This window comes from Acomys minous (genome assembly GCF_964271855.1).
Source record: "Acomys minous genome assembly, chromosome: 2".
NCBI lineage: Eukaryota > Metazoa > Chordata > Mammalia > Rodentia > Muridae > Acomys > Acomys minous.
The window spans coordinates 131,057,280-131,126,822 of NC_140484.1; the positions used below are offsets into that span (position 1 = coordinate 131,057,280).

At 54.0% G+C, this 69,543-nt stretch overlaps 1 protein-coding gene and 2 long non-coding RNA genes across 13 annotated transcripts; 2 read left to right on the top strand and 1 right to left on the bottom strand.

Moving 5' to 3' along the window:
• Window positions 1-5,480: 5,480 nt before the first annotated feature.
• Window positions 5,481-14,009, bottom strand: LOC311580491. The gene is made up of 6 exons (XR_014773473.1): window positions 13,378-14,009; window positions 12,104-12,229; window positions 11,256-11,374; window positions 10,556-10,647; window positions 9,317-9,486; window positions 5,481-7,186 (listed from the first exon to the last, which is right to left on the bottom strand). It is a non-coding gene; the product is annotated as an uncharacterized lncRNA (long non-coding RNA).
• LOC311580494 lies at window positions 14,003-20,615 on the top strand. 6 transcript variants are annotated; one of them, XR_014773476.1, is made up of 5 exons: window positions 14,003-14,044; window positions 15,945-16,017; window positions 16,258-17,712; window positions 18,387-18,463; window positions 19,127-20,615. It is a non-coding gene; the product is annotated as an uncharacterized lncRNA (long non-coding RNA). The 6 variants fall into 6 exon arrangements; XR_014773477.1 differs by having other exon boundaries at window positions 16,258-17,355; window positions 17,489-18,463; XR_014773478.1 differs by having other exon boundaries at window positions 16,258-16,997; window positions 17,489-18,463.
• A 9,982-nt stretch (window positions 20,616-30,597) lies between these two features.
• Window positions 30,598-49,871, top strand: WNT11 (Wnt family member 11). 6 transcript variants are annotated; one of them, XM_084752096.1, is made up of 7 exons: window positions 30,598-30,962; window positions 31,104-31,170; window positions 34,494-34,676; window positions 41,708-41,943; window positions 43,581-43,858; window positions 46,380-46,672; window positions 49,233-49,871. In XM_084752096.1, exons 3-7 carry the CDS (start codon window positions 34,594-34,596, stop codon window positions 49,405-49,407), a joined length of 1,065 nt encoding a protein of 354 aa, XP_084608222.1. In that variant the 5' UTR covers window positions 30,598-30,962; window positions 31,104-31,170; window positions 34,494-34,593; the 3' UTR covers window positions 49,408-49,871. The 6 variants fall into 6 exon arrangements, with proteins under 6 accessions (XP_084608222.1, XP_084608221.1, XP_084608220.1 ...); XM_084752095.1 differs by lacking the exon at window positions 31,104-31,170 and having other exon boundaries at window positions 30,600-30,962; XM_084752094.1 differs by lacking the exons at window positions 30,598-30,962; window positions 31,104-31,170 and adding an exon at window positions 31,200-31,414.
• Window positions 49,872-69,543: the final 19,672 nt, after the last annotated feature.

A 69,543-nucleotide genomic window follows, 5' to 3' on the forward strand; every position in this document is an offset into this window, starting at 1 on the left:
TGTCTGTTTCAGTTGCTTTTTGTGTCACTGTGACCAAGTACCTGATAGAACAACTTAAATCCAGGGAAGATTTAGTTTGATTCGGTTTTTGAGGGCTGGGGCCACTGCAGTCAGGGGAGGCATGGCAGATCAGTTTAGTCCACAGTATGGTGGCCAAGGACCAGAGAGAGATAATGCCAGCCAGCCAGCCAATTTCTAGTTGTTGTCCTTGTTATTATTTTTGGCTTTTTGAGACAGGGTTTCTCTGTGTAGCCTTGTCTGTCCTGGAATTCACTCTGTAGACCAGGCTGGCCTGGAACTCAGAGATCTGTCTGCCTCTGCCTCCTGAATGCTGGGATTAAAGCTGTGCGCCACCACCACCTGGCCCAATTTCTAGTTTAAAACCATTTTTAAGTTATCCTTTGTATGTGTGCACCGGTGCTGTGATGCATGTGTGGAGGCCGGAGGACACCTTGCAGGAGTTGGTTTTCTCCTCTCACCATGTGGATCTCGGGGATCCAACTTAGGGTGACAGGCTTGGTAGCAAGTGGCTTTTCTCCTCCCAAGTTCTTTTCTGGTTACTACCCTTTATTCTGCATGGGACCCCTGACTGTGGGGGTGTGGCCATCCACGTTCAGGGAAGGTCTCCTGATCAGGTCATATTCTCTGAGAATATTTCCCGAGCACACCCTGAGTCACACCTCACTAATCCCAGGTGATATTTTCTTTTTAATTCTTCTTATTAAGAATGTTTCATTTGGTGAATATTTTTCCTGCATATATGTCTGTGCACCACTTGCATGCCAGAGGAGGGCGTCAGCTCCTCTGGAGCTGGGGTTACAGATGGTTGTGAGCCACTCTCTATGTGGCTGCTAGGAATCAAATCCAAGTCCTCTGGAAAAGCAGCCAGTGCTTTTAACTGTGAAGCCATCTCCCCAGCTCTTCCCGATGACTCTTGATCCAACTGTTAATTCCACTCGCCCACTGCCTCCTTTCAGTCTGGACAATGGGAAAGCATAGTCCAGCACTCTGGTCCACATCTCTCCTGACGCTGCGCTAGAAGACATCGCTACCCAGGCCACTTCCGTTCATGCCTAAGACTGTCTGGGGCAATACTTTCTTCTAGAAATATAGCAACCCCTCCTTTTTTTTTTTTTTTTTTTTGTCTTTTCACCTCTAGGAAACAGGCAGCTTTTATGGTTTGGATGTGAATTGTCCCCTCAGACAATTGAACTCTCAGATTGAACTTTATGAAGCTTAAAGGCTTAGCCCCAGATGCTCACGCTGTTTATAGGTTCCATAAATATTAGGAGGTGAGTCCTAGCTGAAAGAGATGGCTGTAGGGTGGGGGTGGGGGGGAAGGATCATCTTTTGGGACTTGCTGCCCCAGCTTGTCTCTTCTCTAGGAAGTGAGAGGCCTCAGCCACATGCTCTAGCTGCCATGGTGCTCCGTCTCACCACAGGCTCAGAAGCAAAGAGCTAAAACCTCAGAAACCAGGAGCTGAACTACATTTCCTCCCCTCCCCCTTTAGTTGCTTCTACCAAAGAGATGAAAAACTTGAGCCACGGCAGCCTCGCCCTCACTTTATGGGAAGGGACACCAAGGCTGACATGGTTCCCAGAGCTTTCCCCAGCTGTAGGGACACCTGGTAGGGGACCAGGGGACCAGGGGGCCATGCTCCACCCCTGGCCCATGATATCGCCCACTTTTTCTGCATGGCCCCTACCTCTCTCCTAGAACATCTGTTTCTCCAGGCCCCTCAGCTGCCACGTGTTTCAGGAGAACAAATTATGTTGTAGCGGGAGGTGAAATCAAATGCAGGCCAAAAAGTTTTCCACGGCAATTTCATGCAAAATAATTCCAAGGCATCCATCTCCTCGCTGTGTGGGGTTGGAACACATGCAGACAGAAGAATGGGGTAGCCAGGACCTAATTGGCCCTCACAAGTACATAAACAAAGCACAGATGACACCATGGTCCACGGGCAGCTAGAGCATAAATCACTGCTTTTATGGGACCAGTAGCTTGTCAGAGACCAGACCCCCCACCCTGGTTTCTGAAAGAGAATGCCAGTGGAGATCCTCGTCATCTGATCTGGGACCACTCACAGATGGGTTAAGCCTGGGGTCCCCTGCCAGGCTCTCACCTCACCTGGCAACCCCCCCCCTGGGCTTTACCAAGAGCACAAACCCCGTTTACACCCACCCACCCCTCTCCTTCACTCCTTCATGCCCTCTGCAAGTCACATGGCGGCGTAAGCCATTCGATAAACCTTGAATGGCTACGTTTGCTCGTCTCTCCCCTCCTGAGTCCCATAAGAACATCTCTCTGCATCTGCTGTTGCCCCGGATGCTCCTTCAAGACGCAAAGCCAGGCAGCCAATGGGATGAGCTGGGTCCTGTGACAACCGGAAGTCAGCACAGTAGGGTGAGGTTGAGGAGAGAGGGACTGGACAGCCATTTCTCCCTCTGTGGCAGACCTGGCCCCTGTGGACTCTTTCAGTGGAGGCCAGTTCACAATGAACAAACAGCCAGTGTCCCTGCAACCCCTGAAAGGCTGAATGTTGCCTGTTCTCTGAGCAGGGTCCCTTTTTTGTTCCTTCGCTCTGTGTACCTGTTCTAGGAAGTCCCTTGGGCCTGCCATCTAGGCTGGAGGTTCATTTTTCCGAGGCTCCTGTCACCTCTCTTCCAGGTCCTGCATTTGGAAGCAAATTTAGCAGGTGGTGGCTCTTACTGACCTCATCTTCTACTGGGGTGATCACTGAATTGTGGGGGGATTCACCAGAGAAGACTACCCAGACATGGGTTTAAGACAAAAGAAGTCTTTATTGGCCGGCCGGCAACTACAATGGGTGTTTGAGGCCCCAGTGTAACCCTGAGCTTTTCTCAGGGTGAGCACAAAAACCATTTTCTGGGTTGACACACTTCAGTTAACAAGAACAGTCGGCCAGAAGCCGACCTACAGAAGCCAAAAAGGCAAGGTTAGGACATTTAGAGACTTTCCTAGGGCTATGTGGGCTTTGATGGATTAGGCCTTTGTTTTAATTTTGGCAGGTGGTGCTGGCTACGTGCTGAATTTTACAGCCTGAATGGTACTTTCCATCATGGAGTCAGTTGTGTTAACGTCTGGGGCCCTATGACAATTGTGTTGCTTTTAAATCCACCCATTCATTTAAAACTTGTGTTGAAATACACAAAGTTGAGCATGAGTGACATGGGTAATGCTGCTCACCACGGTCTGGTTCTAGAGCACCTGCCTCAGCCCTGAAAGGAAGGTCTCCTCATCTCCGTCTCCGCCTTGCTGGCCTTCAGCTCCCAGTGCTGCCTCTACTCCCAACTGCTGGGATCACACACACGTGCTACTGCGCCTGGCGCAGCTTATTAGTAAAAGTTTCACTTTAGATATACTTTCAAGTTCAGAAGTTTCCCTTCGATTCAACTTTCTTTTCTTTTATCTATTCACATTCATTCATTCATTCATCCTCTGGTTAGGTAGGAGGCAGGTGTCACTGTATCACCCAGGCTGGCCTCAAACGCATGCCCTTCGCCTCTCACCCACTTCTTAAGCGCTGCTGCTATGATAAATAAGCCTGTACCACCATGCTGGGATTTCCCCTCCCCCCAACCCCCCAGCATTTTCGTTTTGGGTTTTTAGACATAAGGTCTCACACTATGTAGTCCTGACTGTCCTGGAACTCACTCTGTAGACCAGGCTGTCCTTAAACTCAAGAGATCTGCCTGCCTCTGCCTCCTGGAGGCTGGGATTAAATGTGTGTACCACCGCACCCATCTAGTGTTTTTTTTTTTTTTTTTTTTTTTTTTTAACATAGACTCTTCATATCCTGGATTGGCCTCAAACTCTCCAAGTAGCCAATGATGACCTTGAACTTTTGATTGTCCTGCCTCTGCCTCTCAAGGGCTGCGATGACAGGCCAATGCCACCACATTTAGTTTACGTGGTCTTGGCTGGGGATCAAACCCAGGCCTTCAACCATGCCAGAAAAGCACCCTCCCTGTGAGCCACACCCCCAGCTTCTTAATGATCTAAATACGTAAGGAAGCATAGAACATACCACAACTGAGGATACCGAGGGCTGTGTACGTGTGTCATACACACACACACACACACACACACACACACACACACAATCACGCACGCATGCGCACACGCACCCATGCACGCACAGCCGGGCTCCACCCCGTGCCCATAGAGCCACATGTCTCTGGTCTCCCTGCTGAGCCAGTTCCAGCATCTCTGAGGTAAAAACCTGGCTGCCTTCTTCTGCCGGCGAGGCTCGCCTCTTTCCTTGGTATGTGTGAAGGAGCGGTCGGCGCTGCTAGTTCAGAACTTACTTTTGCTCACCCAGTAAATCCAGGCTGTTGACTGACAGGCTGAGAAGACTCCAGGGTCAGCGGGGGGAAGGTGACAGGGAGGATGCCGCAGCGTGTGTTGGTTTTGGCCTCTGGGTAGATGTTGACTTTTATTCTCAAGACTGGCACAGGGCTCGGTGGCGCACCCTCAGCCCCCAGCTCACACCTCTAGACTTCTGCACGCACCATTTCCTCTAGCTGGACTCTTCCCTTAAAGTGTCTCCAGGCTGTAGCTCCTATTTATCCTTCAAAACCCAGACAATGTTACCTCTGCCGCGGGGCTGGCAGTGAGCCCCAGTGTTGGCAGCAGTGGGCTCTCCATTCGGGAGTACAAAGTGAGTCTGGCCCGTGGCAGCCCCCCGGGCTAAGGCTCCCTTTCCCTGGACGCCTGCAGCCCCTGCTTTCTCCATCGTGTGGGGCATGTCTGACCCCCCTACTGTCCTATTAACGCTTGAGAGGAGAGTCTACAGAGCCCAGGTCAGGAAGTCAAGACAGTTCTAAAACCAGCTTTTTAAAAAGAGGTAATTTGCATTCTGTGCCATTTTCCCATTTAGAGTCAGAGCCAGTAGCTCTTGGCATATTGTGTTTTTATTGGTTTTTCTTTTATTGTGGTAAATTATCTACCACATAAAACTCAGCATTTTAATCATGTGTTACATTTATTTATTAGTACATGTAAATGATATAGAATGAAAGATTTTATCATTCTATTTTTAACCATGTTGTAGAGTTAGCCCTGTGTGTGTGTGTATGTGTGTGTGTGTGTGGGGGGGGTGTTCTCCCTTCTACCACATGGGTTCCAGGGTTGGAACTCAGGTTGTCAAGCTTGGTGACAAATGCCTCTATTCACTGAGCCCCCATCTTAAGTGCAGAATGCCACACAAAGAACTGCGCTTACGATATTGTGCAATAATAGCCTGTCTCAGTCACTGTCCTATTGCTGTGCAGAGACACCATGACCAGGGCAAATCTTATAAAGAAAAGCATTTAATTAGGGGCTGGCTTACAGTTTCAGAGGCTAGTCCATTGTCGTCATGGTGGGGAGCACAGTAGCATGCAGGCAGACATTGCCCAGGCGGACATGGCGCAGGCGGACATGGTACTGGAGCAGTAGCTGGGACCGTGGAAGGCTCCCAGCTCAAGAGGTCTCAGAGGGGAATAATATTGGCGAGTGGCCTAGGGACCATTCTTGTCATTTTCTGGCAAAGAATGGGGCTGGGTTTTGCCCTTGTCCTAAAAAAAAAAAAAAAAAAAAAATGCCTGAGGTGAAATTGAAGAGTGCTGGCTTTCCAGTGTCCCTTCACAACAATGGACCGACTGAGATGTAGTCTAAGACTCCAGGTTCGGGCAGCCCTGCTTCCGCTGTGCCCTTCCACTCAATCCCTCAGAGGTCCCACTTGTCCTTAGGGAAATCAGGGCCACTTCGGACAGCCACTGTGAAGATTCAATGAGGCAGTGGGGATAGGCAAGTCCTGAGGACTGTGGAACCCCGTATGTGACACTACTGTGTGCTTTGATCACCCCTGTCTTGTGCTGCCCTTGGCAGTCCGTGCCCACCCCACCCCCCATAGCCTCAGTCTGTAGCTCTGACAAGACAGTTTGGATGACATGATCCCAAGGGCCCAGGAGCTTTGCCATCTGTCACTCATTGGCCTGTCCCAACCTAAGTGTTCCACTCCAGCATCAGAACTTACCTCTTATCGCAGTCGCCATAGCAACCACAGGTAACCATGTGTCCTGGCTAGAGCTGAGTGTCCGTGGGCTTTGAGCTTTGTGGGTCGTCACGAGGGACTGAGTTAGCAGGTGCTAGCAGACTAAACCAAGGACCTGGAACTTCACAGGGCAAAAACAGGAGCGCACCTCATTCCCAGGGACTAAAACCAGACTGGGCACCTCTGTGGAGGGCCAGAGGGTTAACTGTGGGAAAGATTAAGCTTTGTCACAGGTGGAAGCAGTCTTGGCGGGCTTTACCCTTGGGGCACCCCATGAATACCTTGTGACAGACTGAGTGGAGCCTGAGGGAGAATGACTTTGGAGAGGGGCTTGGGACTGGGAGAGATGGCTGGAGGGAGACCCTCCATGCCACCAGCCTGGAAAGTCCCTCATGAGTTCCAGCGTGGGCTGTAGTGTGAGACCCTGTCTTGAGAGTGGGGGTAGGGGGCAGGGAAATAACTCATCAGATAAAGGTACTTGTTGACAAGCCTCAAGACCATGAGAAACTCGCATGGCAGGAGGAGGGTGGGGGGGAATGGCCTCCCAGAGGCCGTTTTCCAACCGCCACAAGCCCAACAGATGCACATAAGAAAGTAAAAATACAGAAATTGATTATTACAGACAATTTGAAATATATATCCTGTATGGTTTCAGTGATCTCATCACCTTGAATGATCAAGCCCCTGAGATGGGAAATTGGATTGATTAGATGGAGTAGTGGGGGGGCAGGGGGCTAGCCTCTCAGTCGGAGGCGGGGTGCCCGTATACCCTATCCCTGCCACAAGCTCCCTCTCTGTGCCTGGTGTAGTATCCTGCCATCTCTGGGTGTGACGTGGTTTGAGTGAATATGTTCCCTGTGGAGTCTGGCATTTGACTACTTGGTCCCCAGTTATTGACACTGGGAGGCGTAGGTGTAGCCTTGTTGGAAGAAGTGCATCACTTGGAGCAGGTGTTGAGCATTTAAGGACTCTTGTCATTTCAAGTTCACTCTCTCTGGCTTCCTGTTGGTGACTGAGATGTGAGCCCCCCAGCTTTCAGCTTCCAGCTTCGGCTGCCATGCCTGCCTGCTGCCATGCTTCCCTGCGATGATGGTGATGGTCTTTTATCCCTCCTCTGGAACCATCTGCCAAAACAAACCCTTCTATGAGTTGTTATGATCAGTGTTTTAACCCAGCAGCAGAGAAGTGATGCAGTGACCTTGACTATTAGGGATGTTTATGCATGTCACTGGGGTTGCTCTGTGGCCTCCACAAGTGAATACCTGTAGGTCGGTACTGGCTTGCTGCTTGGGAAGGTCTCTAGGAGTATCTGTCAGAAGCAGCATAAAGGAGCAGAGGTGATGGCCAAGGGCTGAGACCCTAGTCTGGCTCTTGACTGATTCCTGCCTCCTCCATTAAAGCACCAGGATGATTAACACTCCAGAGCTACTCAGAGACCCTGATCCTTCCCTGCAGCGCTCTCAGGCCTTCATTCATCATCACCATCATCACCATCATCGAACAGGATCCTGAAACTAGCCTGCATCCGTTCCTATTGCCCTTCAGCTCTTCCCATATCTGTCCCAGGGGGACTTCCTGCTGAGCACCCCTGGTCCAGTGGCTCCTCCCTCTCCTTCTGTCCCTCCCCACCTACCCAAGTCCCAGGCCCTTTTGGCTGACCTCCTTTTCCCCAGGAGACAAATCCAAATGGCTTCTTCTCCCGACTGTGTATGCTGCCTCCTCTACTTATACTCAGATCCAAAAGACACAACCCCCTTCTCCAGTGCCCCAAATGTAGAAACCCTGTAAGGCTCCCCTCCCCTCCCTGCAACCCAAAACTGTATCTTGGAGATTTGACCTCTCACAATTTTATAATTTGGCATTTTTATCTTTGAGAATTTTGACAGTTAGGGTTGCATATTTAGAGAGCATCGTAGCAGCTGACCCAGCTGCCTTCCTGTCTGGGTCTTAGGGCCAGCTCTCCTCTCTCTCTCTCTCTCTCTCTCTCTCTCTCTCTCTCTCTCTCTCTCTCTCTCTCTCTCCCTCTGGAGCCCTGGTGCCTGACCTGCAACCCTCCTCTTGTGCATCCCTCCATACTCTTGGGTCATCAGTTGCTTCTTCTGTCCGGAACGGCTTAGCATCCCTGCTCACATCACCCAAAGCTGTTCTTGCATCTCCTCCTCCCAGTAGCCCCTGCAGCCAGGCCAGCTCTCTGGTGCTCTACCGGTGCAGCTTGGCTGGTGGGTGTGGCTGGGAACCTGGGACACTCAGACTCACACTCAAGTCTTCCTTGGCCTTTATGGGATGTGCCACCTCATCCTGCATCCCTCAGAGGATGGGGCACACCTTTCAGTCCCGGCCTTTCCTCTGCCACACACAGGCTCTCAGCCTTGGCTTCTTCAGTCTCCTACTCTGAACAGGCAAGAGGCTGGCCTTCTAGGGTTACCTAAGGGTTTCCATTGGTTTTGCTCTTTGTTTAGAATGTCACCTGCATTGGGAATACCAGCCTCTCCCACTGAGGCCAGATACAGAATGCCATCCAAGAGCTGGGACAAGCTGGGAAGCAACAGGGCAGAGACTGCTGTCCACCCCTGCACATACTATAGTGTGTCCCCCAGCCCAACAGCACCCACAACCTGTGCGCATTCCACTGGCTGACTGGCTTGCGGGCCTCTGTTTTACCAACAGGAAGACCAGGCCTCAAGGCAGGAAGGCACCTGCCAGATCCACACACCCAAGTGAAACTAAGGTGGAACTCAAGGCATTTCATAGCTTCCTGTCTCTGCCATAGCCTTGTCTTGATAGGCTACGCATGGGGTTCAAACCCTCTTGGGTGTTCTGTTCTTGCCCACTAGGTGAGCAGCCCATGACACCTAGATGTCTCCCCAGCAGCCATGCCTGAGGCCTGAATCCCACCAATGGAACCCTCACAGTAGGGTACAGTGTGTGTCCCAGGTCCTGGCAAAGGCCTGTCTCCAACACTCTGTTTGTGCCCTTCCAAGTCCCTTCCCCTAAGCCCCTTGGGTTCTGGAAGGAGGAAGCCAGGGGTAACAAGCCCAGCCACTTGGTGGGAACCTCTCCCCCCTTCTGGGCCCACCATACTAGCGGATGTCCGAGGATGCAGCGGATCACTGGTGCGAAGGCTGCCCATTTCCTCTGGCCCGGAGACAGGCTGAGCCACACAGTTCCATTGTTGGCTACCTTTATCTCGGGAAGTTCCGCCTGCCCTGCCGCATCCGGAAGAGGCAGCTAGGCCCCCACAGCCTTGGCCTCACCTTTCCTCGGCTCTTGGAAGCTGAAGGGATCACAGATCACACAGGCTCCTCTCTCGTGGAAGTCTGGGTTTAACCTGAAGGCTACGGGGAGACATGAACTGTGGAGTAGAACAGCCTGTGGGGCTCCTGTGGGCTTCAGAGGACTCAAGGAGAAACTGGAAGAGATAAAGCTGGAGGAAGGAGGGGGGAGGCAGAGGATGGAGGAAGTTCAGCCACATCTAAGAGTGAGGCTAGGACATGGCAAAGCAAGGCAAAGTATCATTTTCCTTTGCTTAGAATCTGTGCTCCAAGAGCGCACATGGCTCCTGGCACTTCTTTAGGACTTAGCGTCAGTCCACGTCAACACCCCCTCCCCTCCCCTGCTCCCCGCCCCCGGCCCCACTGTGCTTTGTCCCACACTTCAGCAGAGCCTTGAACACCCTGTGTGACAGTAGCTCTGTCTTCCCCACTAGCTTGGCTGCCCTGATGGCGGACATCCCATGACTACAGGTCTCCCCCGCCCCCACCCCTGCACTCGCCACATGCTAAGAGACGCCTACTAAAGCTGGCTGTACCTTGTCCACTTCCTAGCCCAACCAAACCCCTGCCCTGCCAGTATCCCAGCCAGAAGAATGGGGCTCACCCATTGGGGGGTGTGGCTAGTATAGAGAGGACACAACCCCCTCAAACCCTGGGTGCTAGGTAGGTCCTGAGTATAGTTCTGGGGCTGGTGGGTGGAACAGCTTCTTTCTTGATGGTGTGACCCAGTTTGCTCCCTACTCTGGCCACCTCAAGTCAGGCTACACTCATGTCTTCCTTAGCCACGCTGACCCAAAGCATCTTGGCAAGTCAGGGGTCCAGTGAGAGGTGGGTGTGGCCTGAGCTGGGCAACGTCAGGGTATGAGCGCTCATCCTCACCTCCCAGTGGCAAGGAGCCTACAGAGAAAAGGTGGCCCAGCAGCCTTAGGAAGAATAGCAGGGCTTGCCCACAGCCCCTTGGAGTGGGAGGGGGGTGGGGTGGGGGAGGGGAGCTATCCCTAAGACCCTTTAATCTGGCCTGCCTTGTTTTCAGGGATACCTATCGTTCCCACTCTTGCATGGATTGGTGGGACAACAGCTTGGACCTCTGTTGGGGCTCCAGGCTGAACCCAGCCCCAGCCGCTCCCTTCCTGGCTCCGGGGAGTCTAGAGCCCTGACTCCCAGGTCCCAGCGTGGGCCTGCCAAGGCCTCTGTCAGAGTAGACAGGGTCCCTCCACATACCTGGCTTTCCTGCGTGGAGCCAAGTGACTCTAGAAGTGAGGCAGGGCCAAGAAGAACCCCAGGCCCATCATGTTATTCAGGAAAAGAAAAGTCTGTGGGGGTGGGGTGAGAGGGAGAGAGGCGGGCATGGAAACTAGGGCACAGAGAGGATCTGAAGGGACTTGCTGACACCACCGCTAAGGTGTCACGTCTACTGCCCACAGGCCCAGGCATGGAGGCCGGGAACAAGATTCAGGCAGGAGCAGCGAATTACCCAGTCACCCAGGGACAGAGCTGGGCACAAATTCAGCTTTTTCTCATTTCCCCCAAAGCTTTTCGTACCACTTAGCTTGGCAGAGAAGACAAAGAGAGGAATTGGCTACAGTCTGCCTTGAGGGAGGGACCCCGGGCTGTGTGAAGTGTGCCTCCTGTCTGGGTCCCTTATGGTTATTGGAGACCAGCACATAAGAGGCCAGAGGGCCAGGGCTTGGGGCAAGCAGACAAGGGAGACTTCCTGCAGGAGGCAGCACTCCCAGAATTCCTTAATAATTGGAACTGAGAGAGAAAAGCATGCTGGGTGGAGGTGTAGAGACTCTGAGGGTGAACAGCATGGGTGGCTTGTGAACCCCAAGGAAGGAGGGTAGTGTGAGATAAAATGAGCTCCAGGTGTAGGTACTGGTGCTAGGACTGTTCCAGAGGGTAGAGACTGGGGGCCCCTCACCCTGACTCTTCAGCCCCAAGCCTGGAGTTGGCTGAGAAAACGGTCCCAAGGATGGCTGATGTGTGTCCTTGGAGCAGGGTGTCACTCCACTCAAGCCGCTGTATCTGTGAGGGGTGTGGCTGTGAAGAGAACTCAGTGAGATGGCTCAGCAGGTCAAGGGACATTCCCGTGTCCTGAGTTCAATTTCCAGGACACACAAGACAGAGGGAGAGAACCCACTACTGAAAGCTGTCCCCTGACCACTACCACCCCCGCCACTTCCCGTGTAATTAAAGAAAAAAAAAAAAAAGTCTGCAAAATGCCTCAGACGGAGCCTGCTGCATGGTAAGGCTCTTAGTACCTTACCATATTGTTACCTTCGCTTTCTCCTCACGTGCAACTTAAAAGTGCTTCAAAACCCACAAAGCTCTGGCCCACTCTGCCATCCCTTCTCAAGTGTTCAGTCAAGAATGTGCATAAAACGGAGGCCTTGCTGGGACGGGCAGAGTAATGTCATTTTCAGAGGCAGCACCTCGCCACAGAGCCAGGAGTTTATTGGGGAGTGGGGGAGTGACTCAGTGACAAATCGATGTGGAGAGCTGCTCTCTCTCTCTGATTTGCACACTGTTCCCACACAACTTCAGCTATTTCCTGGAGAACGTATGTGAGCACTAGCATGATGTGACTGTTTGCATGGAAACGCAGCTGTGGGGGAAACAAGGCAAGCAGTGACAGATGAGTGACACCCCAGTTTCAAGCCCAGCTTTGCCGCTTGCAGCTGTTCGACCTTGAGTAAGTCACCAAACCTCTCTGGTTCCTTTACTTACCAGTAAAATGGGGGGTGGGGGTGGCTATTATTTCTTTTTAACCTGAAGAGGCTGAGAGAATAGAACCCAGCTCGCTGTGAGTTCTGTTCCGTTCTGTTCTGTTCTGAGAACAGAGGGGACTTCTGTTTGGCGATTACCCACAAAGAACTTCCACTCCGGAGACTGGAGCTGTGTAAAGAGAACAGGGAAGGTGGGTGGGCCTGGACGAAAGCGAGTCTGGGGGAGACTTTAAGCCTAAAGTAATGAACAAGAAGGGGAGCGGGTCTGTGGTCCCGCGTTTGGCCGCGCGGCCACCAGCTCTCTACTGCCCATCCTCTAGGCTGCAGGGCTGAGGCCGCCCTCCCAGAGCTCTCTCTGTGTTTCGGGTCGCCCTCACCCCGGCCCAGATGCACTGCACTAGATGGAGCTGCAAGGGTGAACGTTCTCACTACGCATGGCCAGGGGGCGGAGCCCGGGCAGGGAGCGCCCGGTAAGGAAGGATCTGCCGCTAGGGGAGAGCTTCACGAGGCGGAGCGGAAGGCGCTCTTCTGGGACGAGCAGGGCGCAGTTTGTCAGGGCAAACTTGCGGACACCCGTGGACTCAAATACGCCAGGGGGACGCACTGACTTCCTCACCGGGTTCTCTGCCTGCCAATCTGCGCAGGCGTGCGCGCATGCTCAAATGCGTAACTCCCTCTAGTAAGAGCTGGGACAGCGTTTTTAGTAGCTGGCTCGTTGGTCTAGGGGTATGATTCTCGGTTTGGGTCCGAGAGGTCCCGGGTTCAAATCCCGGACGAGCCCCTCTTTTTTAAACGTTTTTCTGCTTCCATTCGTAGTTTGTTTACATCTCAGTACCAGATAAAATGTCATAGAGGTCTGAAATTCTAGTCTCAGTCTAAAATGAAAAGTTACACTGGATAAATTCCTTAAAAGTAGGGCTCGTCCGGGATTTGAACCCGGGACCTCTCGCACCCTAAGCGAGAATCATACCCCTAGACCAACGAGCCACGGCTGATGTAAGAGCTCGTTTCACTTCCTAAGTGACATAGACAGAGTCAGCACAAGGGGTCGCCTAAACCTGTAATCCACGTCCTGTGTGTGCTTGCTTCCATTTTCAGCCCATGTGAACCAGTTCAATCTGGCTATCGAAGACCAGTATTGAAAACCAGGGCGCACTCGATCGCTGTGAGCTCAGCGTCTTTTGGCTGGGACAGGGCGGCGGCTGCACCGCATTTTAGGGAGACAAGACAGTCTGCGGGTGCGAAGGCTGCGATACCAGGTTTCTTTGCGCCCCGCCCTATCCTCCCTCAATCCCCTCACGCCCTGCCTAACCTCACCTTTCTCGATTCCTTTTCTGCTCTGCTGCGTCCACTTACGCCTCGCCCCTTCCACTCCGTTCCTGTTCGTTCTTGCCCATTTCTGCCGGGTCTTGCCCGGTCCTGCCTGGTTCTGCCGGGTCCTGCCCGGTATGGTCCTATGCTGCCTCTCCCCACCCAGTCTGGTTCCTGTCCCGCCCCGCTGCGCCCTTCCTACGCCTTGTCATGCCTAGCCCTGTCCGCCCAAGTCTGGCTCCGTCCTTTCCTACTCTTCCCTGTCCCTCGATGTCTTGTCCTGTCCCATCCTGCCTTGCCCTGCCCTGCTCTGTCCTGTCCGTCCCAGTCCTGCCCTGTTCTGCCTTGCCCTTCCTTGAGCCGGGCTCCACGTCCCTGGTACCATGGTTGCTTTAAGTATTGAGCAGCCTGGCTCCTGGACATCAACGGTGGGAAGAAAGACTGGACTGGCGTCGCTGGACCCCGGTCTGAACCAGGCCAGATGTGCAGACTCCAGGGGCATCTGAAGGCAGTTTGGTCCAGACTCACGGAGAAAAGCGTCGATGAGCCTTTCCATTTGGGCGACTCCCCAAGGGCCCGGGAAGTGCAGCCGGTGTGGGGATTGCCCGAGTGAAGTGAGGGGTGACCAGAGCTGCGTCTCTCCGCAAGGCCAGCAGAGGAACAGGCTACTCCAGTCAGTATCAGTTACTGTGTGTGCGTGCACATCCTGATGTTGAGAAGGGGAAACTGAGACAGCAAAACTTGGCTGCGGCGGGGAGGGGGGGTAGAAGATTTTTTTTTTCCTCAGTGACTCCCAAACTCCATACAGATGTGTGGGGGTGTCTTTGGAGACTGTCTACAGCCTCCCACTTCCTCGGGTTTAAGGATGTAAGACAGAAAGAAATACCTCAAGTCGCCTGGAAGCATTTGTAAAAGCATCTTTTAGTTCACAGTGTGTTGTCACTGGCGCCTGCTTGGTCCAGCCCTGGGCTGGGCCCCTGAGGGTGGTGGACATCGATGAGTCAGGCCTACATCCCAAACCCCATGTCCAGTGGTAGCCACTCTGGCTGTGGCTGCTCCCTTGCCCAGGGTCGTGGGCTGTTCAGTGAGAGGGTTCAGTCAGGGCTCTGGTGAGCTGTGGTTCCTGCTCAAAGAGGCTGTGGCCTGGACACACACCCAGAACCTTTCATCCTCTGCTTAGGACCTCCTGTGGCCAGACAGGCCTTCCTTAGGGACAGTCCATGTACCCCACTGGCTCCCTGCAGGGACTCCCTCTGCCCTCCCCCCCCCCCATCCATCACAGCTGGCTACTTGAGACTTGACTTCCATAACCCCCAGCCCCCCCACTGTTCAACAGGCATTCATGTTCCTACCTTGAACACTTAGGCCAAAGCTTTAGACCTGGCCCTGTCCTCCAGGATACCAGAGCTTTCTCAAAATTCCCGGTCTTGCCGTTTGTGCTCTCTGTCCTCCAGGTGCCCCCAGCCTTCCTGAATTGTCTCCTTGTTGTCTGTGTCTCCACCTGAGGTGGGGTGTGGGGGTGTGGGGGGGTTCTCCCTAAGGAAATGGTCCCGTGTCTGCACAGAGCCGATGTGGATGACCTGGAAGGTGTTTGCTGGATGACGGTTTATTTCTGCCCTTCTCTAAAAGCTGGAGCCAAAAGAATACATCACAATAGCTCAGAGCCGGGGTGAGGCAGGCGTTCAAGGCTTGTTTGCTGTCTCTCCCATTGGCACAAAATGCCCGTCAGCCAAGAGATTTTTCAGGAAGGTGGGGTGATGTTCTGGCCTCTCTGGCAGGACTGAGACCCTTCGAGATGACCTCACTGGGCAGAAGGGTGTCATGACAGGAGCAGCCAGGAGGTGGGAAGGTGGCTTTTCACCCAGAACTGCCTTTGGCTCACAGGGTATCTGCATGGAGAAACAGGCTCTGGGATGTCTTAAATGGCCAGTTCAGGAGCCAGGACAAGGGTAGCAGAGCTGAGTGGCTTCTGAAAGTCTCCCTGATGCATGGAGAGAAGAGAGGATGTGTGTTTGGGGGGGGGGGTAAAAGTAGAGTGGGGGGACCACTTGCCCAAAGGACAGCCCTCCTGGCAAATATGGGCTCTCTGAGTGATGTAAACATTTAGGCCCCTCAAGCCTTCCTGCTCTACTCTGGGGAGGCCTCCAGACTGCACAGACGTAGCTCTGTGATAGATACCATGCGCTTGACTCCGGCTGGAGAAGTGCATGAACCAGATCAAGTGGGGATCACGGGGGGATCATGGAGATTCTTGGCCCAGGAGCAGAAGTGAGGGGGCAGAGAGAGGGGGAGCAAGGGAGAGCAGAGCTTCCCCCACAGGCCCCTCATAATACTGTTCCTTCAGTACCCAACCCCATCACGGCATGCGGGGGAGACGGATTTGGAGGTAGGGCTAGCAGATTCCTAAGGGGTTGAGGCTTTGGCTAAAATAAAATAAAATAAAATAAAATCCTGGGGAGAGAATTGATGGAGAGTGTATGGAGCAGTGTGCTGAGAGGCAGGGTGGGGGACAGGGGAGAAGGGAAACTCAACCCATTGGTTTCTTCTTCCTTTTTTTTTTTTTTTTTTTAAAGAGCCACAAGCTGAGATCAAAGGTGATATTTTTACAGCAACTGAAATAGAAAACCACTGGACACACGGTGGGAGGTGAGTGCCCAGGACACAGGGCCCTTTATGCAGCCTGTGGCTGGAGTAAGCATCCTGCCCTCTTGCCACAGGGAGTGGGGGGACAGTGTGGCAGTGACCATCCCAGCTCGGGTTCAGGGACATAGCCCTGGGTGCTGACTGTATTTAGTGATGGTAGAAGTTATCACAACCCAGCACCTTCTACCCCTGCCTGCAGCTTTTTTTTTTTCCGTCATTGAGTGGCATAGTATGTCATTGCAGGTACCTATGTACAAGTCCCTGAGTCTTCCAAACAGGGCCCTGGAGTAAGGATTACTAGTAGCCCCTGTTTTATGGGAGAAGAAGAAGAAGAAGAAGAAGAAGAAGAAGAAGAAGAAGAAGAAGAAGAAACACATGACACAGAGGGAAAGTGACCCTTTGTATGCACTGCAATCTCACACTCACCTACTCACACACCCAATTGTCCCTCTGCTGGCTGCAGCCAGCTCCCCTGAGCAGGTCCTCAGACACCAGCACTGCCCAGAAATATGCTGCGATTGCATTTCCCCAGGTCCCAACCTAGATTGGAGCCGGGGATCCAGCTAGACACTGAAGCTGAGAATCTTGGATTGTGCTGCCTCAGTTTCCACAAGGTGAAGCTAACAGCACATGGGCTAGGTGTGCGGCTGGGCCAGGCATCCTTTTAGCCCTACACAAATATCAACTCAGTGAACTTCACAAATGAACTTGTATGTAATGTAATGTAATGTAATGTAATGTAATGTATCACACAGAGGCAGAGGAACCCAGGCAGGTTTGCACAGCTAAAAAGTGACAGGTTCCAGCTAGAGTCAAGCTCTTCCAAGCTAATAGAAATGAAGCCCCCCAGCAGTGAGTGAGTCTGGCCCCTAGAGTAAGTTCCGGGCATGACTTAGACTGTGGTAATGCAGGCGGCATTACCTCACCTGAGAGGGAGACGATGACCCTCGTTCTCTGAGATCTACTGCTTTGTCAAGACTGAGGTATGAGTCAGCGGCAACCCCAGCTTCAGCGTCTGGAACCCTGGGGAATGTCAGCCTCACCCCTCACAGCGCCCCCACCACCAACCCCTCCTCCCCCCCCCCCAAGCTCAAAGCACCATCCTGGGCTTTTAAAACACCTCACTTTACACGGGACCCACAGTGGGCTCTCACAGAGAGCCAGAAGCCCGGTTTGACCCCTCCAAACCTCCAGCCCTTCTTCTCTAGACTGAAGAATAATAGTTGTAAATCCACAGGGCTCCTGCGAGGATGGATGGGGATGGTGACATTTGTCACACCCCAAAGTGTGCACAGAGCAAGCAGGCAGTGGGCAAGGCAACTAGGTCCAGAAAGGTCCAAAGTAAGAACCAAGTTGCTTAAATGAAGCAAGTGCACTGGGCTCCAGTCGCCCTGGCCCTCTCCCCATCTCCTAGGTACAGTGGCTCTGGGGAGGTTTTGGAGGTTAAACACAGGCTCCTGCTGTGTCCCAACAGGAACTTAAGTTACCTGTGCTGGAGAGCACCAGCGCTACCACACCACACCGGCCAGGCCAGGCTGGGATTCCACAGCAATCAGGGCTGTGTTTGAAGACTGCTTGCCTTCAGGCTTCGAGACCAACTGAAGCTCATTAGGGGCCTGTTCCCTGGGAGCTGACCCCGCTTGGCTTGGCAAGCATTACTCCCGAGATGAGCTTGCAAAGGATGCAAACGAAGACCAGGTGAGGGGTGGCCATGAAGGTGGAGTGGCGGGGGAGGCAGCATCTCCGGAGTGGCCTCTGGGGACCTGGGGAGAGCAGAGGAGTTCTGGGAGGAGAGCCCCAGGCCTGGCCCAGCTCCAGCCCAGTGTGGCTCACCAGCTATGTAGCCTGGGGCAGGAGCTGGCTTTCTCTCTCTGGGCCTCAGTGCCTCTCTGTGTGTACATCCCTGGAAGAGGGCAGGCAAGGTGTACACACAGAAGGCCTTGACATTCTAGAATGTTGGGCCTCTGCGATCTAGCTTAGTGCTCTTGGGAGGTAAGCAAGAGGTAATTCAAAAGGAGGTAAGTGAGGGGGGGGAGGGGGGAGCAGTGACTCCATTCAGTCCTGTCATAGGGGAGCCAGCGGGGGAAGGCAGGAAATTGACCCCATGGCTCGATAGGTCAACTTAGGGTTCTCAGTGCCTGAAAGGGGCACAAATGATTATATTGGGAAGGTATAAGCCAACCCGTCCAGAAGCAGGATTTCTAGCGAGGTACATGGTCCAGAAGCCCAGTGGCTTCTCAGGACTCATCACCCTATCCTTCTGTCCCACAGACGTCAGCCAACACTCACTCAGAACTTTGTTATAGCCACGCCATGCTGGTTTCTAGGTGATGTACACACATTAAAACCAATTAACTTTCTCCATGTGGCAGCTCCTGGTGACTGACAAAGCTGGAGCGTGGCCTGCGCTGGCAGCCCTGACACTGATCTTTCTCAAGACACCTTACAGGTTAGGCAGGTTGAGCCTAACATTACCTTGACCTCAGGGAAACCTCCTGCTCCCTCTTGGGACCCAAGTCTCTGGGAAGCTGTATTCTGGTGAGCCCATGGCACTCGTTGGTGGTACAACCTCTCCTCAGGGAGGCCTGCTCTGGGCCCTGGGGTGGACACATCTCCCAGACAGTACAGCTGGCCTTTGGGACTAAGGGCATGTACGTGGTCAAAGTGGGCTCTCCTGAGCCTTGGTTTTGCTCTGGCTGCCTCACTCCTCAGTTGCCCCTTCTGTCTTTAGCTGGGTAAGTGTCCCTCAAGCACAGGCTGCAGCCTGGCCCCTGAGCTGGGAGCCTTTGATTCACTGAGCTTCCAAGACTATAATTTAAGAAAGGCCCAGTCAAAACAGGACCACTCTAAACAGACTGCCACAATTAAACAGCTAGCTCTTTTCAAATATGAAACTCTAACCAAAGGACTCTAGAAAATACAGCTATAAAAATATGAAAACATACCTTTGGTTAGTTTTCAGAGAAATTTGCATGCGCGTGCACAGACACACACACACACACACACACACAAACACACCCCTCTATCCTTTCTTGCCCCCCCCTTCACTGATCTAAAACACCCTCCCCCAGCTCCCAGCCATAATCAATATCTCACCTGCTTTTGCCAACAGCTGTTCCTTGAGGAATAATCCTTGACAGATGATCCTGGAAGTCCGCCTTAGACCAGATTCTGCAAAGGTCTGGCGTCTTTCAGAACAGCAGAGCCTGAAACGGAACTGTTTAAGCACAAGCTGTTGTAGGAAATCCTCCTGGCCAGTGATCCAGAAACTGCCTCCATGGCCCCTGCCTACTCTGTGGCTTGGCTGTGTGACCCTGGGCCAGTGACTGCCCCTCTCTGGGTCTGTTTCACCAATTGTAAAGTAAAGGATTGGGCCTGATCAGGTGGTTTCCGCCTGGCCAGTCCCAGGTGCTCGGCATCAGCTTCTCATGTAAGACTTACAGTCCAAGGACAGGGTGGGTTATTATCCCAGAGTGTGTTGTCATAAAGTAAGTCCCCTTACCCTCTTTCCCTCTCTCACATGCTTCTTCCCGCACATGCCCACTTCCTCTTCCATCTGTTCACCACGCATAGATAAAGCAACAAAGCCCTCATCACTTCTCAGGCATTTAAGAGCATAAGCCAGATAAACCTCTTTTGTTTTGGGTTTTGTTTGAGACAGGGTTTCTCTGTGTAGCCTTGGCTGTCCTGAACTCGATTTGTAGACCAGGCTGGCCTGGAACTCACAGAGATCCACCTGCCTCTGCCTCCCGAGCACTGGGATTAAAGGTGTGTCACTATGCCCTCTTTTCTTTATTAAGTACCTTACTTCTGGCATTTTGTAGTAGAACATTGCCTGCCCTGTACCTGGCTCCTTCCTGGCCCAAGGGACTGGGCCCAGGCTTGCTGATGGAGCTACCTTCGGCTGCATGCACACAGCTCTGGAGATGTGTGGACCCTGGCCCAGCCTTCTACACAAAGTGTCAGTAATATTTCCCAGAGGGCCCAGGGCTCATGACATCATGGATAGCAGTTTCCATGTGGCGCTCACAAAGCTAAGTCTCATTTAAAACACAAGCTACGCCTTTCTGTTTTTCTTCCTTTCTCTTTCTCTTTTGGCTGAGATGTGGAATGTAAGCTAAACGACTGCAGGAATTTACACAGAGAATACACAGGCTGAATTCAAGACTGTCTCCAGCTTTTAGGATCTTAAACACAATGGCAAAAATCTTGAAGTTTGTCCCCTTCTTTCTTAAAGACACCCTAACTCTATTCCAGTTTCCTTCAGTAGGACTAAGGTCAAGGAAAATGGGAGGCCTTTTGGGCCTAGATGAGCTCTTTCACCCTCGGCTCATATCCATAAAACAATCATAAGAGTTACTCACTTGGGCTGGAGAGATGGCTCAGTGGTTAAGAGCACTGCCTGCTCTTCCAAAGGACCCTGGTTCAATTCCCTGTACCCACATGGTAGCTCACAACTGTCTGTAACTCCAAGATCTGACACCCTTACACCAACATATGCACATAAAATTAAAATTAAATAAAATATTTTTTAAAAAGAGTTATTCACTTGAGCACTGTAAGATACAGCACAGCACCGGCCACCCATTCATTCACTCAACCACTGTTTACCATGTTGCCTTCTCTCCAGCCGCATTGTCCAGAATCTTCTTGGAACTAGAATGCAAAGGGGGAGACAGGGGGTAAGCCAATAATGAGGGTGTCTCTGCCCAACGTTACTGTTACAAAATACCAGAGGTAATGTACTGAATAAAGAAGAGAGGTTTATCTGGCTTATGGTGAGAAGTGATAGCCACATCTAGTCAGCTTCTGGTGAGGACTTTGTGCTTTATCTAGTCCTAGTGAAGAAATGGGAAGAGGACATAGGCATCATGCGGAAGGAGCCGGGAGAGAGAGGAACAGAGGGTATGCTGACTAATTTATGACAACCCACCCTGAGGTAATCATCCACCCTGGAGAGACCTAACCCCTTCTTGTGAGAACTAGTCTACTTTATTAAGAAAAACATAAGTCTATTTGTGACTCATCTTCCAGTAGGGGCCTTCCAATCAAAACCATCACAGCGAGAGTCAGGCCTCTGGCATTGGCCTCTGCAGGGCTCATGGTATTTCAATGCACCAGATAGATTTTGAATACAAACTCTGAAGGAGGGGCACAGCCTCAGTGGGTCACACAGACCCCCCCAAGAAAGGGAGGGAGTATATGAGAGATTCTGAAGATGAGGTTCTGTGATCATGTGGAGAAGGGCACCCCAATCTAAGGAAGGACCCTGGTGATTGTGAAAGCAGGGGGCAATCCAGACCTTGGATTCTCAGCTCCACCCTGGCCTTTAGCAGCTCTGGACAGTCAGGGGACAGCCAGAGGGCACTGTCACATCCATCTGGTGGACTCCACTCTGCAGCCTCCACTAGACACTTCCCATGGCCAGAGCATAACCGTGGGTGCCTGTCAGAGAAGCTCGGGTGTCAGACCTAAGTGTGGTAGACAAGGCGCCAGCAGGTCTGGGGTCCACTCTTCACTGTGCTGCTGACCAGCCAGCCAGTCATGTAGCACCCTGGGCCTCAGTTTCCCCCTCTTTTAAGATGATAGAAGGGATTATTACACAACCGTGAACGTATAAAGAGAATTGGACATTTACGATTCTTTTCTTCTTTGGGGTAGGGTTCCATGTGTCTCAAGCTGTGTTCCTTGGGAGACCAGCTTGAGACACATGGAACCCTGTCCCTAGCCTTGGGGCCATGCATAGCCACTTACGCACACGGTCTTCCCTCACTCTCATGTCCCAGCCGGCAAGCAAAGATGGCCCTGTCTTGGCTCCCTCTGGCCCTGCTTTAAGCCTGCTGCCTGGATGCCGGGAGTCAAGGGCTGCTAGAAGGAGAAGCCGCACCCATTGCTAAGCTGGATGGTGGCTCTGTTTGACAGAGGCCTTAGCTGCCAGGCCCTCTGCCCTCTTCACAGACGGACCCTGCTCCCCTCAACCCTTCCCAGTGCCAGCTTCACCCCTTGTAGTGTCTTGAGATGAGAGCTTTTCCACCATGCATAAGCCAAGCCTGGTTCTTGGCTCCAGGTTTAGTGAGCTGATTTCCGCTGTCCCCACCCTGGCCTGATGCCCCAGGACCTCAGTCGGGCTAAGGCCGCATGTGCCTGGTTCTTGTTTTTTTCCACGCTCCCCCCCCCCCCAGTATGGCTCTACCCCTGTGCTGGAACTCTCTGCGCTCCCTCCTCCTCTCCCACTCTCTCCAGTAAGTGAGCATTACGAGAAGGGCTCACAGCCCAAGACAGATGGACCACGGCTCAACACCCAGTTCCTTCTGCCTGCCTCAGTTTCCTGTCCTAGGAAACCGGGTAGGCCACTTCCTGCTTCTCCGGAACATGCAAGCTTAGGTGAGTCCGGAGTCATCCTGCAAGATAGCAGGTGCTCAAGAAATAAATGTTCTCTTACCTTCTCCCCATGACCACCTGCATGTCTTATTCATACACAAAGCAACAGACGACACTCACGCACAAGTGCACACATGCATGCCCGGCATGCCCCAACCACCGTGCTATGAAGCCAATAGCATTCATTGCTCGCCCTGGCCCTGTGCTGGAAGACAGGCCTAGCTGTCAGGCTAGCCGCTGTCGCAGTCGTGGGGCTGGCTCCCAAAGGGATCCGTAAGGTGTCCTCTAAGCTGTGACTCAGGCTCCGGAAGTGTTTCTTTACATGCTGTCACCGTCACAGAATGGCTCACAGGTCCCTCAAGGACCCCACATCACACTACCTGTAATCACTGAGAATTAGCATTGTGAGTTTGCCCGGTCACACCTGGCTGATTACCCACATTTTGTAAAAGGAAAAACATTTCTGCAAAGAACATATGGAAAGGGCCAGTTATCACACACAGCATGAGGCTATTTGCGTTAGTCACTGGGGAAGTGCAAATCAGGACCACAGCGCGGCTCAGTATAGAGAGGGCTTGCCTGGCATGCACCACCAGCACCGCACATAAACACTCCTGTAATCTCAGCACTTGGAAGGTAGAGGTAGGAGGGTCAGAAGTCCAACGTCATCCTTGACTCTAGACTGAGTTGGAGGTCAGCTAGGGCTACAGGTGACCCTGTCTCAAAATAAAATGTAAGAAGCAACGAGATACCTTTTTACACTAAGATGGCTATAGTAAAAAGCGACAGAAAACGGCAAGCTTTGTCAAGGCTATCAAGAAACTGGATTCCTCATACGTTGCTGGTAGAAATGGGAAAAGGTACAGCACCGTGGAAGACTGTTTGGCAGCTCTCCCAGAGCCATGCGGAGTTAGCATACAATCTGCAATTTCATTCCTAGTCATATACATCAAAGAATTAAAAACATACATCTCATGCAAATGTTTGCACGCGAATGTCCATAGCAACATTATCTATAATGGCCCAAGAGGGGACACAGTCCAGGTGTTGGGCTCTGGGACTGGTGCTTCTCCCCAGCCCAACACTCAGAAAATGGGAGGCAGGGGTACATTCATCAATGGAAACAAGATGGAGACTAGGGAGGCCCAAACCCAGCCACCTCCTGCCCAGGGCACTGGGGGCAATGCTGATTACACTACCAACCAGAGAAGGTAGCCACGGTGTTTGGAGGGCAAGTGGCCTGGGGCTCAAGACCCAGTTTGTTTGCTTTCTGGCTGGGTATAGTGAGCAATGGCTCTTGAGCCTCGTTTTCCTGGACCTCAGAATGAAATCAGTTTCCACAGAGTTGAAAACATTGGAGGTGAAGTGAGAGAGTTCCAGCCTACAGTCTGGTACAGAGGAGGACAGACCTCAGTGTTATTGCTCTGATGCCTCGAGTGGGTTCCTGTTCAGCCACAGCAGAGAAGCTGGGGATTCTGGGAAAATGCTTCAGACACTGGGAGCTTCCCAGTGATGGTACCCAGTGGAACTGCCTGAGCCGAAGACTGTTTCTTTTCTATGGGCTCCAAGAATGGAGTCAGGCTACTGAGAACCCAGTTCCTCCCCAGCCTACTGGGAGACTTTCCTTTGGCAATCTTCCTTTTCTGAGCTCAGTGTCCCCTCAGGCAGTGAGAGCTGCTGAGTGGCAACAGGGGCTCTTGCTCATTTAAGGCTCCTGTGAATTTGACAGTGTCACCACGTCACCCCCATGTAGCCTCTGTTTTTTTTTTTTTACAAAGGGATCAAGAAGCCCTCACAGCACTAACGCAGCTGTCTTTTGTGAGGCTATGGGCTGGGCATGGGTCCTCATTGGTGACTGGCCTAGTGGTGTTCTCAGTGCTGCGGCTGTAGCTTGGCTGGACAAACAGCCTTGCTTGGACCAGGCTCGCCGCCGGGGCTCTGATTGCCTGTGTGACTTTAACCAAGTCCCTTGTACCCCCTGACTCTCCATGAATCCTGAGGAAAGGGATTATACTTGAGGGCTAAAGCCCTGAGACTAGGCCCACAGCCCCGAAGAAGTAGATGGGTGGCCCAGCCCCCACACTTCAGCTGCACCTGGTGACATCACCCCACCTCCCCCTGTTTCCCCAGCAACTGGGGTGCTGCGGGAGGCTCCCCAGAGGCTCAGGCCGTCTGGATTTCTTTGCACACCAACCATACCTCGTCCACATTTGCACAATTAAATTGTCAGTCTGGGTTAAGTGCTGTCTGTTGATGGCTGTCAGCCTCTTTCTCCGGCTCCGTTCGCTCAGACCCAGCTGGCATGAATCTCTTGCCATTCCTTCAGTTCTAGCGACAGAGTGCGGTAGGAGTGGGAGGCCTTGATTCCAGCTCTTTAGGCCTCACACATCTGCCGCAAGTATTGGTCAAGTCACTTCCCCCATCTGGGCCTGTATCCGCCATCTTAAGAATAAAGCTAACCGTGTCTACCAAGCCTCCATTCCTCTCAAGGCCCACAGGGGCCTGCATCTGTGGCAGAGCTTCCAAACTGTGAACTCAGGGCCAAGTCCTGAGGTAGCTGAAAAAATGGAAGACCCTGAGAGGAGCCTCCCGACTCCCCATCATGTAGATGAAATTAACCCACTCTCTGGTCTCCCCTCTCTCTGGCTGCACATCTGGCTTCTCTGCCTCTTCCTAGCCTAAAGATACAGATGGCCCATGCCCTTCCCCAGGAACAAGACTTCCACACCTGCCTGTCTCCGAGCAGAGACGAGCTGAACCTGCCTCTGTCCCTCTGTCTGGAGACCTCCCTGTCTCCTGTTGTTGGCACAGACGCTGAGCCTGGTATGGAAGGCCTCCTGCTCCTCTTCAGACTGGCAGCTTGAGCTATGGCTTCGCCCTTCCCTGACATCCTGCTTCCCCATCTTGTCTGCGTTTTCCCCCTGCTCCTTGCTGGGTGCCCCTCCCCCACCAGCCCGCTGATGGTTCCTCTTCCACCTACACACACACACATACACACACACACACACACACACACACACACACAAGAGCCGGCAAGCTTCCCATCTGGAATGGTTTATGTACCTGGCAGAAGAGGAACTAGACTTTATCAGGGAGCTGTTACAGCCCGGCCTCTCACATCCATCATCTCCTCTAGGCCCCAGTGCAACCCTAGGTGGTAAAATTCACTCCCGTTTTCCAGGTGAGACCCAAGACTCGGGCACAAGGGGGGGATCCATACAGAGGCAGTTGGTGTGGCTGAAGCTCCAGTCACAGCTGGAAGAGCCCTCCTGGGCTTAGGCCCTAGTGGACATGTTTGCTGTATGAAGGCTTAGGCACAAGTCCTTGTAGATCCTTGCTACTAGTGAAATTGTGCTACTTTGCAAAAGCCAGGGACCCTGTGATGCCCCAGAGTCACATAGAAAAGGGGATCCTAGGAAGAGAGCTTCAAGGGTTGTAGGGTTTTGCTCTAGACTCTGGAGAGACGAGGGTCCTCTTTCAGATAGAGCTATCCCATAATAGCAGAGACTGTCTTAGAGAGAGGAAGGTGGGGCATCCTGCCCTTGGGATTTGTGAGCAGGACTGGCTGAGAGATACTAACTCCTGTGGCAGGGCGTGCCAACTAGTCCTTGTCTGGCTCCGATGTCACACGGGGGATGCGGGAGATGTGGGAGATGTGGCAGGGCCTGAGACAAAGTCACCACTAGTCCCATGTCCCATGTACCTCTCAGATCACTGAGCACTTTGGGGATATGAGAGTGGCCCACTTCTGAGATGCCGAGACTGGGAGATAGCATCACATAACACTGCACATTTCAGCTTGTTCACCGTGTGTGTGTGTGTGTGTGTGTGTGTGTGTGTGTGTGTGTGTGTGTGTATGTGTATGTGAGAGAGGGGGGGGGGATATGCAGCATATGTGCACACAGATGACGCCACTACAAGTCACTTTCTGCCTTGTTCCCTGGGAACAGTGTCTCTCATTTGGACCTATGCTGGCAGCCAGCAAACCTCAACAATCCTCCTGTCTCAGTCCCAACAGCTGAGTTAATGAAGTACCACTACCTGGCTGTTTACATGGGTCCTGGAGGACTTCTGCTCCTTATCCATGAGCAGAAAGCTCGCCTACCCACTGGACTATCCTCGGCCCCATCTTTTCACCCTTAGCCTGTTTGTTTCATGTTGCCTAGTGCCCCCCTCCCCCACCCTCTTCTCCCCCCCCCCCCCATCCCTGTCGCCAGAGTTGAGACACCGGCCTGAGTAGCAGCTTTCCTTTGTCACACTGAAAAGACAGTAACAGGGCTGCCCAGACTGAGGGTGGAAGGGCAGCCTAGCCTGTGGCGGGCTTTCTCATGCCTCTGGTGGATAGCTGAGAAAGGCAATGTCAGGGAGGAGAGATTTATTTCAGCCCATGGTATCACAGGCCTCATTCCTTAGCGCTCTAGGCTGGTGCCTCCACTCTACCTATAGGCTAGGCCCAGGTTGAGACACTGGTTCTCACTCAAAGTAGGGAGGTAGAGCCTTGATGGCGGAAGAAATTGCACCCAGACATATGCCTGGTGGCTTCCCGGTTTCTGGTCCTTCCCAGCATCCTCTCACCAGCTGTCACTCAGAGGCCACACGACCCAAGCAGTTAACCAGCTCCTTCTCTGGGACTGACACACAGAAGGAGGAGAGGGAAGGTCTCAGGCTGGGGCTATCACAGCCAAAGGGAGGAGCAAGGGCAAAGCGGAAGCAGGGTGGGTTCTGGGAACAGAATGGTGGTGCAGCTCTTCCTCCGGGTCCCTGGTTGCTAAAGTCTCCGGCAGTAGGAGCCAAGTTTCTCGTAGGTGCACCAGCTGGAGTCCAGTTTCTCTCCTGGAATACAAACACTGTCTCCTGTGCAGCCACCACAGCCAACCCAACAATGCCAGCTGAAAGCGGCCTTTCAGAAGTTGACGCCTCAACAGACATGACGGGGCGTTGTTTTGTTATGTGCACCCAGGAAAGCAACCTCTTCCCACCCTATCCCAGGGTGCTACAGAATAATAACACCTCCCCTGCGGGCCCTGAAGAGGAGGAGGAGAGGCCCCTCCCAGGCAGGAGGCAGAACCAGGTTTGCAGGTCTCTTGCACAACCTCTCTGCATGCATGGTTGGGGCTTGGTGGGCTCACCCACAGGGCTAGACTGCCTCTGAGACCGAGGCACCGGGACAGGTCTGGGCTGTGTGTGCAGTGGGTCACACACATGCATAGGCACACACACACACACACACACACACACACACACACACACACACACACTTCCTATTCAGTTATCTTACAGAACCCTTAAGAGGGAGCTGGTTGCTGCTTTTTCTGTTGTGCAAAAGATCAGTTTCATTCAGGCTTGAGATCGGGACTCCCTGTGGGCCAGGAGAGAAACAGCAACTGTGACCTTTCCTGCCCCTCCCCACTCCTCCATTTCTTCCTTTCTTCCTTCCTTCCTTCCCTCCCATTCACGGCATACCTTTTGCTATAGACCAGACTTGGGTTCTAGAGCTAGCGAGGTCCTGGAGGTTCTGCAGCTCAACCCACACTCACAGATCGGGCTCTGAGAGAGCAAACCGTGCCTATCAGTGATGACTTAAGCACTGTAACCCGCCCCCCCTGCCCCTACCTGGGGCTCCTGGAAACTGCCAACTGGCCCCCACCAGCCCCACCAAGACTTTAGCCTCCAGAGAAAGAAACAGAAGTGAGTGGAGGGGGGGGGGCAGTGTGGGTGGGTGGGTAGGTGGGTGGGGGATTTGACAGCATGACAGACAGAAGTACAGCTTGTGTCTCCCTGGGTAAGGCACATTCAGGGTGGGGCTGCCAAGGTCTGAGCGGCAGGAAGCTCTCCATGAGACCGACCTGACTGATCAGATAACCAGAACCACCCTGGTGACTGAGAAGGGCAGCATAAGCGCTCCCAGCAGCGAGAGTGTGACACCCTGTCCTGCCCTGCCTTGCTGGAAGTCTTGTCCCTGCTGAATTAGGGCCTGAGATCTAGGTGTCCAGCACAGACTTTTCAGACAGTGACCCTTGAACAGAGCTAGGCAGGGAAGGGGGATGCAAAGGACCCTATGATGACAAACAATCCCATAAGCATCCAAGTGAACCCCTTTCTAAAATACTCCGTTCCTTAAGAATGGAACACTGGGGTGTAGGGAGGGCAGACTGCGTCCAGGTTCCCCTTGACTCTCAACCCAAGCTTTTGGAATCTCTTCCTTAGCACTTCTCCATCCCACCTAGATGGAAGCATCTGTCCGGCGGCCTGAGCTGTGTGTCCCAGTTCTCCACCCACCAGGTAGATGTGCACAGTTGGGAGGGGCCCCAGCTGAGCTCCAGGAGTCTGAGAACTGGCTCCCAGCCTCCTTCAGTCCACTCCCTCCCACCTGCTTCCCGTAGGTGCTGCAGACTGATCCGCAGCAGGGGACATCTGGGTCTGAGTATTAGCTCAGTGCCTTCCAGCGACTTCTGGACCTTACCTTTCCAGTCTGGCCTATTAATTCTGACCTTGAAGGATAGAGATGATTTTGTGGGGCTGTACCATTCCGATTTTATGGGTAAGAAAACTAAGTATGAGGGAATTTAAGCAACTTACTCAGGATCACACAGCTAAAAATAGAATGAGCAAAATTTTACTAGAATCCCCTTTCGATTTTTTGTTGTCCATTTGAAGGTTGCTTGTTTGTTTGTTTTTGTTTGTTTGTTTTGCCACAGGTACTCACGCTGGCCCAGTTTAGCCTCAAATTCTGGATGATCCCCAGGTGCTAGGGTTACAGGTGTGGGCTATAGTGCTGGAATGGCATCCCAGATCTACACTGATTCCTAACTGTTCTCCTGTTTCCATTTCAACTGGAAGCCTGAAGGTGATATCAGGCAGAAGAATTATTCATTAAGGTGCTTGAGGACTGGCCACTTGCTTCTCAGAGAAGTCAGAGGCAGGCCGCCTGGAATAGATAGCTCTGACTGTGGTGTCACTGGGGCAGGGGAGCTAAGGGCACGTCAGCCCATGGAGGCCTTTGTCTCCAGCTTTCTGAGCAGAGCACTGTTCCCCCAGCTCCTGAACAGACCATCCAGCATGCCCACTGCCATCCCACTGTTTTTCTAATGGGACAGACTTAGTGCCCTGGGCTAGCCAGTGATGATGGTCTGCCTGATTCGTAGACTAGTCTTGTTTGTGTATGTAGGATGCGTGTGTTTGGTCCTGCATGCTTGGGAGCTGTATATGTGTTCTCGCTGTGTGTGGAAGCTTGTGTGTTTGGGGGCAGTCTGTGGGTTGAGTACCAATCTAATGGCACATATATGACTACTCCACATCCATGCGTTTCTGAGTATTTGGGCATGCGATGTATACAAGTATCTCTTGCTAGTGTTTGTAACCACTGTGATGATATGTCCCAGTTCAGTGTGCAAGGGGGCTGGTGTGACTAGTGTGTGCTACCCGGGCAAGCCCGTGAACAAGACTTCATTTGCAGCTGCGGAGAATGGGAAAAAGAAGACAGTTTGGGAAACTCTAGGCAAGCCCTTTCTCCTTGCCTCCGTTTCCTCTTCTACTTGTAAGCTACATAATCCCGGAGCACATTCTGATGTTGAAACCCTATAAGGAAGGAGATGGAAATTGATGGGACCGCAGCACCTGATGGATAGTCAGAAACTGAGGGAAACAAGTACTGGCCTCGGGTCTAGTCAAGGAAGGCCAACTGAAGGGGTGGGAGTAGCCCCAAATCAATTCTAGATGGGGCCAAACCTCAGGGGAATTCTCTCTCCAGTTTCTGAAGCCTGGTCCTCTGCTGCGACCTAGCCCCTATGGGACCGTTGAGTGGAGTTGCCTGCTAGACTCCCCTGCGTCTAAGACACAGCAGACTTGGAGCCAGGGTACAACGCCTTCGCATAGCAGAGCCCTAGCGCCTCCAAAAAGCGAGCGCCCCTCTGAGATGCCTAGAAAGGTCCCAGGAACCTTCTAGGATCTGGACCACAATTGAAACGCAGGGCTGAAGACTCTCAATGCCTTCAGTAAGTTAGAGTACCTGGTGACCAAAGTCAGAACTTCTGGCTTATTCAGGCTCTCTGCTGGTTAATTAGTAGCTTTCGAGGTAGGCCTTCCCTGCGCCTGGCGCGATGCTGGCACTCAATAGGCATGCTTTCAACACTAGCCGTGGCGAGCAAGTTCCCTTCCGTACCGCAATAGAGTGCGAAGTGTCCAGGAGCGCCGGGCGGGCGCCGCGGGTCCCAGGCGTCATGGGGACCCCGCCCCCGCCCCGCGCGAGCCACCGGGTGGGGATTCGGCGCGCTGACGTGGGCGGATCAAAGCAGCTGTCCGCGCCTTATAAAGCGCTTGGGCCAGTCGGCGCCGCAGATCGTGCCGGGTAAGGGAAGAGCTCAGTGAGTCGGAGAGCGCAGGCCGGAGAGCGGAGCACAGCGGAGAGCGGTCGGCTTCTGCGCCCTGATTGCTAGGGATCCCACGACCCTTGCTGTGCCGCGTGACGCTGTCCTCGCCACTCCCGCCGGCTGGCGACCGCACTCACAGCTCCCGAGGGCGGCCGGAGCTGAGGAGCACGCAGGACGAGCTGGGAGAGCTCCCCAAAGGTGAGCAGACGTTAAGCAGGGACCCTTTGGGTGGGAAAGGAAGCTACTGAGCCCGAGAGACCTCCTTACTGAGCACCCACTTCTGGGGAAAGCAAACCAAAGTGGCCTTCCTTGCTCTCTTTTCCTCACCTCTCTCCGCAGCACTCCGAGTAACTCCCCTTGGCAGAGCGCAGCTTCCAGGACGACCGGGGGACTAGGGGACTAGAGAGTGGGTTGTACGGTTCCTTCAGTCCCCCACTTTCCCCAGCTCTTCCGTCCTGTCCCCCATCCCAGGACTCGGTCCCCTCCCTTGCAGTCTGCGGGTTGATGAGGTCACGCTGGAGCCATCCCGGGGGTGGGGGGTATTTGGATCCCGAGACTGAGGGTGTGTGTGTGAGGAGGCGGGAGAGGGGGGACAAAAGGCCGAACAGTCCGCAGCTCCTACCAGAGCGGAAGGTGGGGAGCTCCCGGAGGTGAGAAGGGCTCGTAGAGGCAGCTGGGAAAGGGGGCGCGAGTTTGTTTACAGACCTGAGCTCCAGGTTGGGGTGGGGTGGGGAGGAAAGCCTAAGTTCCACCAGCCCCGTTATCTTCCACCCGTGCCACTGAGGAGCCTCCGTGTCCCTCACAGTTTTTGGGAACGCCGGCTCCGGCTCCAGCGGGTAGCAGGCAGGAGTTCCGCGCTCTCTCTTTTCCCTTTTCCCTTTTCAAACACCGCGTCTCCGCGGTGACCTGGCACAACATAGAAGATCTGACAGACTCTTCGGCTGAACTTAAAGCCAGGTCTCACGAAGCCTCTCAGGTAACCTTGAAGCTGTCGCTCGGCGTCCCTTTCGCACCCTTTTCGTTTTGAGAGCTGCTTTGCTCGGCTCCTGGAGCGGCCCGCTTGGACATTATACTGGTGCGGAACACTGGCCCAGTGCGCAGCACCAAATCAGGGGCCGGCATAGCACATCGGGGTTGGGAGAGCCTCGGCCGATCCTTACCGGTTAGACTGAGTGGAAAGGCTATCTAAAGTGAAGTTTCTAGAGCTCTCCACAGCTCCAAGCCTCAAGCCCACCTGTTGGCGACCAGGGGCTACAGTACTGGTGGTGTCTAACGTTGGCACAGCCCTGTGAGGCTCGTTCCTCCGATTACTGCAAGCTGGGTAGCTTGGATTTATTGTCCAAGGAGAAGAAAAAAAAAAGATTGATCTCTTCCTCTGTCTATAAGCACTGATCTTTCCCGCGGGCCCACTATGAGACTGTCCCCAACGCAGGCCAGGCGCCCAGTCTGAAGCAAGAGGTTACGTAGTTAGTTCAGGGCTAACGAAAACAAGACTTGTGGGATACCCAAGGCCAAGAGGGAAGTCACTCTGCACTTCATCCAAGACTGGAACATTAGAGCCCAGGAAAAGGAGGGGACTTGCCCGAAGTCCCACTGTGTGAAGCCGGCGGCAGATTTTTCTTTGAACCTAGGCTTAGCGCCCCCTGGCGGACCGGGGACTCAAAGCGGTGAATGCGCCCTGACCCTCAGGGCACAAGCTTGAGGGTGACCCAGCGGCTCGGCTCGCAAAGCTGCCCTGGAACTTCTTAGGTAGGACAAGAATAATATCGGGGCCTAGAGGCCTAGAATCAGAGGTGCTCCCTGAGCAACACTCTGTGGTAGCGGAAGGAGAAGTCTAGGGCCGCTGGAGCTACTGAGAAGAGCAGAGGGTAGCTGGAGGCCTGGGTCCCTGACTGCCTTGCTATTTGGGAGCGCTGAGCCTGGACACTGATATCCTGCAGTAAGTCCTTAAGTTTCCTTCTGAGATTTGCCCTTCCTTTCCTACTTAGAGTTTCTGGGAGCCTTTGGGGATCCCACATTTTACGAGGGAACACAGAGAGTTTTGGAGGGGTCCCCTCCGCCGCGATCCTGCAGATATTTTTTTTTCTGGTTTGGGGGAAGTGTGTAAAGTTCCAATACTAAGGGAAAGACCTGGATACGGAAGAGGTGGGAAGAGGATTCGGAATGCACCAAAAATCCCGCTGAGCCCCCAGCTTGGACGCGTCTGTGCCAAGCACTTCCGACTCTGTAGAGGAGGGGGGAAAGTAATTCAAGGTCTTCTCCTTGGATTCCTCTGGTGCCAGAAGGCCCCAGGAAACTATGAAGTTTCAAATCCGTGTGTGTGTGTGTGTGTGTGTGTGTGTGTGTGTGTGTGTGTCTACATTTGAAATATGGAGATGTTCACAGGCCACACAGGTGTGGGTTAGAGTGGATACAGATGAATATCAGAAAGCTGGCGTCCAGTTCTTTGTTTTTTGTTTTTTGTTTTTTTTTTTAATAAAAAGAAAAGCTAAGGCTGGCTGGGGTGGTTTAAGGGCTTGCCCAAACTCACAGAGCCAGATGAGAACCGCTTTTCCCTGTTCCAGCAACGCCCTCCCTTCCCCAAGTCTGGCACCTCCTTCTTCAGACTCTGTAGACCCTTTCGGAAGGAATCCCTTTGTCTGTGCTCCTCCAGAGCGGAGAGGGGCTGCGTACGACTCGGGGCGAGCGCCAGGTGTTGGTAAATTTGGGAGAAGCCGGGAAGGGAGTTAATGAGGTGAGAATGACGTGAGGGAGGCAAGCCTCCGAAAGCAGCTCCTCAGGCTGTACGCGGGCGGAGTAGCGGCTCCTCCGCGGCCCTAGCTCGCCTCCTGGCGGTCCGAAGCAACTTCTTGAAGGCCTACTCCGCTAGAGAGCTCAGACCGTGCCTAGTCCGGACCAAGGCGCCAAAGTGGGGTGTCTGAAGTAGCACTTCAGGCTCTGCAGATCCCTCAGTGTGCAAGGAGCATCCACCACCATCCCCTTTTTTGCAGTTTCCCCCTCCCAATGAAAAGTAGGTTTCCCGAGGAGGCACCGGGGAAACGTGTCTTTTTCCGGTCCTGACCTCGCCAGGTTCAGGTAGACCAGAGCTCGCAACGGCCCAGCACCAAACCTGCACTCACCAACTCAACAGCCCGTTTCCCATCTCTGGGCGTCGATTTCCTCATCTGAGATGGATGGGGTGACAATACCTATCACAGGGCTAGGAGAAACAAAGGCGGCCACACTAGGAGACTGTTCCCTGTAAAAGGGGAACTCTGGTCGCCCCGTTTGCAGAGGGATGGACCGTAGAATAATTAAAGCTGCAATAACTAATAATCAGTATTGTGTATTGGAATAGACGCCCAAATCCCTTCTGGGGTCAGCTGCCTCCGAACAGGACCCTGCTCCTTTCCTTGCGGTTCGCTTTGTCAGTCTGTCCTTTAGCTAGTTGGGCTGGTGTCTCGATGCCGTGCCTTGCGGTTCTCTTCAGGCTCTGCTGGGTCTCCCCCCTAGCACCTCGAATCCTTCCTGGGCGGTCCAGCCCTGATCTGCCCTGGGCGACAGGCCCTGGACCGCGCTCCGGTCTCACCTAATCCGAGCCTGACGCCGGCGGGTCTCCGGCGGTACGGGAGGGAGCGGACGCTTGCTTCTCACAGCTTCTCCGGCCCGACCACTCCTTTGTAATTTGAATAAAACGCCTCCCAGCCTGCGCGCCGCCTTAACCCGCCGCCCTGCTCTCCCTGATTGCAGGCGGCGTGCGCGCAGGACCGGCAGCGGTGTCCTGCAGGCGGCGGACTTCAGCGCGGCTCCTACAGGGTGCGATCTCCCGGAGCGCCGGGCGCGCGCGAGGATGAGGGCGCGTCCGCAGGTCTGCGAGGCTCTGCTCTTCGCCCTGGCGCTCCACACCGGTGTGTGCTATGGCATCAAGTGGCTGTAAGTAGGACTCCATTTACACTCCTATGGGCCATGGGGTAAGCGGCTGAAGAGCTTGAGTGAGCGCACCAAAATCTACGGGGCCAAGTTGGCTTGGGCGTTGTGGGCCAGTCACTCGTACCTCGGCGATCTCCTCCGTGAAATGAATGCTGTTCTTATCCTCCGCGGGCTTGCGAAGTGGGTGAGGGGATTTTCTTACTAAGACCAGTGAGAGACTGCGGAAACATGCTCTCCAAGAGACACAACTCTGAGAGGGTCTGCTCCTTGCAGGACACAAGGGGCAGCTCAGCCTCCTGAAGAGATACAAAGACAATTTTGTTCCCCTCCACCTGGGCGACGTTGGGGGAAGTGTCACTCAAGCACTACCCCCTGGGGCCTCGGTGTGTTTGGTCTTCAGGGAGAATAGTTAGTAGTAGCTCACAGGGATCAGATAGGAGGCTCCCTAGAGCGCTCCTGAACCGCCAGAGGCTGTGTGCACACGTGCAGGGTTGGTTGCTGGGGGCAATTTCCCCCTGGTTTCCTCACGCGGTGCTAGTTCCTCCTGTGTAGGCAGTGTGGAAGGAGTCGGGTGAGGGGGAAAAAACAGCTTCTTCCTGAAGGAGCCTGCCCCTGGGCTGGGGAAGAGATAAGCCCCGGCTGTAAATAACTTTCCAAGCGCTGTAGGGGTGGGAGCTCCGGGGGGGGGGGATCAGAGGAGGGCAGCCTGGTTGGGTCACCCGTGTGAGTTACGGAGATTGCCCAGGGCTTGCCACTTGCAGCTGCAGAAGTAGGGAGTTTGGCAGGTAGCTGGTGTGGAAGAGCCTCTGAGGACAGTGCCAGAGCGGGACAGTCCAGGACAGGATGTGTGTCAGTCCTTGGGTAGGGAGCCTGCAGATAAAATGAGGGGTAGGTTATGGGCAGTGAAGAGAGTCCATGGATTAGGTGGAAGGGAGGATTATAGTAAAACCCTGGACCTCTGGAAAACAGTCTGGAGGCCATTGGTCCAGCCCTTTCTGCTGCTGAGTTATTAATTCAAGAGGGAAACCCCATCTTCCTGTGCTGCTGGTTTACAAGAAAGGTGGCCTGGGCTGGGCTTTTCCCACCTCCTCCCGCTGCTGCCCTCTTGCATTCTTGCATCAGTCGCTGGGAATCAGGCTTGGGTGGCTTGTTTGGGGGTGTCCCCAAAGGGTCCTGGGGACACTCGCTGCTCCTGTCCCTCTTTACCTGCCCTGCATGGGAATCCTGAGGTTCTAGGATGCATGTGACTCACTCAGCCCCAAGCTGGCAGGTGCTGGGGTGGGGGTGGCGGTGGGGTGGGGAATTAGGGAGCTGAGCTCCACCCCATAGTCTAAACCACTACACAAATGGTCACAGCTCAGTGACTGCCTTCAAGACACCCCCACCCCACCCCAGGACTTGACAGGCAGAGAGGGACTGTGAAGCAGGTGTTGCAGTCAGGAGGAAAAGCTCAAACAGAAGTATGGGGGTGGGAGCACCCCCAGTCTGCTCTTGCGGGGAGCAGGGGCCTTAGAGCCTTGCAGGCGGGTGTCCTGTTACAGCTGAGAGAGCTGCGGGCCTCTATCTGATCTGTTAACACTCCCTGTTCCATCACTGTGGCTTCACAATAAGGAAGCTAAGGCACAGAGAGGATGAGGAACTGCCACTGGGTCACGTGCTGGTTCAGGGTCACATGCTGGTTCCTGTGGCTCTAAGATCAGAACCCAAGCAAGGAGCCTCAAGGGGCCCTGATAATGGTTGAGCTATTGTTGGAGCCGGAAGGTAGAGGGGGACATGGGAAACGTGGAGCCTAAGAATAGTAGAGCCAGTGCTTGGTAGCACAGGTCGGTAATCTCAGCTACAGAAGAGGCTGAGGCAGGAGGATCGCAAAGCTCAGTGCGAACAGATGTGTTCAAAGCCAGCCTGAGCAACTTAGTGAGACGCTACCTTAAAACTAAAAAAAAAAAAAAAAAAAAATAATAATAATAATAATAATAATAATGCAACAGAGGGTTAGGAATACAGTCTAGCATGTGAGAGGCCCCGGGTTTAATCCCCTGCCCATGAGGGCAATAGTGGGGGTGGCCATAGGCCCTTGTGCACACAGATGCACCCTTGCTGTGTGCTGAGCACTGTTTTCCATATCCAAGTGACTTCTTTTCAGTCTCCCAACCTGTACTGTGTTGGCTGCTTCCCTAAGCCCCTCTGCACAAGGAAGACCTGGGAGGATCTTTATCAGCTTTGTAGCCAGTGAGGAGTTGGACTGCTGATAGAAGAAAGTCCCAGGGGCTGGAGAGATGGTTCAGTGGTTAAGAGCACTGACTACTCTTCCAGAGGTCCTGAGTTCAACTCCCAGCAACCACATAGTGGCTCACAACCATGTAGAATGTGATCTAATGAGCACTGTATTAAAAGAAGAAGAAGAAGAAGAAAAAGGTCCCAGGATGGTTGTGCTGTGGGCATGGGGACTCATCAGGGCCAGCCCTGGGGACCAACCATGTGCGTGGGCTTGGGAAGCGACCTGGAGATGAAAGGGACATTTGCCACAAGAACTGAAACCAGATGTGGCTTAGTGGCCTGAGGTGCCCACCCAGTGGGCTTCTGGGACAGGTGGGGTGGAGGGTTGGGAAGCAGGGTCAGCACCTGACTGCCTAGAGGTCCACTGAGAGCCCTGAGCATTACCTCCAAGGCCAGAAAGGCCAGAGGTGGGGGAAAATCATGGTGGTGGGGGGAGGGGCCAGCAGGGGCAGATGTGACCCTCTTGCCCCCTCTGGTGGGCAAGACCCCTGGCTAGCTAGGGAGTCCTAAGAGGCTAGCCTCTTAGAGCAGCTGGCGGCACTGAGCCTGCCACTCAGCAAGGGCGGGGCCTCTCTAGGAAGAGCCTTAAGAGGCTCTAGAAGGAACGCAGCTGCTGTGAAGTGGGGCAGAAAGAGTGCCAGCTTAGGAATCCGTGTTTAGCTCAAGTGGTCACCTTCTGCCAGGCAGACCTTGGGCAAGATGTCAGCTTCTCTGCATCTCTGACTTCGGCTGGAAGGAGCCCTGGCCTGGGGTCTGGAGTGGGGTGGAGGGTGGGGGGAGGGGCGTCCGGCTTCTAGCTGGGCTCTGCCTCTGATTGGCTGCACACAGAGTGGGCAAGTCCTGCTCTTCCTCCAATGAGGTTGTCAGTACAGGGACTCTCCTTTCTACTCTTGGCTAATAGGCGTGTGAACAAGGCATCCACTTAGGGCCCTCTTTAAGGATGACCCTTTGAATGTGGAGCCACACAAGGGCCTCTGAAGGCTGGGCAGTGCCTGCTAGGCAGGGTTGGTCTATAGCATAGGCTTCTAGCTCTCTGTCCACTGCAATGGTCACCTCTGTGCGGTACAGGGAAGGAGGTGGCCTTGTGCGTGGTGGTGCTAAGATCCTAAGACAAGTTCCTGGGAAGAAGCTGGGGGTCCCTGTTCCCTAGGGCTTCTCTTTGGGGCCACCAGTTATCCTGACCCAGGACATCACTGAGGAGTTCCAACTTGTCACCAAGGGAAAAGCTCCCCAAGGCCATCCCTAGGGGGAGATAGAAGCACAGAGAGGGACTGACCTTGCCTGGTTAGCCTAGCAGGCTCCATTTTTTCCTGTTTCATGGGTAACAAACAGTCTGAGATGTGGCCAAGGACAGTCCAAAGCCTGGTGGGTAGGTGGCATCCATAGCATCCAAAATAGGCTCTCCCACCTTCCTGGGGTCAACAGGGTCCACAGAACCATAACCAAAGGACCACCTTCCCTGGGGAGGCTTTGAGGACCCCGAAGTAGACAATATCCATGACCAGGGTCTCTTACTTTTAGGAGTAAAGTTTTTTTTTATGTCTGGCACAACCCACTGCCAGGCCAACTCTGGGTGTGCTTCTATGGTCTTTGGAGTCCAGCTCTGCCCAAGATAAACCTAAACAAATAGTCTGGTTTCACTTAGCATTGTGAGAACCAGACTGCAGGATGATTGCAAGAGACCTTGGCTCAGGGCACCCAAGGCAGTAAAGGGCAGGGCCACAAAGAAAGCCTTTCTGGAAGGTGGCCCTTACTGAAGTCATGCACTGCAGAACTGGCTGGACACAGGGCTACTGGCAACCCAGGAAGACCCCTCAGGGATTGTCTAGCCAGGGAAGAAGCCCCACAGTATGAGGAGGGAGAAGCAGTGACCCCTCGGGACCTTATGGTGGGAGAACCAACAGGCATGGTGACAGGATCAGCGGATAGGGGATGGACGGAAGTCTGTGCCTTGGTGGGGAGTTTGAGAGGGGACTTCCTAGCTGTATCACTGGAAAATGGCCTCGTGCACAGAACTATGGGCGTGGAATACTATAAACTGGGAAACTGAGGCTAGGCACTGGGCAGTATTTGCCCCGGTCACATGGTGAGTGAGTAGCCCAGCCAGCAGAGCTTGAACCAGGAGAACACCAACACCTAAATGAAAGCAGTCCCTCTCAACCCATGGCATAGACTCCCCCAATGAACTCTCTGTTCCCTCTTGTCCTCTCTTGCATCCTCTCCCCCACTTCCCCACTCCCAGATAAACTGAAATGTTTCCAATTAGAGGTATTCTGGAGCAGGCCAGCTCGTGAGCTGTCCACGGTGGCTCTCCCCCACCCCCACCTCCCCACCCCCCCCCCACTCCCCGCCTCTGCCTTGGTCCTGATTGCCTCCCCAAGGGGGTTCACTTACCCAGGTCATTACTGCTAATCAGCAGATGCCTGGGAGGCCCTTGCTGTGCTTGGGGGTGGGGCAGGCCTATTGCTGTGCCAGCTGCTCCTGAAGGTCCCATGGATGGCCATGTCTCTCTGTCCCTGACAGGAGTCTGGCTGCACTCTGCCTGCCATACTTGTAGGTGCCTGGCAAGAGCTTCAAGTGTCCTGCTGAGATAGCCCCATGGGAGGCACCTTCCTGCGTAGAACCCTTTTGGCCTAGGCAGGGGAGGCAAACGCTTGGGGACTTCAGAGAGAAGTGAGGGGACACCTAGGGAAGCAGAGTGCCCCCAGGTTCCCCCCACCAGTGAGTCTCAGGTTCTGGGGAGCACTGGGTGCTGGGCCTGAGAGTAGCTCCAGCCCTCAGGAGCTGCCTGCACTGCTGCTCAGCAGGAAGGGCTCCATCAGTACCCCCACTTCTTGGCTAGCACCTGCTTTTTGCTGAGCGCCCAGGGTAAAGCCAAGAAGCCAGACATGTTGCTTGCATGGGTTAGGTGCCTCTGGCCCATGTAAACCTTGCCCTTTAACCAGGTGGGGGAGAAACAGCAAGTGACCAGGTTCATACCCACCCAGGCACTGAAGGCTTGTAAGGAGGCAGGCAAGCCTCGCTGGCCATGTTGGGAAAGCTGGACTCCTCGGCTGCCAGAGAACAGCTGTGGCATCCTGAAGATAGCGGAATCCACACTGGGGCCATTTCTCTATATTCTGAGCCCACACAGACAGGATTCACAGGCCGAATAGACCGGAAGCCATCTGGGAGACATACCCTGCGTCTTCCCTCTCTATGGACTGGGGCTGATATTGGCCAGGGAAGCAGGAAGGGACGTGGCTTAGGACGCTCACCTTTGGCCTTAGGCTAGTTAAGGCAACCTAAGCACAAATGTTCGGCCAGGCCTTTTCTGCCCTCAGGATCTGCTTCTTGGATCTGTATTAGGTTTCTGCGTGGGTGGGGGGTTAGATGGTGAATGGAGCAGGGCAGAGAGGCAGGAAAAGGCCAACTTACCAAGTATTACTCCATTCGGCCTTTGTCAGCGTTTTGTAGTTACTCAAAAAGGAAGAGAAGTGCACGTGGAGGAAACTAGGTCTCCTCACTGGTTTGGATTTAAGATGTCCTCGGCAATGAGCGGAGGCTTTCATGTCAGGATCACAGGCCTGTGTCACCATGCCTGACATGAGTACACGTTATCTTAGTTAAGCCTTGTCATCATCTTTTCTCTTGTTTTTCTAGACAGAGTTTCTCTCTGTAGCCCTGGCTGTCCTGTACGTAACTCACTCTGTGGACCAGGCCAGCCTCGAACTCAGAGATCCGCCTGCCTCTGCCTCCCAAGTGCTGAGATTAAAAGGTGTGCGCCAGCACCCATGGTCTTTTGAAGTAGAAATGATCGTTGCAGCAGATGAGGCCCAGAGAGTTCAGGTGTTTTGCCTACGTCACAGAGCAGATTCCCAAGCTCATGTCTTTCCCTAGGCCAGCCACAGAGCTGGAACCCCTGGGGCCTTTACTGTCTAATTGCTGATGGGCTTGCGTAGCCCTTGGCCTAGGGGCTCCTGGAGGGAAGGGTCTACGCGTGCTCGTAGCCAGAGGAGGCTGGGCAGTCTTAGTGTTTATTCACCATTTCTTTGTTCCTTTATTCACTTGGGTACAAGAAAGGAGAGGCATTCCTGGCACCAGGACAACCCTGAGCAAAGGCATGGTGGTAGGAAAGTCCCAGTAAGCACCCAGTTCCATCCAGGGACATGCAGCACGCAAGTCTGAGACCCTGAAGATCAGAGGTGGCCAGGGATGGTTGATTAGACATTGATTTCTCTAAATTCTTGGTCACCCTACAACTGAATTGTCCTCGGTTGTTGGCGAGCAACCCTCTGCACAGGTGTGGACCTTACGGTGGTGATGGTGTGCAATAGTGTAAGGGCTTAATTAATAGCACGTGTAATTATTGCGAGCCTCCAGCAGTTAGCCCAGGTGCTGGCACGCAGCTCCCAGCGCTGCCTGAATGGAGGCAGTGGTAGTAATTCGTGACCAGGAGGACCGAGGCAGTGGCTGGAAGCAGGTTGCAAGTGTGTTCATCCCTAAGATGGTTGTACAATTCAAGCAGGATAGGGGATGTGATCTCATGTTTGAATTAGGCCGTAAGACCCAGAAAGGGACAATATCATGCCCCAGGTCACAGGTGGGTGGGCTAGGGCAGGCAAACCACTGCTCTGCCCTGGGGCATTTGCCCCCCTTGGTTTCCTGGCAACTCGAAAGAGTGATTCAGAGTCTACAGAAGGGGAGGGCGCTGGCCTGCAGAGCAAATGCCCCTCACACTCTGTCTTTCTCTCATTGGTGGTTTTCGGGGTATGCAGAGCACTGTCCAAGACTCCAGCAGCCCTGGCACTGAACCAGACGCAACACTGCAAACAGCTGGAGGGCCTGGTGTCTGCGCAGGTGCAGCTCTGCCGCAGCAACCTGGAGCTCATGCGCACAATCGTGCACGCAGCGCGGGAGGCCATGAAGGCCTGCCGCAGGGCCTTCGCCGACATGCGCTGGAACTGCTCCTCCATCGAGCTCGCCCCCAACTATCTGCTTGACCTGGAGAGAGGTAGGGGCTGTGGGGGCACTGCACTGCTGTGGTGGGAGGACCCAGGCGGAAGCTGTGTGTGTTTGGATAGGTGCATGGATTCATGGGTGGACGGATGAGTGAATAGATGGATGGTTACACAGATGGATAAGCTATGGCTGGGTGGACGCTTGAGCGGATGAGTCATTCATAGATACGGGTTTCAGGCACGAACTGGGGAATGAATAAATATTAGTGAGTGAATATATCAGCACATACATTGGCCCGAATAGCACTTCAGGACGCACGTGTGCTATAATGCACGGATGAAAGAAAGGTATTGCTATAGAGGGCACCAAGATGTCTGGCTGCCTGCTGTACTGAAATCTACATCAATATAATGAGACTGCTGTATAGCTCACCCCCGGACAGGCAGGTGGACCTACGCAAACCTAGTTGGCAGGACTGCTTTGACACATAAAGTAGTCAGGGGCAGTAGGGAGCTTTGAAACAGGCTTCCAGGAGGAGGATGTGGGGACCTGACACAAGCACCTTGCTGGGTCTCGGAGATGGCAGGCAACTCTGCCTCCTTGCTGAGATGTCTGAGCACCAGGCAAGCCTTCCCAGGTGGGCTCTGCAGTTAAGGAAACTGAGGCTCTATGGGGGGGGGTGACTGCTAGTTAAGAGATAGGGCCAGGATTCTGAGGTGGGGCCAGGACGGCCTGGAACAGAGCTCACTGGCTCTATGCTCATTTCCTGGGGCTTCTTTCAAGTGTTTTTGTCTTGATTGCTGGCTGGCTTCATGAGTAGCAGCAGCCAGAGTGGTGGTGTACGCCTTTAATCCCAGCACTCAGGAGGCAGAGGCAAGAGGATCTCCATGAGTTTGAGGCCAGCCTGGTATACAAAGTGAGTCCAGGACAGCCAGGACTACACAGAGAAACCCTGTTTTGAGAAAAAAAACCAAAACCGAAACCAAAACAGACTGCAATTCCAGTACTGAGAGACTGTAAGATAGCTCCAGGGCAGCCTGGGGAGCATAGCAAGACCCTGTTTAAGACAGACAAACAAACAAACAAACAAACAAACAAACAAACAAACAAACAAACCCCAAAAAATAGCTAGTAGAAAATAGAATCGTCTCATGGTTCCAGACGCTGCAAGCCTGAGAATGAATGTCAGGCGGGCCATGCTGTCTCCCGGGAAACTCTGGGTGGCTGTGGGCATCTGGCAGAACTCTGACCCATAGCTGTATCACACAGCCCATGTGTCATATGGTGCTCTCGCTCCATCTGTGTCTGTGTATCCCCAATTCCCTCTTCTACGGACATGTGACTGGTATGGCCTCTTCTTAGTAATAAGATTCTATCTGCAAAGACAAGGTTTCTAAATCAGCTCTCAATCCTGAGTTTCTACAAGGGCTGGGGGGGGGAGGGGCGCATGGGGGAGCTGAGGCCTTTATTTATGTTAAGCACGCCCTGACAGTTTGTGAGGGGTGTCAGGGAGTGATGTGGGCTGGGAGTGGCAGGCTGGCAGCCCTTGCAATCTTTTCTTCTGCACGGCTCTGGTGACAGCTGGGTCCCTGTGTGGTGTTCCACAAATGAGTAGAGTAAGATGCCACAGGCCTAGGTCTGACCTCCCCCCTGGACCCTCCAGCCTGCTGACCCTCACCTCTGCCACAGGTACCCGGGAGTCAGCCTTCGTGTATGCCTTGTCGGCCGCCACCATCAGCCATACCATCGCCCGGGCCTGCACCTCTGGCGACCTGCCCGGCTGCTCCTGCGGCCCTGTCCCAGGTGAGCCACCCGGGCCCGGGAACCGCTGGGGAGGATGTGCAGACAACCTCAGCTACGGGCTCCTCATGGGGGCCAAGTTTTCCGATGCTCCTATGAAGGTGAAAAAAACAGGATCCCAAGCCAATAAACTGATGCGGCTACACAACAGTGAAGTGGGGAGACAGGTAACCACCCCCCCACCCGCCCCAGAGGGTGTGCCTGGGCCACTGGCTGGAGAAGGGCCATGGTGGGTCCCATGAGGGGGTGGGAGAGGGGATGGACTGGGGCCCTGCGGCTCTTCCCTCTCTAGAGCTTGGGCTCCCTTGCCCCTTCTCCAGGGAGCCTCCAAGATTCAGGTGCTCCATGCAGAGGGAACTGAACGAGGGGACCAAGAGCTCCAGGTTTCCGCCCTTGGCTCTGGCCCTGCACTTCCTGAGTGGCAATATGCTTCTTCTCTGGCCTCATTCCTTCCCAAGTGTAAAATGGTGTTGGGGTGGGCATTCCTGCAAGTTCCTTAGCCTTCCTCCAGGACAGGGAGGGGGCTGGGCCACAGGCTTTACACCAAATCACCTCTTTGTAACGAGGAAAGGGATCCCCAGCATCTGCTACCCTGTGTCTCCTTGTTTCCTGCTTGCTGCACAAAAGGCTGAGTAAGTGTGAGAGTGAAAAAATCAATTAAGTTTCTACATGTTTTGTGTGTGTGTGTGTGTGTGTGTGTGTGTGTGTGTGTGTGTGTGTGTGTGATAGGTGACAGTACAACTTGGGGGGCTGGAGCTCTCCTTCCCACTGGCTGCTAGGGCTGTCAGGCTCAGTGGGTAACCATCCTGAATTGTTGAATAATCCAGCCCCTTTTTTGTTTTGTTTTGTTTTTAATGAAAAATGAACTTCACAGCAATCCGTAGTGTGACCGGGTGCTTAGTGCTTGAGTCTTTCCCTCTCAGGGCCCCAGAACAGTCTCCAGAAGGTTCTGTTGTCCCCTTTTTCCACAATAGGGCAAAGTGTCCTATGCAGCAGCAGAAGGCATCTCTCACATGATTTAGGCCTAGGTAGCTCAGCCAAGAACATGGGGCTTGAGGAGGCTGAATCTGTGGAACCCACAAGTCTTCGCCTGTCACTGGTGTCCCTCATGTCAGGACACTTGAATGTCCGGGCCATCCTTGGGCAGTCTGGGAAAACTGAGGCCAAATCACACTATGGCCGGATCACAGAACTATTTCAGGGACTTGGGGTTCCTGCCTCCCGGCCCTGAGGCTTGCCCCGTTGTAGGAAGCCAGAGAGCTCTTTACCCAGCCCCACTGCCACTCTATGGCAACCCCAACCTCCGTGGTACAGTCCCCCTGAACTCCAGTGCTGTGCAAGAGGACACTTGGCTTTCACCAGGCCTGTTCTTGGGGCCACCTGCGAAAGGCGAATGCTGATCCCCAGTAGTCTGGGGCTGTGTGAGGACTCCCCGTTTTTAGCACCTGCCCCGGAGTACCCACCCCTCCCCCAACCTGACTCCCGAACTGAGCCTCAGGGCCCTGTCCCTGGTGCCTTCAGCCCTATGTGCCTCCTTCCTCTCCCTCCTAGGTTTCCAGAAAGTTCCAGACTTGATACCTAGTGTGCTTCCTCGGTCCCCACTTCCTGTTGCAGTGATAAGGAGGATTCCCTGACACATTGCCTAGTAGGGCAATGCCATGCTAACCAAAGCCTCAGGTTCTCCAACCAGGTGATATGGGGTGTGAGTCCAGGTGACCCATGACCCTCGCATGATAAAGGACAGGGAAGTGTCCTGTAGGCAGAAGAAGGTTTGAAGAGCTGAATAAAAGGGTCCTTAGAAGGTGTTTGACCTCTGCCCCTCTGACAGCAACAGGAAACTGAGGCCCCGGAAGACTGTAGGAAGAATCGTTTCTCAGAACAGAGCTGGGTCCTACCTAAGGGCCTGGCCAAAGGCTTTCCAGTTTCCCCCACAACTCTGATTTAAACTGCATGTTCAGAGCCAATATTGACTTAAACTGTTATAAGTCACACACCCCTTTGGTACAGCCCACTTAACTCTTACAACACTTGAGCAGGTAGCTGCTGCAGGCCAGCTTTGCACTTCAGAGCAGAGGCCCTGTGTGGTAACGGAAGGTCACCCCGAAGCCTGTGGGTGGGTCCAGAAGGAGGTGCCCCCGTCTCCTCACCCTGTCTTCATCCTGTTTACACCCCCCCCCCCCCCCCCCCCGCTTCTCAGCCGCCTTCCTTCTTGCTCTTGATTTTCTTGCTGCTCTTCTGGCCAGCCTCTGGTGAGTCTGGTTCTGTGCAAGGGAGAAGGCATGGGGCAAGTGAAGGCCCCAGCTTTGGGCATCACTGTCAGACACGGGCTCAAATCCCAGCCCTGCAATTTTGTAACTGCAAACCTAGGTGTCACCTCTTTGAGCCTTCCTGTTTAGGAGAGGGGTTAAGAGTGAATCTCCTGGATGTCCAGAGTGTCTGAGATGTGCCATCCGTTATCCCCCCACAAAGACCACTCCCTTCCTGCCTGCCCCTCTTAGCTGCTCTGGAGTAAAGGCATGACACCCTGCCCCCAACCCCTCCTAGCTTTAAAGCCAAGTGCTCCATCCCTTGAGGCTCCAGTGGGACATGAACCCCAAGATCACCCAGCCACCACGGAGTAGGGGGCCAGGCCCTGACAGGCCAGGGAGGGGTTCTGGCCACCCCGCCGACATCCTGCCCGTCCTGCAGGCTCTACGCGCCTCCCTGGAAACGAAGTGTAAGTGCCATGGGGTGTCTGGCTCCTGCTCTATCCGCACCTGTTGGAAGGGGCTACAAGAGCTCCGAGATGTGGCTGCTGACCTCAAGACCCGCTACCTGTCGGCCACGAAAGTGGTACACCGGCCTATGGGCACCCGCAAGCACTTGGTGCCCAAGGACCTGGATATCCGGCCTGTGAAGGACTCGGAACTGGTGTATCTACAGAGTTCCCCTGACTTCTGTATGAAGAATGAAAAGGTGGGATCCCACGGGACCCAAGACAGGTAAGTGCCACGCCACCCACACAAATAATGCTGCGCTCGGGGCTGGGCCAGGCACAGTGGTGACACAGCTGGCATTTGGAGAGTGGAGTCTTTGCCCAGTGGAGGGCGGAGGTTCCAGGGGGACTAAAGTGACTCTGGGGATTAGAGGCTGATGGACGGCTGCACCTTCTTTCTAGATAGGAAATAATGGTGGCAGTTATAGGAAGGCGGGGAATAGGAAGGGCTGCTTACCATGGACTGGAAGCTCAGTGAATGTCACCAACAGGCGAAAGATAAATGCCCACCCCTGCTCATTGGACAAAGGAGGACCTGAGAGGCACAAGGAGAAGTGGAGGCAGCCTCCAATCTAAGGCATCCCAGGAAGTACCTAAAACAGAGCAGATGAGCTTCCATAGAGAGGATACTCCTTTGTCCCCTGAGAAGTGCCAGCCCTCCCTTAGGCTTTAGATCTTCCCATGACCACTTGGGAACTACCTGGGTTGGGCCTGAGCGGGGTGGGGTGGGGTGGGGGGGCAGGGGGGAGCCCACAGCTGGCCTGACCCTGGCTCTGGGGAAGGAGACAGGGAAGACAAGGATGGAGCTCATGACAGTGGTTCCCTGCAGACATACTGTATGCCAGGTCGGGCTGCATTCCCAAAGACGGGTTCATAAAAAAAACCTAGGGAAGAAAGGGCTATGATCAGATGCACCTGGGAAACACTCTGGCCATCCCCAAGGCCTGAGGAGACCTCTGCTAAGGATTTGATTAAACAGGGTTTCCCAGAGGTACACGGCCAGGGCATTCTTTTATTAAGGAGCCCCTAATAGCATTCCACCAAGCTGGTGTGCACAAGGTTAGGGAAATACGGAGCAGAAAGCGGGTGTCTGGGAACGTGTCTGGCACATAGTTGGGGCCCGGCCAGCATCTGCTTCCTCCGCAGCCCACGGTCCTGCCTGCGGGAGGGGAGGGCTGGTTTGGGCCTCCATCCCCACAGGCCAGGGGCTCTGTGAGGAAGAGGCCCAGGCTCCCATCTGGAGGCCAGATTGAGGGGGTCGGCAGAGTGGAGATGGAATGGGTCAGGCGAAGGAGACAGGAAGGAACGTGAGTCTGGTTTGAAGCAGTAGGGTGAGTGCGAGCAGCTGAGCGGAGAGACGGTTCCTTCACCAAGGGGCTGGGCACAGGGCCCTGGAGGACTGACCACAGCCTGTGGCTCTGCCTCCTGTCTGGCTCCTCAGCGCTGTCCCCAGCTGTAGCCTACAGACGCAGTCCCTCTTCGGCCCTGGCCCTGTTGGAGGACAGTCCACCTGAACAGCTACCTCTTTACTAGGCAGAGCCATGGCAGCAGGGAGACCTCCCCAGCTCCTTACCTCCTGCCTTAGCTTAGGGGAGGGGATGAGCAGTGAGTGGTCTCAGTGTCAATGTTGAGAAAGAGAACTTTTGCTGGTCACTGATTCCAGTGAGAGCAACTGTCCTTTGCACGGCTGCCCCGCACTGCTGCTCTGCACTGATGCCCTGCACGGTTCCTCTGCACGGCTGCCCTGCACTGCATCTGCTTCCCAAGTCAAAGGGTACAGGAATGCCTCTGGAGAGAAGGCATTCTCCCTTGGACACCTGCAGGGCAACACTCAGCAGACAAAGTGCCCAGGCCCATCTTGCTTCCTGGGTTGTTTTAGTGTTTCAGATGTATTCTGGGATTTTTTCATTGTTAAAATGATGCTCACATCCATTATAGCATAATTAAGGGCTAACTAGGAAGTCAGGGGTCAGGGGTCAGTTGCTAACATACCTGCTTTGAGAGCATGAGGATCAGAATTCAGATCCTAAATCTGTAACCCTAACAGTGACATGGGGGCAGAGATAGGAAGGGTCCCCAGAACTCACTGGCCAGTCTTGCTAAGTGGATCCCCAAGCTCTAGGTTCAGTGTGAGACTCTTTCTCAATAAATAGATATGTAGATTGGATGGAAAAGATAAGAGTAAGATGCCAGGCGTGGTGGCACACACCTTTAATCCCAGCACTTGGGGAGGCAGAGGCAGGGGGATCGCTGTGAGTTCAAGGCCAGCCTGGTATACAAAGTGAGTCCAGGACAGCCAAGGCTAACACAGAGAGACCCTGTCTCAAAAAACAAAAACAAAAACAAGCAAAAAAAAAAAGAGATGAAGTAAGACATTCAGTGTGGACCCCTGCCTCCATATAAATGCATGCACACAGATGTGAGCATGGACAGGTAGCACACATATAGTACACACACACACACACACACACACACACACACACACACACACACACTGGTTTGAGGGTTTGAGGGTTCTTCTGGGATTTAGAAGCAGGAAAAAAATAAATAAATAAAAAGGAAACCGGACAACTCAGGAAATAAAATAGCCCTAACAGTTCCATCCCAACTCATTGGAGACAGGGGATTTAGGGGAAAAGAAAGCCTCAGTTTCCCCCAAAGATTGAGCCCCCTTCTTGGACGCCCCCTGCTAGGCCAGCCACAATGGCGAAGCTGCAGGCTGCTTAGCAAGAGAGGCAGGTGCAGGCGGTGATGGGCACTCACTGACCTCTTGTTCCCACCCCTAGGCAGTGCAACAAGACCTCCAATGGCAGTGACAGCTGCGACCTCATGTGCTGTGGGCGCGGCTACAATCCCTACACGGACCGAGTGGTGGAGCGATGCCACTGCAAGTACCACTGGTGCTGCTATGTCACGTGCCGCAGGTGTGAGCGCACCGTGGAGCGCTACGTCTGCAAGTGAGCCCGCGTGCTCTGCCCCTGTGGAAGGGTGCTGCTCCTCTGAGGACCCACTGAAGGGCCTGGAGACCCTGGTGAACTTCCCTGCAGATCCCAGATGCCAGGCGTGGGAGGCAGCTTGTGCTGTGACTCCACTTGGAAGCCACCAGGAACAGGAGGTCTGGTCGCCCTGGGAGGGCCGGGGCATCAAAGGAAACTGATAGGATTAAAAATAACCTGGCAGCCTGGGGCCCTGAGTGTCCACATGTTGCCTTCCAGGCTGCTCCAAGAAGCCAGGGCAGGGATGGATACGACTGTGTGTATTTGACCTTTCAAGGCCAGAAAGACCAGCCTTCTGGAATGTTCTTTGGGACCTTGTGCCCACCACATGGAACCACTAACTTGGGTTGTAAATTTTTATTTTCCTTCCCCCTTCCTTTGGGATGTGGGAGCTACAGAAATATTTATAAAATATAGCTTTTTCTTTGGGGTGGCTCACTTCAATTCCTCTTTATATATTATATATAAAATATATATAATGATTATATTTTAAACAACTGTGTGAAATAAATGCTGAGAAAGCCCCCAGCCTACCCACAAATCTCTGGCCTCCTCAAGTGAACCCAGCAAATCCTGGGCTGGCAGGAGGATTCTCCAATTTCCAGGCAAGGCGGCTTCCATTGATGTCCTAACCCTACCCGGTCCTCCGACCTGGTCCTGGCCTGTTTCCCTGTATGTGATCTGTTGGTCAAGGGTGAGGACAGACGTCTTGAAACATAAACCCAGTTGGCAGTGTCTTTATTCCTCAGGGACATTCTTAATACCGCAGCACAGCCATTGGCCATGCTTTCAGACCCATTAAGCTGGCTGCAAGAAAAACTACCCAAGGAGGCTGAGACCTTAGGGAGGTAGCCCTAAGTTCAGGGAGACCCCAGATGGTGGGACTGCCCGTACTATTGTCCTATGTGGGAAGCTGGGCTGGCCGTGACTACGGCTTGAAGTTGGGAACGACCCAGGTCACAGCTCAGGCCTGGAGCAGGCTTGTGGCAGATGATGTGCTAAGGCCCGGGAACCCACGGGACCTCTTCTCTTTTTCATTTCGGGTGTGGGTCCAGGAGGGCCAGGAGGAGCTGTTTGGGTTTGGTGCAGGAGGGGAGGGCTGGGTGGCCAGCTGTAAGTGGGGTTTGGGAGATGGCGGGCTCTGGTTTGGACAGTGGTGTAGATTGAGGTGCAGGTTGGACTCCCACATAGAAATGAGCAGAGGTTAGGGCCTCCGGTTCTAGGGCGGGGCGGGCCAGGCTGCACCATTTTGCCATTACAGCTGAGGAGGTGGCATAGCAAAGCCTGGGTCTGTGTGTGACGTCTGCCTATAGGCTGGAAGCAGAGAGTAAAAAAGGGGGCAAAGGAGGCAGGGACAGAGGAGGCAAGAGGATATAAAAGAATGTTCCAGAAGGTTTAGGTCTATGGCTCCCATACTTAGCAGCTAAGGGATGGCTCCCTGCCAAAGCCCTGTGAGCAAGGCCCCAGAGTCTGGGCAGGGTTTCATGGAGAGGGACAGGGACGGATGGGGGTGGGGGTGGGGGCAGGAAGGAGAGGATGGAAACCCTGCAGGTCAGGGTGGGAGATAGCAGGATTTGGTTGCTGGCCTGCAAGCTCTGCCCGCAAGCTTGTGCTGTGGGAGTGGGGGAGTCTCGGAAACCACAAGCTGGGAAGAACCTCAGGCGAAGTCTTCAGGTCTCCTTTGGAGGCTGTTTCTCAGATGAGGAAGCCCCAGATGGGAGGGGCCGTCCTTTGGCCGCTGCTGAAAGGGACTGGGGGTAGAGTGGGGACCCTTCCTGGGTGTCCAGTGTCTCTATATTCTTCCTTGGTTGTCTGTTAAGTGTGTCGCCTTCTTGGTCACGGGCCTCACAGAACTAGTCCTCAGTCATTTGGCTCAGCACTCGGGTCTGTCCCCAGCCATAGAGACCCTCTTGCCACAGTTCCCCCATAACTCACCTCGCTTCTGCTCTGGCTATGAACCCTGCCTGCTGAGATGCCTAGCTTAGGCATTTGTTGATTCTCACAGAGGCCCAAAATTGGCACTCTTTAAAATGCCCCTTTGGATGCCTCCTTCCTCTTGGCTCCTCACTGCCCTTGAGCCTTGCAAGCAGCTATGGCGACCCCTATGCCTGGGCCGCACTCAGTCAAAGGTCTCCTCCGAGGCCCAGACACATGGCTCCCTTCTCCAGAGAGCCTTCCTTGACCGCCGTCAGCCCGGCTGGGCCTCTCTGGGATTCCCACAATCTTGGTGCCCTCCTTCTAGTGTCCTGCTGAGCCAGGGTGTTGTCTAAGTTTGTGTTGTGTCCAGATTTGTCCCTATCCCAAGCTCTCTGAGACTTCCTGAGCTGAGACTAGCTCATGTACCCAATGGAGTTCTGGGGCTGAGTACAAAAGGCTCCTTAGAAGTGTTGAATTTGGGGGAAACTCCTCAGAAGTGTTGGATTTGGGCCTGTCTTTTGAACCTTACTTGGGACAAGAAAATGGAGAACGCAGACCACAATGGTGAAAAGTAGCTCTGTTTTTATAAGCAGAGCTGTTTACGCCGTCTCGGCTGTGTTCCCGTCCGCCTTATCCCAGGTTATCTTCAAAGTGGCCTCCTCAGAGATGAGTGTTGTCACCGTCTGGGGCTCCCAAAAGGCAGGTGACTTACCCCCAAATCATGGCCAGCTTTCAACAGAGTGGCAGCTCAGAGCAGGACAGCTTGCTGGCTCCTGACTAGGTGGGTCTGTGTGCCTACTACTGATAAGTCCTTAGACCTGTAATGAAGCCCTGGGTTTCCTGGCTGGCTCGGGGCTGGGCAGTCAAGAGGAGAGGGGATCACAGGATCTCGGAGGGCCCGTTACCCAGGCTGCAGGTTGAATCCCGCTGCATCTACTCAGCAGAGCACAGAGCTTCACTGGGTGGCACAGGTTTCTGGGAGCTCCAGAAGCCCAGGAATTCACTGTGTTCAGTGAGTTAGAGTCAGGGTCTCTGCCCCTGGGAGTTCTGGAGCAAAACTTTCCATCAAGCACCAGATGGTCCAGAGGACTTGGCTTCAGAATTTTGGCCACAGCAGGATTTCCATCTGTACCATCCTGAGCCAGGGGTGGCCATCCTAGACTCTGAGCCTTCTGTGCTAAAAATCTTAAACCTGTGTGGGAGGCTGCCTGGAGTCTCGGGAGATAGGCCTGGGGAGAGACAAGGCGGCGGGGAGGAAACAGGAACTTTCCAAGAGAAAGAAAGATTAGTTTGTGGGAAAGGAGAGAAGAGACAGATAAGAGCCCTGGAGAGAGGTGGCTCGGGCCAGAGGAACCACCATGTGGGGCCCAGCCCAGCCCCAAACATCTCTGCTGTGTTCTGCCACATACCAGACCAGGCCCCAGATGGGAATCCAGACCCGGGAGAGGCCACATGGTGTACAAAGAGGCCTGGCATCACCCGGCATCTTGCTTACTCTCTTGTGGTGTGGTTCCAGGCGACCTCTGGCCCTCTCTGGCTTTCTGCAGTCGTTGTCTTCCATAACTATTCCGTGGCATAGGGCCCACCATCCCTGTTTTATTAATGAGGAAGCAGGCTCATAAAAGGAAAAAAAAATGTGGTTTAAGGTCAATGCGGCATACCAGTGGCAGAGTCACGATTCAAACACCAGGCTGTCTGGCTCCGACTTCTAAAGCCTGTTCTCCACGTGGGCTTCGCAGGGGGTGAGAGTAGCGTTTGCTGGGTGGGGTCCGGTGTCACACAGGAGGGAAAGAAAAATCCAGGACTGAGCCGTTTGGGATGTCTGTGGCTTTACTGTCAGGACTGTGTCCTGCCTGTCCACAAGGCCACCACCACCCACCTGTGGAGATGGCTGACAGGTCCCCTTGCTCACATGACCAAATCAGTATCCGCTGCTTATGCTGGGGACCTTCTGTTTGTCGGTCGCTGGGTTGCCTCACCTGCACAGGCCTCAGGGCTGAGGTGTTGGGGGTTACTGAGAGAAGAGGAGCAGGAGAAAAAGGCTTTGCCCACAGCCACTGAAGCTGTTGGGGCCCAAGAACTTGAGGGCCCTGCACTCCAGTGCTCCTGGGGAAGGTCGCTGAAGAAGTTAAAAATCCCCTAGTGTTTATTTTCTGTTCCTACTGCGTTTGCTTCCATAAAAGTGTGCTGAGGCTCAGGGGGGCTGACAGCAGGAGGCAGTCTGGGAAGCACCGGGGGCTGCAGCCCACAGAGACAACGGACTAGAAGGTTCCTTCCAGCTCTAGATTCACAGCCGAGTTACCTCGACTCTGGACCTCTTCTTGGAAGCCACCCAGAGCCCAAGGATGTTGGTCCTAGCTTGTCTATGCTTTGGGAAAGCCCAAGCCGTTCTCCACCAGGGGCGCACGGTTTGTCTCTGCTTGTGCCGGCCTCACTGCCTACTCTCACAGCTCCTGTCCCATCCCGGAGCACTGTCCTCTCTCCAGCTCCACCCATTCATCTGTCCCACAGCCTTACGCAGACGCCAATCCCACCAACCCCAGAACTTACCTAGAAGGAGATCAGCATGGCTGCCCCACAACAAAGCCCACGTCACCACCGCAGAAGGACAAGGGGCAGGCTACGGTGGACTGGGGGTTACCTGTGAAAGAGATGGGAGGCAAGGTCTCTTCAGGACACAGGCTCTGGGGCTTCCCTCTGTGGGATCCCATGGAGGCCCTGCTCTCTGGGACAGCTGCCGCTCACTCACGGCTTGGGTTGAGGTCAAGTCTCTGCCCGTTATGAGTCTTGAGCCCAGACTCCACTCCCACCATGCCTCAAGTCTCTATGAGGGTCTCCCCTAATACATACCTCAGGGTCCCTGTACTCCTTGGGCGGCGAACACTGACAAATTGGGCTCCGAGGACGCCATCTTGCCAGCTGTAGTCTCCCCCAGACCCACCCACTCCAGGCTGGAGGAGAACAGAAGCAACGGTGCTGAGGCCCATAGCAGGGCAGAGGCTGGAGTTCTTGTCCAGACTATGGCCGAGCATCATCTCCCCAATGCTGCTACTTGGTGTTTGGAGACCCCGGACCCCGCCCACCTCTGGAGGACAGTTTATATAGACCCTAGCCTCCGTCTCCACCAGAATCCCTCTCATCTTGGCCTCCAGCAGGGGGACTTCACCTAGTCTCCAAGCTTCAGTCTCCTACACCCCGGCTCGGTTCGGGCTCTGAAGTGTTCCTCAGATCCCTCTGGGGACCAGGGCCACAGAGGGGCTGAAATGGAAGCAGCGGCTGGGGTCCAACACCCTCTCCTCTGGGACTCAGTATCTGTGGCCTGATCACTTGAAGCAGGACATGTGTCTCTCAGAGAAGCTCCCAAAGGATGTGTGACTGGAAGGTTCTATAAGAATTAAACTCACAGTCAGGCATGGTGACACAGGCCTGTAGTCCCAGAATTCAGGAGGTAGAGGAGTGAAGATTGAGTTTGAGGGTAGCCTGGCCTATATAGAAATTCCTTATCTCAGAAAGCCAAAACCAAGGCCAATGAGATATTCCTACAGTTAAACATCCTTACTGTGCAGGGCTGGCAACTTCAGCTTGACTTTTGGCTTTTAGAGTTCACATAAGGGTGAAAGGAGAGAGCCAATCGACAAAAGTTGTTTTCTGACCTCCACACACGTGCTGTGGTATGTCAGCACACATACATGCATCATGTGTGCACATCTACATAAGTGCACACATATACACATACCTAATAACAAATTAACAACAACAAAAACCCAACTCTCTACCTAAAAAAAACTTTCTGCCAGATGTGTTGCACACACTTTTAATCCCAGCACTTGGGAAGCAGAGGCAGGCGAGTCTCCAAGTTCAAGGCTAGCATGGTCCACAGAGCAAGTTCCAGGACATCCAGGGATACATAGAGAAACCCTGTCTCAAAAACAAAACAAAGGCTAGGTGGTGGGGGTGCACACCTTTAATCCCAGTCCTTGGGAGGCAGAGGCAAGTGGATCTTTGTGAGTTCAAGGCCAGCCTGGTCTATAGAGCAAGTTCCAGGACAGCCAGGACTACACAGAGAAACCCTGTCTCAAACAAAACAAAAACAAACAAACAAACAAAACAAACAAAACCCAAACTTTCCAAATCTTAGCACCCAATACCTGGGGATCTTAGTACCTAATACAGAGTTACATTCACTTGAGCCTGGGTCTCCACAGTGACCATGCCCCATAATTACCTCTTTCAGAACACCTTCTGTGTCCTAGGCACTGCACGTGCTTATGGCTTATCAGTCAACCCCATGAGGCCGTCACAGCATTCCTGCTGCAGAGGTTCAGGCTTGGACCCACCTCATCACTCCTGGATGACCTGTGCCACTTTTTGTGGCACACAGTTCTTTTATGTGTAAGATGAGAACAATCACACCCTGCACCCGACACCCTGCCTCTGAGTTGAGGAAAGAAGTCAAGGGGGTTAGGTGACCAGGTAGAGAGAGACAAAGCCTTTTAGTGATGGCGTGGTGCCATGGAGCCATGATCTGAGCCCTAGAATCTTCCGAGGGCTCCACCCATTGGTCTTATGGCTCCCTGTTCCTCAGGGGCTGGAGGACAGCCCCCTGCAACTGAAGGTGAGCTGGGGAACAAGTGTCCATACCCCGCATGGGGACAGAGTCAGTGGAGAGAGCCAGAGGAGGTCTGCCCAGCCCTTCTGCTCCCAACCCCATCCTACAGATAAGGAAACAAAATTTGAGGGTAATAGCTTCCTCAGGATCTCCTGTGGGTTAGAGGCAGAAGCCTCTGTAGGGCTGGTGGCAGAGCAGGGCCAGATGCCATTAACCCCAACACCCTCCATAGTGGCCTCAGAGAGAAAGGACTTCCTCTATTCTGCTCTATGTGGGCACCCTAGGAAATGGGCAGCCCAAAAATGTAGTCAATGCTAGGAGGAGCGTAGCTCAGGTCCCAGCCTCGTGATGTTGACCAGGCCCTGTGCCAAGGGTCAAAGCACAGAGATCCAGGTTCAATGCCCTGTGCTATATCTCAGGGCACAATCACATACTGTTAGGGTGCCCGAATGCCACCCTCTGTAATTCCTTGTGTTTCTCATGAATATTTCTTTCCCCTAAATAATAATAACCAGCACAGATATAAAGGGACACAACTATGTGAGACCACCATACTCTGAGGTACCCCCAAAGCTCTGCAAGCCGGACACTAGAGTTCGTTCTCTGTTGGAAACTACTGCTCCAGGCGTCAGTGTGACTTCCCTAGGGTGACAGTGCAAAGGACACACACCAGTCTGGTTTTGAATAGAAAGGTACCTGAGTCAGCTCCTTGCTTCATTCATTTCCCCTCTGCCTGAGAAACCAAGAAACCACGGAATAACTCAATCTTAGGATTTAACATCAGAGAAAAACTCTTTCCCCAAGAACTGGCGTGCTTTCCCGGTTCCACAAGGCAAAGTACCTTAACTACAGGCACAGGAAGGTCAGACCTAACCACAGTCATTACGAAGCTCACCTTGATCGACAAGTTTCCACTCACTTTAAGGAGTCTGTATTGTGGTTTCCTTATAAGTCGCTCTTTTATACTAGTCTCAAACCAGACGTGGTACACATACCTATTATCCTAGCACTTGGGAGGTAGTAGATGCAGGAGGCTATCCTTGGCTACACAGAACCTGTGAAACTAGCCTGGGCTACAAGAGACCCTATCTCAAAAATAAATAATAACAAAAAAAACCTCAAGCCAACACACTCCTGCTAGTCTCTGTGTTGATACTCTAGTGGCTGTGTTGATAATTGTCCTCAATTCATCATTTTCTAGTCCCTGCAACTGTGCTAGCCCTATCTACCCTTTCCTGTCCCAGGCATGCTCCTGGCTGCTCCTGGCTGCCCTTCACCTGGCCAATTCTAACCCTCAGCTGGGTGTCACCCCCAGGCTGAGTGCCCCTGGCTCCAGGCTGCCCCGCACCTTCCCTCTTTCTCTTTGTCTGGGCACCGCTCTGAAGGTTCCTGGCAAACAAGGCAAGCCCTCTCACCCCCAGGACCCTCTGACTTTGGAGACTGACAGGCAACAAACCTAGAAAGCTCGCAGTGTGTGTGCCTTAACACGTGGCCACGGAGGCTTGGTGAAAGCAGCGTGCAGTGGCCAGGAACACTGGCAGAAGACGAAGGAGTCTTCCGATGAGAACTTCCGTGGGAGGTGGCATTTGGATAAGGGTTCCTATAGAGTTCCGGAGCCCTGTGTTCATGGTGGCTGACAGGGAGCCAAGGCAGTGAGATGCCATCTGAAGGACTGGAGTGCCATGGGTGGGCTACAGATGAACTCTGAGAGGGAGCAGGGTCATATTGAGGGATGGTGGGAGCCACTGAGCACTTCGTAGTGAGGGCAGAGTGCAGCCTGCCATGTGCCGGCTCTGAGCTGGGCATCTGGCATCTCACTGCTCAAACCCATTTCGAAGGCCACAGAAGCCCAAAGAGGGAAAGGATCCAGCCAAGGTCACCCAGGGGGAGGCCTTTTTTTTTCCCTCCTGGCCTTGTGGCAACTTAGCACCCAGGAGGAGGGCACTTTCCCTAAGAGTGAGTATTTTCTTTAGCCTCCTCTCACACCATCTGCCCACAAATCACTTTGACACCTGACAAGGAGGGCAGAGACATACAGCATCACCTCCATGGGTGAGCCATCTCCAGTCCCCTGTGCTCCACTGAGCTTGTGGTCCTTGGCTCTGGACACTGGCTACCTAACCCTGGGCTCCAAACGCAGAGCCCAGAATACCAGGGGAGGCATGTTTTTCCTCCCGGACTGGGTGGGGGGACTCAGGAGAAAGGGAGACAGCTCCCTCCCCAGGTGGGAGGGGCCTGGCAGATGAAGACTAGAGCGGCTCAGTGCTACCGGAAGCCCTGGGAAGCCCTGGGCTGAGTGAGGAAGAGTAGAGGCTTCAGAGTGGCCCAAGTGCCTCTTGGTGCACTTGGCGCAGCTGGGCCATGACTCTGATTAGCTCCACAGTGAAGCCTAGAGGCAGGGGCTCTCCAGGGAAGATCCCCTGGGCCCAGCTACTCCTCAATCTAGATCATGAGGGGACAGAAATAGCCTCCAAAGTGGCTGGGGGCTGTTCAGAGAAGGTTTTAGGGGCATTCCAGGATCCCAGGATCCCTCGGGGTTCATGGAGCGCCTGTCATTTACAGAGTACAGGTGGGATGGGAGGTCCATCTCAGGGTGGCCTGGCCACTTAACGTCCTCCCAGTCTCTGTACCCCACCATTGGGAAACTGCTCCTAAAGGTGACCCTTCTGCCCAGCTCGGGACCCCCTATCCAGTGCCCTAGAATGTCCACAAGCCCTGCTTGCACCTACCTCATGGCAAGGTCCCTGGTCCCAGAATGTAGGTTGCACCATCTGGTGGTGGTGGTGGTGGGCAACGTGGGGTCAGAGCAGGAAACTTATGGCTTCTGGGGGTGCAGGCTGGCTGGGAGCCAGCATCCTGAACTAACCTCCCATCCCTCCAAGCTCAGCTCCCTCCACCCTTTGACCACAGCAAGGTTATCATGGAAGAATTGCTCCACAAGGCTCATCCCTGAGCCACCCCTCTCCTGAAGCCTCTTGTGTCCCTCCCACCGGGGCACCCTACTGTGCTCTTCAGGCAGCTGAGGGGCCCTCACCACAGACCTCTCCTTGGCTCCTAACAGACTCCATGGAAGCTGCTCGTCAAGACCTTTTGTCTAATTATCAAATTGTTCCCAGATCCTCTCCTGCAGCCCAGCCCTCCAGCTGAGTCAGTCAGTAAGCAGAGTGGAGAGCCCACCCCAAGAAGAGCTTGTCCTTGGCCCCACACTGGGGGACCTTGGCTGGTTCCCCCAGCTCCTGCTTCCCCACCTCCCCACAGGGACACAGGGAATTGCTGTGTGCTGACTCCCCGGAAGCCACAGTTCCTGCCCTAATTAGACCCTGGACACCAGATTATGCCCACCCCCCACCCCCAGCCCTACCTTGACCTCAGTTCCTTTGCCTCAGCAAACCTTCCTCCAGCCGTTTCCCTTAGATGGATCACACCTCATGCCAGAAGTCAACCTGTGCCTAAAGCAGGCTTGCTAAGCAGCCCACATAGAGAGCAAGGGACATCTTGCTACAGCTACAACCTAGAGGTCTTCAACTACAGAGCTTACCCTGAGGTACCCTGCTCAGGACCCAAGAAAGCCAAGGTACATATGGAACAAAGACTCCCAGGGTCCTCTGTGAGTCTAGAAGAGCTAGCCTTTTCCTTGGCTCCACATAATGCTTTCCAGTGCGCGTGCGCGCGCGCACACACACACACACACACACACACACACACAGAGGACCCAGTGGGGTAGCGGGGAGCCGACATCTGCAGGACAGGTGTGACCCAGCTGTTAATCAATGCTTGGAAGAAGCCATGCATAGAGATCCCAAGGGAGGTGAGGGCAGCCAAAGGTTTCCTGAAGTTCCCACAGCCCCTCAAGGTGGCCACACCGTGAGCCAGCGGCTTGTCAGCCCCTCAGCCACCCCTCTTCCATTTTCCAGATGAGAAGTGGACCCCGGAACAGACAGGGATTCTGGGGTGGGGGGATCACACAATGGTGGGGGCAGCTGAGCTTCCTACCCCACCCTTGTGGCCTGAGCCAGGATGCTCCCAACCTGCCTGTAAGGGAGAGGGACTAGAAGCTTTGCAAGGTCTCTGGGGCGCGGAGGCTGACCCAGCTCTGTAGGAGGGCATGTGAGCACTAGATAGCTTTTCCACAAAGTGGGGGCTGGGCTGCTGTTCTTTCCATGTTAGCTAAAGGCTGCCAGGGAATGCCGTAAGGGTCCTCAGTGGTCCTGCTAGGTGTGGCATTTCTGTGGCTCTCTACATGTAGCAGCTAGAGTGGAGTGGCCCTCTGGAGTCTCAGTTAAACGCAAGCCTTGTTACCTTGCCTCTAGTCACACCTCTCTCTCTCTCTCTCTCTCTCTCTCTCTCTCTCTCTCTGCGATGCTCTTGAGGCCTAGAAGTGTTTGTGTGGGCAGATGGGAAAACAGGTCCAAACTCACGAAGGCTAGCAAGAGTCTGGGTCCCTCCAAGCTTCATTGGCTCCACATATGGACCCCCTAGCACCCGTCTCACCATCCTAGGCTGGATTAGACCGGATTGGACCTGATGTTCTGAACCTGACTACAGGAGGGGGGGCCTTCTGGAGGCTGAGGAAAGGGCAGCGTGAGTGGACAGAAAGCTAAGTGTGGACATGGAGGCCAGGCAAGCTGAAGCCAGGTGTGGGTGCATGAGGGTGAGGAGACCCAGGGCCTGTGCAAGAGACCTGGGTTTTCCTAGCAAGACCCCGGTGTCCATGAGAGCTCAGGCTGTGGCCACAGGCAGCGGCAGACCAAAGGGCTTGGAGGGTAAGGCTAACAGCTGAGCTGACACTGGCTATGTTGATCCCAGCTGGTGGCTGGGCCTTGGGAGAGCAGCTCAGGAGAGGCCTGAGGAGGAGGCCGGGCAGAGGTCAGCTAGACACGTCTTGTGTGCTGGACTCCAGCTGGGAATGGCCTCATCATGGAACTGTCCCTACAACTAGATCCATTTTACACCAAGCCCTTGGGTCTCTTCTGTCTGTGTGCCCTGCCTTAAACACAACAGAGATGTGAATCCAGGGGAAACTTCCAGATTGATTAGGGAGAAATGATAGAAAGGAGTGGGGAGGGATGGTCTCCATCAGCTCAGAGGATGCCCTGCCAGCTCAGGCTTCCCTGAGGAGTCTGTCGAGCCCCTGTCTCCTTGTCTGTGAACTGGGTAGGTGGGGCTCACTGCTCCCAAGGGCCTGGCCAGCCAGCCCTGAGGTAGGAGAGACTGATGTGCTTCCAGAAAAGAGTTCCTCCCCTCAGCTTCAACAAGCCGCCTGTTCTGTTGGAGCTGATCAAAACCAGACTGAGGTGGAGCTGCCTCTCTGATTCGCAGGGTCTTGAAGCCGCCAAGAATTCACCCCTCACTGTTCCAGTGAATAGCTGGGCTCCTGTGGGGTTTGCAGGGTGGGCCAGACGTCTCATCTCCTCTCTCCATTGTGAGCCTGACCACGAAAGGCTGCGTGGAAAGGAGACTCAAGACCAGGCCTCCCGGTGTGCCACCTAGCCAGCCTGTGGGTGTGGAGGAAGGCTGGGGACACGTTCATGAGCACATGCTCAGTGGTCAGGGCTCTGGCACAGACAGCCTGTTATTCCCTTCCCTCATGCAGTCAACAAACCTTCAGAGAGCTCCCAACAGCCAGCACCCCTCCCCACTCCCCCAGGTCTGTGTTCCCCTTAGTTTATAAAAGCAACAAGGAAATGCTGAACCCAGAGACTCAGAGTGACATGGGAAAGGTGCACAGTTGCCAACTTCTCCCAATTCTATGATGGGTCCCCTGTACCTGTGTGCTAGCTCAGGAAAGAGGCCTGCACATGTACATACACACATATGTACACATGCACATGTCAGACATGCATGAACAAACACTCACACACAAACACACATATACATATGCCCATACACATGCATACATACACACATATATACATGACACATGTATACACATATGCTTGCACAGTCATATGTATACACACATGTACACACACATATACATACATGCACACACATAGGCACACACACACACACACACACACACACACACACACACTTGCTTCTTGTCACCTGTCCTATCTTCCCACCCTCTGGCTCCTGCTCTGCTCAGTCCCACTTGACTCATCAACACTATCTGCACTCTGGAAGGTTCACTGATAATCAGGCAGGCCCTAGAGGCCTTAGGAACCTGCTCTGGGATCTATAGTCTTAGCACCCTTGCTGGGAGCTGGGAGGTAGCCAGGAGAATCCTGGCCAGTGGCAGGCACAGTGCTCACGAGACCCTACCTCAAACAGGACGGAAGTCTCAAGGTTGTCCTCTGCACACTACATGTGTGTCATGTCCCACACTCACACATACCTGCATGTGCATGTCCACCACACACTGCATACACAACACACACACACACACACACACACACACACACACACACTCACACGCAAATTTAAAGTCAGGGGTCAGAGAGTGTAGACTGCAACCCCAAACCAGCCCATGCTGCTATGTGACCTGGGACAAACCACTGTCTTTCTCTGGTTCTTTGGGCCTGTTGTGACTTATTTGTTGTTGTCTGTTTGATTTTTTGAGACAACGTTTCTCTGTGTAGCCTTGTTTGTCTTGGAACTCACTCTATAGACCAGGCTGGCCTTGAACTCTCAGGAATCCACCTGCTTCTGCCTCCCAAGTGCTGGGATTAAAGGTGTGTGGGGGCCACCACTTCCCAGCTATGATTTTATTTTCTATCTCATGACTTCCACCATCCCACCGGAGTCATCAGGAGATGTAGTCTCTTCAATTCACAGGTGTAGAAGACGGAGGTTCTCACCATGTCCTCCCAGGAAACCTTGCCACAGATGCTCCCATAGCAACCCCAGGCCTTCATCGCAGATTTTATCACTGAAGAGGAGTCCGAGCCTTAGGCGCTAACGGCCACCACAGCTGTGGAACGGCTGACAGGAGCACCTGCGTGCCACATGTCATCGACTGACCGAGTGCTCCTGAGGCACAAACAACTTGTCCTCAGAACATCCCCCGTGAGCCTGTGCCACACACGAGGAGCCCTATGCTCACAGAGGGGAGGTGACTGGCCCACAGCCACACAGCTTATAAAACACAGTGCTGAGACCTGAGCTGAGCATCCATTGCCGGAAAGATCCAAACCCAAATGTGCCTGACCCTAAAGCTGCCACCCTAGCAGGCACACACATAGGGGGAACAGACGACCAGGCTTGCAGAGGGTCCCACAGAGCAGGGCCAGTTTCAGATCCCCTCAGCACCGTAGGCTGGGTTGGGAGGGTGCAGAGGGCTGACCCAGAGTACCCCGAGGCCCTCCCTTGGGGTTATCTCTGAGAGGGAGACGGTTCATCTGTGCATTTGTTTATATACATCTCCCCAGTGACCCTGAGATTTGATGGAAGGGAGGTGTGTGAGGGCCCTGACTTAGCACCCTGCTCACAGCATGCACCCAGGTGTACATTTTGTTGTCACAGGGTCTGATACAAGCCAGTTCTGTTACCAGGCACCTGGCCTTGCACAGGGCATTGGAGGTGAGGTATGCTGTGGCTGACCAGAAGAGGGAAGACTTAGTGAGCTACTCCTTGTCAGGACAAGGAGAAACAGGTACCCACAGGATGAGTGAGTGACTGGCCCATGAGACCAGTCCCATGCCCGATGGGCCTCAGTTTCCTCCTCTGGTCAGTAGCCCCCTCTCCTATGCCACTTGAGGAATCAGCTGAGAGGATGACAAGCCAGGAAAATGCCAGCTGCCTTTCGAGACCACACGCCTCAGGAGGAAACTGGTGCTGAGCCATTACCCCAGGCAAGTCTACCCGTGCCTCGTCCCAAGGTGCTCTGCGGCAGCAAGTGGTGCTGCGGGGCCACCCAGCCCCCTCCTGGTGCCCATCAGGCTGAGGAGGGGCTAAGGGGCAGGCTAGGCATTACCAAGTGCTCTGAGACTGGGCAACCCTTGTGTGGAGTGTCCTGCCTCCAATGGCTGTGGAATGCAACTGTGCCTCCTGTGAAGTCTGAGACCGCATCATGAGAGCAGCAAAGCCAATTCATCCCGATAGCTGGAGGCCAGCCCTTTTCTGGGAGATCTCAAGTCGCCTAAGTGTGTGTGTGTGTGTGTGTGTGTGTGTGTGTGTGTGTGTGTGTGTATGAGCATCCATGGGGGCTGGGTGGAGCTCTCTTTCTCTTGGTCCCTCAAAGTCATCAGTTCACTGGGGACAGCGGCTGGAAGGATCCGCTCCAGAATGCTGCCTATTGTCACGCACCCCAGCCTCTTCCCCCCAAACCCTCCCTAGGAGCCCAGTAGGACTGAGGACAATTCACAGGCCACCAGGGCCTACCGGGGTGCCTGGGTGTGGGACTCTGGGGTTCCTTGAGGTGCACCTCCCATCTGGCTGGCCTGGAGCAGGGCCAGGGCTGCCCGCTGGAGATGAAAACAGCCTGGGCTCTGGGGTTGGGATGGGAGAGTGGGGTCTGTCACCCGCCAGGCAGTGGAAAGAGTGGAGTCTAAATAAATCACTAACGCCAAAAATTCCTTGAACAGACATCTAAGATTGTGGACAGAGGGGAGCAGAGGAAAGGGAGCCTTGGGTGAGTCACCATGCGACCCAGTCGCTCTCACACACTGCCCAGCTCTCTCCCACTTCAGGGCCTGTGACTGTCTCGAGGAGGAGGCTCAGCTGGGGGACCCTCCGCCCGGGGGCCCCCTTGATCTTTGCGTGAGAAACTTTGACAGCCCACGTGGGTTTGAAGGGAGGGAGGTGATGAAAGCCGTATCCTGCTCCAGGCTGGGCTGCGGCCAGAGATAATATCACAGTGCTGGGGAGCAGCGGAGGGTCTCCTAGACCCCAGCACCCCAGACTCACCCAGCCTGGGACGTAGGGCCAGCAGAGGCCGGCTGCCTGGCCTGTGAGGTGGCAGTTGGGTCCTGCCTACACGTGGCAGGCAGGACAGCAACAGAAACAGCCAGGTCAGGGGAAGCAATGGGGCATTGGGGTCTGGAGGTCACTTACATCGTCCTCCCTCTCTCCTCTTCCTTTCTGAGTCTGTTTCCATATCTTGAAAATGGAATGCAAGAGACCCCAGTCACATCTCAGGGCTTCCAGGGCCTGCCCTGGGTGGTGCCGTGCCTACTTTAGTGGCGGCTCCTGAGGCAGGGCATGGCAGCTGCTGGGTAGATGGGTGGATGGGTGGATGGAGGGATGGGTGGATGGGTGGATGGGTGGATGGGTGGATGATAGAGGCTGAAATCTAAGCATGAGGGAGACCAGGTCTCCAGAGGAGAGAAAGGGCTCCATTGCTTCAATCTACAGGGACCCTCATAAGCCCTGCCCCTTACAGATTACAAAGGGGCCTCAGTATTCCCTTGTGGGCCTTGGGAGGGCACCCAGGCAGGGTCCCCTATGGCAGAAGAGGACACAAGAAAAGTTCTCAACACCAAGTAGCCTCCCAGAGCCAGTGTGACCTCTGTCCCAAGGGCCCAGGTACCATCGGCTTGACATAATTGGGACCATGGAGGATGGGCACAGGAGACTAAAGAGCAGGCAGAACCAGGACTTGGGGATCTGGTTTCTAGCTGCCCCTGCCCACGCTCTGTGTGCTGTGTGAACACAAAGGCACAGCCGTTTTCCTAGCTGACAGTCTGCCTATGCCCAGTCCCACAGGGAGCCAGTCCTGTCTGCTCAGGCTGTTTTCCCAGCTCTTTTTTGCTCCATCACCCCTCATGAAGGGTGTGTGTGTGTGTGTGTGTGTGTGTGTGTGTGTGTGTGTGTAGGGGGGGGTTGGGGGAGATTGTGCTGCTGCCAATCACTGTGCTAGGAAATGTTCCTTTGCCCCAGGAACCGCACTGTTTAGCATGTTTCCAGACTCATCAACCCCTAACCACACACTCAGACTTTGGGGTCCTTGCCAGACCCCAGGCCCCTCCAGGCTCCCTGGCTCTCCATGAGGTGTGGGAAAATGCTGCATGAGAGATGTGCCTTCACCACCTGGGGTCTTTGGCTATGCACCCCTTCCTCTGAGCCAGGGTTTTGTCGTCTATAGAATCGGGTGTGGAGGTGCACCCTGGAGGATGTGGGCATCTGGAGATCCAAAGGAGAGTCGCGCTCATCCTTTGCCAACTTTGGGATGCTGTTCAGAATGCAAATGAAGTGAGAGGACCAGGTGGGCTTTGTAGGCCTGCACAGAGCACTGGGAACCTTCCGTATGGAACGTTCTCCTCCAAGGAGACAACCTTGGTGTGTGTGATGTGGCCCAATTACTCCTTTTTTGGGGGGAGGGGGCGGGGTGGGGGGTTTCAAGACATCATTTCCTGTTTCCTGAACCCACTTTGTAGACCAGGCTGGCCTCGAACTCGCAGAGATCCACCTGCCTCTGCCTCCCAAGTGCTGGGATTGATTAAAGACATACCACCACACCCAGCTAAAGATTTGTTTGTTTATACAGTATTCTGCCTGGATAGGCCTACACACCAGAAGAGGGCATCAGATCTCATTATAGATGGTTGTGAGCCACCATATGGTTGCTGGGAATTGAACTCAGGACCTTTTGAAGATTAGCCAGTGTTCTTAACCTCTGAGCCATCTCTCCAGCCCCTAGTTACTCTTCTGAGTGGGAGCCTGTGCAGGGACACTGCCTGGCACCTTCCCTGTGCAGATGCAGTGGGAACCCTGGCCACAGGACACTTTCTCTGACCCCAGGAACGGAAGGAGGTGTCTGGAGGAGAGATCAGTTTGGAAAGCACAAGAGTAAGGAGAGGTGCCTGCTAGGGAGATGAGGTCGGGAGGGAGCAGCGTACAAGGCCCTGACTCGGCACCTTCCACACTTTGTCATTCTGCAGCAGCCAGGGCTAAAAGTGGGCGAATTTGTGGTGCTTAGGGAAGGTACCAAGGCCCACCTGAGTTTGTAAAATTCTCAGGACCAGGACCAGGACCATAGAGCCTGTGAGGTAGGCCAGAGACACTCATGGGCTTCACCTCCAGGGCGCGGAGGCCCCTTTCTCAGCTTCGCCCCAGCGTCTGTTCTATTCGCTTCTCTCAAAGCATGGGGGGCAAAACACAGTTTCTTCTGATTTAAAGATGAGGACACCAGATCCTGGAGAGGTTAAGGTATTCCCCCAGGGCCACAAAGCCAGCCAAGGACAGACAGGGATGGCCCTTCAGCTCAGGAGTAGGAGGTTAGAACTGGAAGTCCTTTCCAGTGTCCCTGACCTCTCCCACTCCCCCGCAGCCCTACAGGAAGTCTCTAAAGAAGACTTCCTCAGGAGGAGGGGCCTGGCCCTGGCACCTCCACTGGCATCAGGGCACTGCTCCACCCACAAGTCCCATCTCTCTGGTAGATACCCAGGGTGTCTTCAAATATTATCAATGCCCTGTGTCTGTAGCCACCCATGGGCACCGCTTATGGCCCATCATCCTTACTGTGTTTGAAGGTCACCAATGCCTCCCTAGCTTTGTTCTCCCAGAAACAGTTCGGTATACTGGGGAGCTACGGATGAAGCCCCCAGTGCCTGCCTTTACCAGAAGGCAATGGGGAGCCGTGGAGGGCACTGAGCAGGGAGGGGCTGGGAGAAGCTGAGCTGGTGGAGGTCTGCAGGGGCTTTCCCAAGCAGCCAATGGCCCTGAGCTTCAGGCCCCTCACCCACTCAGGCTCCTTTCCCGAGAGGTGGACAGGGTGGGTACCAGTGATGGGTTTATATGATTAGGTTTCAGGAAACTGCAGGAACATCACCTTTCCCCCGAGTGCTTCAGACCCCATCCTCTTGGGAACGGCTACAGCTTTGAGACCCAGGTAGCCCATCTGAGTTCTCCCTTGGGGGTCAGACGATGCATTAATGTGGCCATGGTCACTTGTGTGTACAGGTCTGTCGTGGCTGCCCGTTCTCGTGAGGAATGGCTTCAGGGATAATCCCCTCCTGAGCCCAGTGCCACTGAGGTGGCAGGGCCATGCCATCTCAGCATCAGCATGCTCTACAAGATGCTGGCTCGTGGTGGGTACAGGGGCGCAGTGGTGGGGTCACGGTGCTTGAGTTGGCTAGAGCCAGACACCACCTGTGAAAAGTTCTTCCCACCTTCTGATCGAGCAAACTCCGAGTGGGAGATCCGGTTCTCGTGGGTACACTCTCAGTGTGGGGCTGCCCTCCACCACGGACCTGCTCTATAAAGACTCGAGTTTCTGGGAAATCATTCATCGACTCTTGGGTTGCAGGTAGACTCAATGGCCGTTCTACAAATAACAAACCGTGTCTGATCAGCAGCCTCCAGAATCCATGCCCAGGCATCCTGACATTCCTAGACATCTTGTCCAGACACAGTGTCTCTGCAATAGACGAAACGGGAGGCACCATTTTTTCTCTCTCTCTCAACAAGGGCACTTTGCATTGTATAAGGTCAGGTTCACAGATTCTATCCGCCCTGGATCAACCCAAGGGATGCCTAACCTTGCTTGCTTGGACCTGAAAAACTTTCTCGGGCAGCAGATCTTGTGACCTTAAGCACGGACGGACGATCTCATCCCAGGCCGCCCTAGGCTTGCCTGTCTGCTGGGAGCCTCTCTATGTGTGCTTTCCACAGCCTCACACCACTCAGCCCACGTGCATGCACCTCCCCTCTTAGGCCTCCCCATGCTGGGAGAGCACTTCTGAGGGCAGTCCTGAGGCTGGGAGGGACTGGGAGGGGAGCAGGGCCTCTGAGGGAGCAGATGTGCTGCCCTAGGCCTCTGCAGCTGGATAGCACGTGGCGATGAAGTCCCCAGGCGTACAGGCTGGAGGAAACAAACTGAGCAAGGCTCAAGTGAGTGGCTCTGGGTGGGAATCCTGAGGCCCTGCGCACCCTTTCTTACCCAGCCTTGCTCAGCCTTAGGCAGCACAGCTACCTCCAGCCCAGCTCTGTGCTTGGCCCCTAGGGATGTGAGAAAGCTTCTGAGGAGCCAGCCTTCCCCTCTCGGGACTTCCTCTCAGTCAGCTCTTGGGTGTTTCCCGGAGTCACGCAGGACAACCCACCAAAGGAAAACTCAACTGCTCTTCATCCCCCGCACCCCACACTCTGCTGATCACTTTGGTGTCTGGAGCTCCCACACATGCAGGGCAGTTGCCCTCTCCTAAGCCACAAGCCAGGAGCCCCAGGGGGTTGGTACCCAAAGACTGTGCAACAGAGGGTGGTCACTGAGGCCGAGCAGAGACGTTTTCTAGTTGCTTGCTTCCTGTGAGCATGACTGGCCAAAGGTCGGGTACAAGTCACAAATCCCAATCCTTCTGCCTGCCATCCCCTGGCTGGACACTCAACCCCATCCTCTGATCTGACTCTTCGTTGTTGGCAGTCCCTTTTCTCACAAGAATATCCTTTCTTTCCGTTGAGCCTTGCGACGTTACCCAGGCTGGCCTTGAACTCCTAGGCGTTCCTCTGGCCTTGATCTCCCTAAGTAGCTAGAACCCTGGTGCCTCTACCTTTTCCTCTGGACTCTTCAGCTTTTAGCTGTCAGATCATTCCTTCTTGGTCCCCAGGAGACCTCTTTTTTCTTTCTTTCTTCTTCTTTTTCTTCTTCCCTCTTCCTCCTCCTCCTCTTCCTCCTCCTCCTCTTCCTCCTCTTCCTCCTCT

What these genes read in the sequence shown, in the direction of transcription:
- WNT11 (XM_084752094.1), top strand. Translation starts at nt 31,269, where the DNA reads ATGAGGTCACGCTGGAGCCATCCCGGGGGTGGGGGGTATTTGGATCCC. An exon ending in TGCTATGGCATCAAGTGGCT is followed by an intron (nt 34,677 to 41,707) that starts GTAAGTAGGACT and finishes CGGGGTATGCAG; the next exon opens with AGCACTGTCCAAGACTCCAG. An exon ending in TCCCACGGGACCCAAGACAG is followed by an intron (nt 46,673 to 49,232) that starts GTAAGTGCCACG and finishes TCCCACCCCTAG; the next exon opens with GCAGTGCAACAAGACCTCCA.